The sequence below is a fragment of the Bos indicus genome, chromosome 5, assembly GCF_029378745.1.
Source record: "Bos indicus isolate NIAB-ARS_2022 breed Sahiwal x Tharparkar chromosome 5, NIAB-ARS_B.indTharparkar_mat_pri_1.0, whole genome shotgun sequence".
Classification (NCBI taxonomy): Eukaryota; Metazoa; Chordata; class Mammalia; order Artiodactyla; family Bovidae; genus Bos; species Bos indicus.
In genome coordinates, this window is record NC_091764.1 from 21,006,325 (window position 1) to 21,078,413 (window position 72,089).

Here is a 72,089-nt window from a genome sequence, read left to right on the forward strand (position 1 = left end):
CTCTGCATATATTGAGATAATCATATGGTTTTTGTTTTTCAATTTGTTAATGTGGTGTATAACATTGATTTGTGGATATTGAAGAATCCTTGCATGCCTGGGATAAAGCCCACTTGGTCATGGTGTATGATCTTTTTAATGTATTGTTGGATTCTGATTGCTAGAATTTTGTTAAGGATTTTTACATCTATGTTCATCAGTGATATTGGCCTGCAGTTTTCTTTTTTTTGTGGCATCTTTGTCAGGTTTTGGTATTAGGGTGATGGTGGCGTCATAGAATGAGTTTGGAAGTTTACCTTCCTCTGCAATTTTCTGGAAGAGTTTGAGCAGGATAGGTGTTAGCTCTTCTCTAAATTTTTGGTAGAATTCAGCTGTGAAACCGTCTGGACCTGGGCTTTTGTTTGCTGGAAGATTTTTTATTACAGTTTCAATTTCCGTGCTTGTGATGGGTCTGTTAAGATTTTCTATTTCTTCCTGGTCGAGTTTTGGAAAGTTGTACTTTTCTAAGAATTTGTCCATTTCTTCCACGTTGTCCATTTTATTGGCATATAGTTGCTGATAGTAGTCTCTTATGATCCTTTGTATTTCTGTGTTGTCTGTTGTGATCTCTCCATTTTCATTTCTAATTTTATTGATTTGATTTTTCTCCCTTTGTTTCTTGATGAGTCTGGCTAACGGTTTGTCAATTTTATTTATCCTTTCAAAGAACCAGCTTTTGGCTTTGTTGATTTTTGCTATGGTCTCTTTTGTTTCTTTTGCATTTATTTCTGCCCTAATTTTTAAGATTTGTTTCCTTCTGCTAACCCTGAGGTTCTTCATTTCTTCCTTTTCTAGTTGCTTTAGGTGTAGGGTTAGGTTATTTATTTGACTTTTTTCTTGTTTCTTTAGGTATGCCTGTATTGCTATGAACTTTCCCCTTAGGACTGCTTTTAAAGTGTCCCACACTTTTGAGTTGTTGTGTTTTCATTTTCATTAGTTTCTATGCAAATTTTGATTTCTTTTTTGATTTCTTCTGTGATTTGTTGGTTATTCAGCAGCGTGTTGTTCAGCCTCCATATGTTGGAATTTTTAATAGTTTTTCTCCTGTAATTGAGATCTAATCTTACTGCATTGTGGTCAGAAAAGATGCTTGGAATGATTTCTATTTTTTTTGAATTTACCAAGGCTAGATTTATGGCTCAGGATGTGATCTATCCTGGAGAAGGTTCCATGTGCGCTTGAGAAAAAGGTGAAATTCATTGTTTTGGGATGAAATGTCCTATAGATATCAATTAGGTCTAACTGGTCTATTGTATCGTTTAAAGTTTGTGTTTCCTTGTTAATTTTCTGTTTAGTTGATCTATCCATAGGTGTGAGTGGGGTATTAAAGTCTCCCACTATTATTGTGTTATTGTTAATTTCTCCTTTCATACTTGTTAGCATTTGTCTTACATACTGTGGTGCTCCCGAGTTGGGTGCATATATATTTATAATTGTTATATCTTCTTCTTGGATTGATCCTTTGATCATTAGGTAGTGACCATCTTTGTCTCTTTTCACAGCCTTTGTTTTAAAGTCTATTTTATCTGATATAAATATTGCTACTCCTGCTTTCTTTTGGTCCCTATTTGCATGGAAAATCTTTTTCCAGCCCTTCACTTTCAGTCTGTATGTGTCCCCTGTTTTGAGGTGGGTCTCTTGTAGACAACATATGTAGGGGTCTTGTTTTTGTATCCATTCAGCCAGTCTTTGTCTTTTGGTCGGGGCATTCAACCCATTTACGTTTAAGGTAATTACTGATAAGTATGATCCCGTTGCCATTTACTTTATTGTTTTGGGTTCAAGTTTATACACTGTTTTTGTGTTTCCTGTCTAGAGAATATCCTTTAGTATTTGTTGGAGAGCTGGTTTGGTGGTGCTGAATTCTCTCAGCTTTTGCTTGTCTGAAAAGCTTTTGATTTCTCCTTCATATTTGAATGAGATCCTTGCTGGGTACAATAATCTGGGCTGTAGGTTATTTTCTTTCATCATTTTAAGTATGTCCTGCCATTCCCTCCTGGCTTGAAGAGTTTCTATTGAAAGATCAGCTGTTATCCTAATGGTAATTCCCTTGTGTGTTATTTGTTGTTTTTCCCTTGCTGCTTTTAATATTTGTTCTTTGTGTTTGATCTTTGTTAATTTGATTAATATGTGTCTTGGGGTGTTTTGCCTTGGGTTTATCCTGTTTGGGACTCTCTGGGTTTCTTGGACTTGGGTGATTATTTCCTTCCCCATTTTAGGGAAATTTTCAACTATTATCTCCTGAAGTATTTTCTCATGGTCTTTCTTTTTGTCTTCTTCTTCTGGGACCCCTATGATTCGAATGTTGTAGCGTTTAATATTGTCCTGGAGGTCTCTGAGATTGTCCTCATTTCTTTTAATTCGTTTTTCTTTTATCCTCTCTGATTCATTTATTTCTACCATTCTATCTTCTAATTCACTAATCCTATCTTCTGCCTCTGTTATTCTACTATTTGTTGCCTCCAGAGTGTTTTTAATTTCATTTATTGCATTATTCATTTTATATTGACTCTCTTTTATTTCTTCTAGGTCCTTGTTAAACCTTTCTTGCATCTTCTCAATCTTTGTCTCCAAGCTATTTATCTGTGATTCCATTTTGATTTCAAGATTTTGGATCAATTTCACTATCATTATTCGGAATTCTTTATCAGGTAGATTCCCTATCTCTTCCTCTTTTGTTTCGTTTGGTGGGCTTTTATCCTGTTCCTTTGTCTGCTGGGTATTCCTCTGTCTCTTCATCTTGTTTAAATTGCTGAGTTTGGGGTGTCTTTTCTGTATTCTGGCAGTTTGTGGAGTTCTCTTTATTGTGGCATTTCCTCGCTCTGTGTGGGTTTGTACAGGTGGCTTGTCAAGGTTTCTTGGTTAGGGAAGCTTGTGTCGGTGTTCTGGTGAGTGGAGCTGTATTTCTTCTCTCTCCTTTCGAAGACTTGGGTTGCTGTTCTGGGTGCCTGATGTCCTCTGCCAGCTTTCAGAAGTTGTTTTGTGGAATTTACTCGGCGTTTAAATGTTCTTTTGATGAATTTGTGGGGGAGAAAGTGTTCTCCCCATCCTACTCCTCCGCCATCTTAGCTCCTCCTCTTCTTCTTGTTTTTTTTTTAAAATAATAACAATATATACATTAAGAAGGAGAGCAGCAGGTTTTCCACAAATTTTAGAGTCATTCTAGTCATCTTGTATGTATAATTAAAAACATTAAAAATGAAAGAATTACTGGTAGAAAGCTCATTCTGTTCCTCATAGCTTCATTTATCAATGCTTACAGTTATGTGTGTATTCTCCTAATACATCCTCTGTTCCTGACTCAGTCTTACCTCAAAGGAGGATATCTAAACACAGAATTCTTCCAAAATTATTGGAAGTATCAATAAAACTTAGAAAATTTTCACCTATATGTTTATATATATTCAGGCCTCTCATAGTCCTCATTCAACAACTTACATGACATGTAAGTTGAAATTACAAACTAACCACATCTAAAAGCAAACTCTCAATCTTCTCTTCTAAATATGTACTCCTTAGAAAATGTGCTGCCATCTATTCAATTATGTACACCAGAAACCTATCCCCTCCTTGCTCTCATTCCCATCTGTTCAGTTAACTATCAAATCCTGACAATTTTACCTCCTGATTCTATCCCATTTGTCCACTTCCCTTTAACTCCATGATCAGTGCCCTTATACTTCAAGATACCATGTTTTTCCTAGTTTGTATTAAAATCCTAACTGATCTCCTTACATCTAGTCTTAGTTCCCTCCAAATTGTTTCACTCTGCACCAAGAAAGTGTATGTGCATAAATTTATTGTGTATGTGTATAAACTTTTTGTATATATCTACCATATATCTCTGTATATTATACCTATGTACCCAATGATAATAATAAACACTTATTTATCACTTTCCATGTGCCATGCACTGTTCAAGGCACTTTACCTATTCTAACTCATTTAATTCTCACCATTAGGTGAAGAAAAGAAACAAAGAAAGTGGTCGCTTAGTCGTGTCCGACTCTTTGCAACCCCATGGACTGTAGCCTACCAGGCTCCTCCGTCCATGGGATCTTCCAGGCAAGAGTAACTGCAGTGGGTTGCCATTGCCTTAGGTACTATTATTTGTCCTCATTTTACTGATTAGAAGAAACTGAGAAAGAAAATTTAAAAATTCTGCCCAGGACCACAGAACAGTGAAGCTGGAATTTTAACTCAGCAATTTTAGCTTCAGTATTAATATTCCTTACCACTGCATGATATTACCTCAATGAATGACAGAGGATGAGATGGTTGGATGGCATCACTGACTCGATGGACACGAGTCTGAGTAAGCTCCAGGAGTTGATGATGGACAGGGAAGCCTGGCATGCTATAGTCCAATGGGATTGCAAAGAGTCAGACATGACTGAGTGACTGAACTGAACTGAACTGAACTGAACATAGTCACTTATGATTTAAAACTCTTCAATTACTTCCAAATTGTCACTTCAACTTGACCACAGACTCTGTAATGTTGCGTGGAATATTCTTCCTTTTGACCCTGTGTTTAAATACTTCTCACCTTTTATGTGTTTTCTTAACCATTATTTCTTCAGGGAATCCTCCTTTCAAATTCCTCTGCACCATGCAGCTCTCCATTAATATATTTTATCACAGATGAAATTTTACATTTTTTTGTGATTATTTGGCTAATTTGTGTCTCACCCACTATAGTATAAACCATGCCCACTATTACAGTCCCTGTGTGCACACACTAGTTCCTGTGTACTAGTCTAGTCTAGTATATTTATGGCACTCAATATATATTTTATGAGATAAAAAAGACAGGAAGGAAGGAAACATGGGATGGATCAAATTTCTTAGAGTTGAAAAAGTCTAAAAGGAACATTGTACAACTTTTCTTTCAGATCAGAAGTTCTTTTCATATCCTTTCTCCCATTTTTTAAATAGAAGTATAGTTGACTTTACAACACTGTATGAGTTTCAGGTAGACAGCATAGTGATTCGGTATTTTTGCACATTATATTCCATTATAGATTATTACAAGATAGTGGGTATAATTCCCTGTGCTGTATCTCTTGAATCATCTATTTGAACAATTTCAAATGGGTAACACTACCTCAGGAAAAGCTGCTTCCATCCCTGGATGACTCTGATCAAATATTAGAAAGTTCTTCCTTAGCTAGTGGTGAAATACAGCACCTTATAAATTTCACTCATGTGTTCTACTTTTCATTTTGGAGCTTCCTGGAAAATATGTTATCCTCTTTTTCACGTGGCAGATTTTCAAATATTTAAAGTTATTATGTTTCTCTCAACAAATTCTTTTTCCCCAGCCTAATGAGATCTGATTTCCTGTATTTTTATGACATAATTTATATGACATAATTTTCTTTATGTGCTTTGAAGCCTTCTAAAATTATTCTTTCTTAATGTCTTGCCTTCAGCCAGCATTAAAAACTGTTCAATGTATGTTCATTGTTTTTTCCTCCCACCCCTAAATAAACTTTGGTATGAAAATACAGGGGCAATACTGCACCTTATATTTTCTTTTTGGGAATTTACATAACAACATAACATATTGAGTTTCTGAGAAACCTTGGATTAAAATTACACATTGAACTTTCATTAAAGTAGTGGTTCACAAATGTATATGATCCTTTTTCTAAGGAAATATATCATATTTATAGGATTTTTCAGAATAATGTCTGGAAAATTATATATAAATAAATGTATTAATCTGTATGGGATACTTATTATTAATAACATGTATTTAACATAGTCAGAAATATAGGAAAACTATACTTTGTTACTTAACAAAATTTTGTTTTGTTTTTTGACACATGAGAAACAGGTATTTCTAGTGATCAGAATATAATATTTTTCTTATGTTCATTGAATAAAAAAGGAAAATGGGAAATATATATTTTAATATATTCATGCTAGAAAAGTGGAAATAATTGTTATCATAAGACTTTTTATTAAAAATATATTCTTTATAAAACTTGTGAATAAGCCTCCTAAAATAAATATTTTACTTCTGTTTTGTTATAAAGCATTCATTATTTTTATTTAAAAAATCCAAAGAAACACTGGCAAATATAAGAACTGAAGGATTTGCAATTAAGTGGATTTCAAGTGTTAAAACACTAAAATTCTCTCAGAAATGCGTTAAAATAAATGTAGGACTTTAACTGCAAGAGTACGCTATACTATACCTAAGCACAGCAGGTATAAGAAATAATAATGAACTAAAAATTCCTATTGCTTTGTTATTTAGTATTAAATAGCTAAAATTTTCTTGCTATAAAGTATTCGATGCATTTCATAACAATTCTTGAGCTAAATGTCAAAATGATACTTACAAAAGCTACTTAACAATATGAATCTATTTCTTTATAATTATGATAAAGAAATATCTCATTTTTTTCTTTTTCTCTAGAAATTTCTACCTCTTGTTAGATTGTTGTGTTGTCATGCTTATAGTATCTGCATAAGCAATTTTGAACATTTGCAAATAAATACATCGTTTTTATTCATAACAATGTATTTGCATTAATTGGCATTAGTAAGCTGTGAGAGAGACAAAAAGGAACTATCTTTGAGTTGATAAACTATCATGACTCTGTGTCCTGTTTTATTAAAGAAAAGCAGGCTGTGCTATATATGGGGGAAAGCAACTTTGATTAGAAAAAATAAGTTGTAAAAATAAAAATAGTGGCCATATAAGCAATTAGAAAAGTGAATTTTATCTTACACCTATGAATGGTAACCAAATTTCATGTCAGAAATCTGAACTCATTAAATGAATTTTAGATTCTTGAAGACACATTTAAATAATGACAGCCTGAAGGAGCCTGAAGCAGGTCATTAAATCCATAGGGATTGGTGGTTTGATTTCATTTCCATCCAGACGGAGGTAGCGAAGATGAGGTCCATAACTGAAGGAATCTTCCACAGGCAGTGTGGTAGGAGTTGAAGGACATATTACAGAAACATTCACATCTATGGAGACAAAAATAGTATGAATGAATGAACCAGAATCCAAGAGACTAAGGATGGGAAGACCAACATGCTATTAAACAGTCCTATGGAAGGCATAGTGGCTTGGTCTATGAAGGTGGCAGAGAGACATTCTTTTTGTCTAAGTTGGAAGTTATGGACAGAAAAAAATGTGCAATGTACATATACTAATGTCAGTCCATATTTTGCTATACTTAATACACAACACTAGAAAAGACATATAGTTAAGAACTGTGATGGAAACAAAGGAATATATGATGTATCACTTGTCTTCTTCCTTTGACAGGCCAGAAAAGGTGTGATTAGATTACTGTAGAGAGAGAAAGGTAGTATTGGGGCATCAAAGGTAGAAACAGTGGTTCAGAGCTGGTACTAAATTAATGGGTAGGTACATGGGCAGATGGATGAATAGATGGAAGTTAAGGCAGAGAGTCAGTGTATTATTAGAAAAAGTGCTTGAAAGCTACCTTTAAAATGCAAACACAAACTAATCATGCATGATGACGTTTTTTCTTTTAAAGTACAATTAAAATAACTTTGTATACATGATACTTGCCGAAAACAACCTTGAATCTCCATATTTAAGTGTATTTAATTGGGAAAAAACATTTGCCAAGAATTGAATTACAAAAATTCAAGCCAGGAAATATCCTGTCAGCCTTTTCACATTGTTAGGATGTGAGAAATCGTGCACCTGCCTTGGATCAGAGCCCTTGGCAGCAGTGTCTATACTGAGATTTAGGAGCATTTAGCAGAGAAAGGTGTGTTAAACCAGCAAAATTCTGATGGGTGTGCTTAATAACTGATCTCAAATGAATCCTTATACTCCCTTTATCCCATTTTGCAATTGTGTTGAGCAAGAGATCTTCCCTTAGAAGATAAGACCCACCTAACTTTGGCAATGACCTTCCTTTTGTGTCCTGTGGGTGCACACTGACTCCTGTTGTATTGAAGGGTTTTATGCTTACTGCAGAGGTGCTTTGCTCTGATTGTATACCATTTTGTAAATGTAACTTGCTAAAAGTAATGACTTGCATTTTATAGCAGATTTGTGTTCCTCAAGGTATTTTTCTTCACATACATTATCACCTTATCGTGATGCAACCTTTACTGGGCAACATTCCCTACCCGGGTATTGCTTAAATAGTGACTCAGGTGGGTAAGGTCATGTGCATCAGGTATTTCATTAAGTACGTAGCTGAGTCCCACCCTTTTCCAACTGCACAGGGTCACTTTCCTACTGGGGAGATTATATCCTTTCTGATATGTTATCTCTTATCTTTATTACCCTTATTACCCATAACCCATGCATGTCTGAATAACTAGAATGTAAAAAACAAGTGTTCTAAATGTAATTATATTTTCATGAAATAATTGTAATGTTTCTGAGAGAGTACCAAGAAGCAACTTGTTTGAATAGGTAACATTATTGCCACATTTAAAGTCCCTACGGTATTCAGAAGAAATAAACATTTCTATCATTTTGGATAAACGTTTGCTGTCCTATAAACTCTTCATATAAAAGTTATGTCTCTGGGAAACCAATTTATTAACAACTAGAGTAGATTATGTGGTAAGAGAACTAAGTACTTTAGCAGTCACTATAACGCAGTGTGATATAATCATGAGCCAAGAACTCTTGCCAGGGAAATTCTTCTTTTCCATTTATTTTCTTGGAATATAGAAATGACTGTGCTTGATATCTACATTAAGAAATGAGTAAATCAATTTCTCTATGTTGACTTTGCAGCTGTGAAAATGATTTTTACCTCTGTTGCTAGAAATTTGTCTTAAGTCTTGTACTCTAGAGATGGAAGAAAACGTCCTATGATTATGCTGTTGGACTGAGAAAGATCACCGAAGGGAAACCTTGGATCCAGGCCCTGTCTATTATACTTACCCTTTGTCCTTGGCAAAATACCCTCAACTAGTTGAGCCTCAGTTTTTCTATCTTCAGAAATTCATAATAGCACACAGATTCCTTGAAGGGTTCATTTGTGCTTCTCAAAGTGTGGACCAGCAGTATCCGTACTACCTGAGAACTAAATCCTTAGACCCCACTCCAGACTTACTGGGTCAGAAAGACAGAGGCTGGAACCCAGAAGTCTTTTATAAGCCTTCCAGGTGATTCTGATGCACATTAAGGTGGAAGGCAGGAAAACAGAAAGACATGAGAAAACTTCGATGAAAAAAAGCACTCAGAGTAGAAGAACAGAGTCCTTCGCTCCTTCGGGTAACCTTGTACAGCTATGTAATTACCTTGCATGGGGGCCCAACCATGTGTTGGATTTTACTACCTCACTCCTGAACACTCTCATGCGCATAGACCCAGTTCAGGGGAATCCCCAATTCACAAACAGGGATCTATGTGGAATCCCTTTATAAATTGACTTCCTACCTCAAATGTCTATGGGACTTTTGTTGTCAGGTAAGGAATGCACCTGTAGAAGCATAGAACTTTTGTCAGGAAAAATTACATTTATTTAGGTTGATATTGGGCTTTCCAGGTGGGTCACATGATAAAGAATCCACCTGCAGTGCAGGAGACCAGGGTTCAGTCCCTGGGTCAGGAAGATACCCTAGGGAGGGGCATGGCAACCCACTCCAGTATTCTTTCCTGGAGAGTTCCATAGACAGAGGAGTCTGGTGGGCTACAGTCCATGGGGTCACAAAGAGTAGACATGACTGAGCAACTAACACACACACACACACACACACACACACGCATGCACATACACAGGTTAATATTGGCTGCTGTACTATTTGGTTCAGTACAACAGATTCAGCTATTAAGATATTTTCCTGTTGCATCTTTTGCTTTAACTACAAGATTAAACAATGTGTCTCATCACCATGGCAAAAAAAAATCACTGCTGTGGCAGCATCCTGCTCATAAGTTCCTGGATTTTATGCTCAAGTGTGCTGTTAGGAAATATATATATATATGTGTGTGTGTGTGTGTGTGTGTGTGTGTGTGTGTGTGTATGTATATATATCAAATAACTAAAGAATACACAGTGCAAAAATGGTCTGTTCTTACAAGTGTGATATTTATGTCATTATTTGCTTAAATAAAAGTTTAGTGAGTGATAAGCAGGCAGCACAACCTTCTGACAATTATCTGTGTTACTTTCCTACAAACCATCCAACTGATTCTCACTTTAAGAATGTATTTTATAAAGTTGTTCAGAAGCCCCCCCTCAAGATTATCTTCGGTAAGGGCCTGTTCGAGGATGGAGCATTCCTGGATACTTAACAGGCTGATAGCATAGCCTGTAGCTGGACCAAGACATTGTCCACTTCTACACCAGAGTCAGCCTGGTCTCAGGCATAATTGTGAAGATGCCAAGTTTGCCTTTAATGTCTCCAGCTTCTTCCCTTCACGGCATCTCCACCTCCAAGGCACACTGCACTCATCTCTCTCGTATCAAAGCTATTTTCAGGAAAGGAGTGGGTATTCTACCTTGTTGATTGCCATTAGACCTAAGGAATTGCCACCTTCCAGGGACATTTGTTTTGTTTTCAATTGAGCAAAACCTTAAGGTACAATATTGGTTCCCAATGCATGGTCCCTGAAACAGTAATCTCAGCATCTCTAGGATACCTGCTAGCTATGAAAAGTCTCAGGTCTCACCAGACCTACTAAATCAGAAACTCTGGAATGAGGCCACCCATCTACATACTCCAAAGTTGGAGAAACCCACTGATCTAAAGCAGAAACTTTAATTAGGGTGATTGTAGGCCTCAGCTCTCTGTAGTCTTTAAGGCTGGGGTCCCTTCTTGATACCTCCTAAATCATGTTTCTTCTCTTACTATCCATGAGACTGTTTGTGCCTGGTACACTTTCTTCAGTAAGTCTGTCCACTGAGGCAGGAATATCAGAATCTACTCAGAGTAAAAGAAGATAGAGACATTTAGTTTATCCAACAGGTAATATACCTCTGTAGATTACTAAAATCAACTTTTCAATCTAAGATTTTAACCTCTTGGATCATTGACACTGTGAATAGACAAAACTTGAAAATAATGCTTTAAAAAAATTTAAAAGTACAAGAGTTGGAATAAAACACCAACATTATTGAAACAACAACCACCACAAAAGAAGATATAGAGTAAACTTAATGAGTATCTTAGTCAACGACACACCCTGATGGTTACTTACTTCTAATTTTGTTGTGATCGAGATGAAGGTGCTGCAGATGAGCACTGATTTTGGGGACCTTTGTGAGTTGATTGTGAGACAGTTGAAGATCTAGAATTGATGATACATTAAAACCACTAGAAGGAAGGCCAGCATCAGATAATTTGTTGTGGTTGAGTCTCAGGAAGGCCACTTTAGGAATCACATTAAAATAATTTTCTGGTATTCCTTCAATGGAATTGTTGTCTAAAAACAGCTGCATTGTATTGGCTGGTAATCTTGGCGGCATATTCCTCAGGGCATTCTTAGCCATGTTTAGCTGCATGAGGTTCTTGAGTCCCTTAAAGGTGTCTCTCTGAAAGGCATTGTCTAGTAGCTTATTGTGCTGCAGGTCAAGAAGGGTCAGGTTCTCCAGATTGCTGAAAGTCCCTTGAGGAATTCTGGACACCTTGTTTCTAGCTAATTGTAATTGTTCTAAGCTTCTTGGCAATGGAGAAGGTACCTCCTCTAGCTCATTATCTTCCAGAAACAAGAAAAGCAGCTTCTTCAGTTGGCTCAGGGCTCCCTTTTCAATTCCATAGTTGGTTATTTTGTTCTTGTTTAGGTTTATCCATCTCAGCTGGGTGGCATTCTCGAATGGCTTCTCAGGAATGGTTTCTATCAGGTTGTTTTCAAGATAAAGGTACCAGATCCTTGATGGTATAGCAGGGATTTCTTTGAGACCTCGGTTTTCACAGTACAAAGCAGTAGGGAAACTGGGGGGACAGAAACATTCCCTGGGGCAATCGAAATCATGCATTGTCCAGTCCTCTGGATCACTTGCCTCATAAACCTGTCTCACACTTCGAGTCCACACCGTATCTGTTACGAACAACACCCAGAGGATGAAGCAGATTGTGGATGCCATTATAGTATCTAGAGTAAGGGATACAATAATTAGAGGTTTATAGAGTTTGATCTTTTGATAACTGCATGCACCAAAATGATAGGTAAACACAGCTTCTTTGGTGAGTGGGGAGGGAGGGAGGTAAAGAGTTGACAGCTTTTGATGCATAGTTATCAATCATTACCCATCTATTTAGTGAGCACTATCTGCAAAGCATTTTCGAAAAGTGAAACTGACTCACCAACTTGTAACTTTCCAGTTTTAACACAATCACGATGAAAACCGCGTAAGAAAACGCAAATTTTAGGAACTCTAAGTGCTTTTCCATTTCAAGCTATTTAATACAAGGAACTTAACTGAAACCCAGAGTTGAACACACAAGTACAAAAAAGTGACCTTTTAATAACTCAAATTTAGAGTCTACATTGTTCCTAAGAAGTAGGCATATGCTTTTACTTTTGCTCCTAAATGAGCAGAACATCTGGATGAGATTTCCCAGGCTCTTTGGCCCTTGAACCAAAGAAATAGCGAGATCAAAGAACATTTTAGCAGTTTTTTTTCGTGAAGGAAGGTTTTAGGATTTGAAGAAAAGTATGTGATGAATCTCTTGCTCTGTTGCCCAACTTCTCAGGTAAGTTTTATTTTGGGGGTTTAGGAAAATATTTCTAATATTTTAATACAAGATCAAGCTGTTTAGCCAAGAAATTTGGATTATGAAACTCTCTCTAGACAGATATAGATTTAGACAGACACAGATATAATCACACTTACATAAGTGGCATTACTATGGTCAGTAAGAAAGAAAACAAAAGAACATGCTTAGGGTACAGGTGATCTCCATAGTTTCAGTATGGCTGCTAACAAGCATAGGTTAACACTTACTGATATGTGAGACATTTAAAAGACAGAAATCCTCCCAGCTGAGTATCAGCAAGGCTATGGGAACAAAGAACTATCCTAATGTGAAAAATATGTGTGTGTGTGTGTGTGTGTGTGTGTGTGTGTGTGTGTGTGTATCTATATAACAGTAACATTCATTCTGACCAAGGTACGTTTAGTTCAAATGCTTAGTAATGAAGACCAAATAAATTTTATTGATTCCTTAGGAAAAGATAAAATGAGCACCATTTAGAAATGCTGATCTTTTGATTTTGCCACTAAATCGAGGCAAGAGGAGAACTGCTTCCTCGAGCTGTCAAATTTCTTGTGATTGCGGAATGCTCCTCTGGTTATCCTCCAGACACATTAAAACATTATTTTTTTCAGAATAGGGATTTGCTTTAGTTATTGATGCTGTAACCCTGCCTCAGATGAATCATAACTTTGAATTCTTAACTTTAAGAGTTACGAAAATTGTAAAAAAAAAAATTTACCTTGCTGTCCAGGAATGTATCGCTGAGTCCTGTGTCTGGAGCTGAAGTTTGCTAAAATCAGTTAAGGAAAAAAAAAAAAAAAGAAAACTTTGACTAAGGGAATTTGTTTTTATTTTATGCTGTCAAGCCTCCTCTGAGGAAAAAATACAATCTCCTCTGACCGGTCACCATGAACACCTTTGATCTATTGTTTCCACTTTGACAGAGCCTCAGAACACTGCTTACCTCAGTTCTTGGATCTTCTTCTTCCCTTTCTATTGGTCACTGCTCATTCATAGTAATGGATTGACCCAGGCTCCACGGTTGTGTTTTTATAAATCCTCCCTAATATATATGCATCCATGGCTCCAGCTTTAACCCCTCCAACAACCACAGCACTTCAGTACCTACGCAGCCCAGCACAGAAAATTCTGACTTTAATCTCAAGAACCCATAACAAAAATTCAGTGCCATTTTCAAACTCTGAGTTCATAATCCCAAAGATATGCAGTGATCTGGAGTAACAGCAAGAAACTAAAAGCAGTTTTAATTTCAAGTACAACAAAAAGGAGATTTAAAAGCATTTTTCTCTTTTTAATTGGATACAAAGAAATAAGGGCCAATGTCCTCTTTATATGGAAATCTTTTACTCATTTTTTCTTGTATAAAACAGTTGCTGAAATTCTATTTAGATATATTGATTTTGATAAGGGAAGGAGAGATAGAAAATATATTTGAGAAATTAAAAAATGAAATCTGGAAAGCTCTCCCTGATGTTGGCACTAAATATACTGTTATGCTTTGTTTTACAGAAATAATTCTTCTGTCTCTATTTCATATTGGGAGCTTTATTCCAAATAACTATTAAAATTAGATTTTCTTTTCTCTTTATAACAGATGCTTTGCATCTAGGGCATTATAGGACCTTATGTTGCACTCTTTTGTTTCTTTAGCACATAAGTTTAGGATAATGTTTCTTCTAGTTTTTGCATTTGAGGAAAAAAAAAATGCCTCTTAAGGAAAGACAAAATGTTTTGAAAATCTCATTTTCAGATGTTATCCTATTGATTGATTATAATCATTGTGTTTTCTAAATCTATCTCATTCTGGGAAAAGAAATATGTGCAGATATGACTCATTTGACACTAGTCACTCAAGTATTATCAGAGAGGGAACACAGTGAAGAGCAGAGAGCACTGGACTCACAAAACTTTTTCTGAACCACTTACTTCCTTTCTCTTAAACACAGTCTTGTCAGCTACAACACAGGGCTGGACCCCCTCACAAGTTTGTTGTAAAGGATAGGAAACATTAGCCTTTTTGTAGCATAAACTTTACACTCTCAAATGGAAAATACCCTTCAATTTAAGGGCTTTTATAGCCCAAGATCTAAATCAGACATGATCTCTTGGTAGCCCAACAGGCACATTTATATCTTAAGGGAAAAAATTAAGGGTTATTTGCTTTTCTCACAGGGCTTCCCTTGTGGCTCAGCTGATAAAGAATCCACCTGCAGTGCGGGATACCTGGATGCTATCCCTGGGTTGGGAAGATCCCCTGGAGTGGGGAAAGGCTACCCACTCCCATATTCTGGCCTGGAGAATTCCATGGACTGTATAGTCTTTGGGTTCACAAAGAGTCCGACACAACTTTTTCTCACAACAGTGATCTCCTCTCTTTACTGTGTTTTTCCTTTCTTCTTTCTTCTTTTTGTAAACCCTCATGACATAAACAACAGATAGTCTCTAAACTGCATGACCCCCTTCAGCTACTCTCTTATTTAATTTTCTTTTTTAGCCAACCTTATTTCAGTCACTTCTTAATTCTATCACAAAAATGTTGCTACATGTCCATTGTAGGAAAATTAGAGTCGTACATTGGCTGCCTCTAATCTCCATTTCTAGTCACCATCCCATCCACAATTCGGCCACCAAAACAGAGTTTCTAACCCCTCCTTTTCCCTCACATTGCTCTGACGAAAAAAAAAAAAAAAAGAACAGCAATGATCTTCGTATTTACTAATCTACTGACATCTTTTAGTTTTAGCCTACTTGACTTGTGACTTCTAGCAATGCCGACCCACCCTTTAATGAAATGTTTCTCTCCAAATTACTCCTCTTCTTTCCTTGGGACTTCTCTTTATCTGTATTCTGAAGCTCTGTGTTTCCTGTATCATTTTTTTAAAAAAAGGTATTTCTAGCATTTAAAGCTTTTTAGAGTCTAAGATCTCAAAAATTTTAAACAATTCCAAAGTTTTAAACATTCCCTCCGTTATGATGACTCCTGAGGCTCCTTCTTCACTCCAGCCTCTGGAAGAAAACCTGAACTCCAGTGTGTGTATCCATGCACTATTTAGACATCTGTTGCAGGTCTCACAGCCCTGTATCTTTTACTGCTCTTGTCACTTTATACTTTTGAGTGACACTATCAGCTTATTCAGTCTCCTAAACTAGAAATCTGGAAATCATTCTCAACTCTTCCTTCTTATTTTGTGAGCATGTGATAACATTTGAAGGACCCTGGGAGACGTGATATAAATAAAAAGGATCATCAGCAATGCTTGCCGATGCTTGGTATCATTGTTTCCAGACCAAAACATAGGGTGTTTGCCACCATTAGTGTGATCTCTGTCTGCCTATGTCTTGGTTTTTCCCATAACAATTCAATCTACCTTTCTTGGATCGCTGATTCTTGGAGGATGATTTTAACTCTTCATTAGAACTACTTATGTGGAAGTTCAGTAAATTAAATGAAAATAATGGTAAGAATATCTAAATCAAGCTACTTGATACAAGAATTAATGAAAGACTCTGCTGAGTCATACCTCATTCTAGTAGGAGGAGAAAAGAAGCCTAGTGTTTAATGATGAGGCTTTGGTATTGTCTTTCTAATGAGAGACTCAGTTCAGTTCAGTCGCTCAGTCATCTTCAACTCTTGCGACCCCATGCACTGCAGCACACAAGGCTTCCCTGTCCAACACCAACTCTCGGTTTACTCATGTCCACCGAGTCGGTGATGCCATCCAACCATCTCATCCTCTGTTGTCCCCTTCTCCTCCTGCCTTCAATCTTTCCCAGCATCAGGTCTTTTCCAATGAGTCGATTCTTCGCATCAGGTGGCCAAAATATTGAAGTTTCAGCTTCAGCATCAATCCTTCCAATGAAAATGCAGGACTAATTTCCTTTAGGATGGACTAGTTGGATCTTCTTGCAGTCCAAGGGACTCTCATGAGTCTTCTCCAACACCACAGTTCAAAAGCATCAATTCTTTGGATCTCAGCTTTCTTCATACTCCAACTTTCACATCCATACATGACTACTGGAAAAACCATAGCTTTGACTAGACAGACCTTTGTTGGCAAAGTGTCTCTGCTTTTTAATATTCTGTCTAGGTTGGTCATAACTTTTCTTCCAAGAAGCCAACATCTTTTAATTTCATGGCTGCAGTCACCATCTGCAGTGATTTTGGAGCCCAAGAAAATAAAGCCTGTCACTGTTTCCCACTGTTTCCCCATCTATTTGCCATGAACTGATGGGACCCAATGCCACAATCTTCGTTTTCTGAATGTTGGGTTTTGAGCCAGCTTTTTCACTCTCCTCTTTCACTTTCATCAAGAGGTTCTTTAGTTCTTCGTTTTCTGCCATAAGTGTGGTGTCAACTGCTTATCTGAGGTTATTGATATTTCTCCCAGCAATCTTGATTCCAGCTTGCGCTTCATTCAGTCCAGCATTTCTCATGATGTACTCTGTAACAAAGGTCAGTCTAGTCAAGGCTATGATTTTTCTAGTGGTCATGTATGGATTTGAGAGTTGGACTGTGAAGAAAGCTGAGCACCGAAGAATTGATGCTTTGGAACTGTGGGGTTGGAGAAGACTCTTGAGAGTCCCTTGGACTGCAAGGAGATCCAACCAGTCCATTCTAAAGGAGATCAGTCCTGGGTGTTCATTGGAAGGACTGATGTTGAAGCTGAAACTCCAGTACTTTGGCCACCTGATGCGAAGAGCTGACTCATTGGAAAAGATCCTGATGCTGGGAAAGATTTGAGGGCAGGAGGAGAAGGGGGTGCCAAAGGATGAGATGGTTGGATGTCATCACCGACTCAATGGCCATGTGGTTGGGTAAACTCTGGGATTTGGTGATGGACAGGGAGGCCTGGCGTGCTGTGATTCATGGGGTTGCAAAGAGTAAGACACGACTGAGCCACTGAACTGAACTCTGCGTATAAGTTAAATAAGCAGGGTGACAATATACAGCCTTGATGTACTCTTTTTCTTATTTGGAACCACTCTGTTGTTCCATGTCCAGTTCTAACAGTTGCTTCTTGACCTGCATACAGGTTTCTCAGGAGGCAGGTCAGTTGGTCTGGTATTCCCATCTCTTTCAAAATTTTCCACAGTATGTTGTGATCCACACAGTCAAAGGCTTTGGCATAGTCAATAAAGCAGAAGTAGATGTTTTTCTGGAACTCTTGCTTTTTCAATGATCCAACAGATGTTGGTAATTTGATCTCTGGTTCCTCTGCCTTTTCTAAATCCAGCTTGAACATCTGCAGGTTCATGGTTCATGTACCATTGAAGTCTGGCTTGGAGAATTTTGAGCATTACTTTGCTAGAGCATGAGATGAGTGCAATTGTGCAGTAGTTCGAACATTTTTGGCGTTGCCTTTCTTTTGAATTGGAATGAAAACTGACCTTTTCCAGTCCTGTAGTAACTGCTGAGTTTTCCAAATTTGCTGGCATATTGAGTGCAGCACTTTCACAGCATCATCTTTTAGGATTTGAAATAGCTCAACTGGAATTCCATCACCTCCACTAGCTTTGTTCATAGTGGTGCTTCCACAGGCCCACTTGACTTTGCATTCCAGGATGTCTGGCTCTAGGTGAGTGATCACATCATCAGACTATTATTGTCCAAAGTCCATGGGACTTGGGACATGGTAGGATTCCAATAACTATTTACCAAATTAGTAAATGAACAAACAAATGCATAAGGCACCTGTGTCATTTTGATGACTGATTTTTTTTTTATCAATATAACTATGTATATTGAAACATATTGATGAGCCTTTGAAATATGGTAAAAAAAAAAAAGAGTGACTTAGAGTTTTCCTGTTGCATCTTACTAGTTGTTTGAGCTGGCACCGGCTATTTAACCATCACAAGCGTAAGTCTACTCTTAAAGCACCTGCTCTGACTACTATGAAGGATCATTTGAAAATCAAAGAAGATAATGAACGTAAACAGTTGGCCTAGAAATTTCTTTCAGCAGAGTGTATGATGGTTGGCATATACTCTTGACTACCTAGGTTGGCATACACTCTTGAGTACCTAGGTTGGCATACACTGTTGTCTAGGACTTGACCTACCTGAGAGAAATCCTAGAAACCTGAGATGACATTAAAGTCTTGTTGATTTAACTGCTTTTCCTTTTGTTAGCACATTTCAATGTTTTCTATTTGCTTCTCTTGCTTCTCCTTCTCATTAATAAATAACAATAATAATAATGATAAAAAGATACTTTGCTAAACTCTCTTAGACAAGGGAATTAGTCTTGTTGCATTCCTAAAGATCATTGACATTTAAATAAAGAAGGCAGGGACTTCCCTGGTGATCCAGTGGTTAAGACTTCACCCTTCAGTGCAGGGGATGTGGGTTTGATCCCTAGTCAGGAAGCTAAAATCCCACATACCTCACGGCCAAAAAAAACAACCAAAGCATGAAACAGAAACAACGTTGTATCAAATTCAATAAAGACTTGGTCCACATGAGAAAAAAAAAATGTTAAAAACAAAGGCAATACATGAGGTTATAAAAGACACAAAAGTCTAATAGAATTTCAAATTTGTTGGTATATGTATCTGATGTGTCTATTTTAGCAAAAGTTGAACTATTAGGTACTCTTAGTGAAGTCACTCAGTCATGTCCAACTCTTTGCGACCCCATGGCTCCCTACCAGGCTCCTCTGTCCATTGGATTTTCCAGGCAATAGTCCTGGAGTGGATTGCCATTTCCTTCTCCAGGGGGTCTTCCCAACCCAGGGACTGAACCCAGGTCTTCCGCATTGTAGACAGACACTTTACCGTCTGAGCCACCAGGGAAGTTATTAGGTACTCTTAGGACCTATTTAAGTCCAGTTGATGGTATGTTTGGTAAGAGACATAATTTTCTCTTCATTGATCAATTTTTAGGCTATTAAACTAAATTCTGTAAAATAATTTTAAAATATAAAAGGGATCTGCTGACATATAAAGCTGACACACACATATATACATGTATATTTTTTTCAAATAATACATTTAAAATATAGTAACAACATTTAAAAGGTCAAAATTACTACAAAGCTGATCATGAACCGAGCAGTTCTCTATTCCGCACTTCAGTCCCTCTCCCAAGAGGCCATTATTTTCAACTTTATTATGGGTTTCTTTTAATACTTACTTTAATATTCTTGCTTGTACTTTTTGTTTAACTTATCCATTTTAAACATCAATTATTTTCTTATTAGATAAACATTTAGTACATTTTCTTAGTCCTACGCTTACCCCACCTGCCATCATGATTCCTTTCAATAATTCCTAATGTATGTATAGCACAAACTTAGATTAAATATTTGCTGCATATGTTATTACACAATATAAATATTGTTCCTGCTGAAAAAATAATGCAAAATTACTTTAATTTCTTTATTGCGCTGCACTTATTTGCCATGCACCCATGCATGCATACTAAGTCAGTTCAGTTATACCCAGCTCTGTGACGCCACGGACTGTAGCCCACCAGGCTCCTCTGTCCATGGGGTTCTCCAGGCAATTGGAGTGGGTTGCCATTTCCTTCTCCAGGGGATCTTCCCCATGCAGGGATCCTCTCTTAAGTCTCCTACATTGGCAGGCAGGTTCTTTACCACTAGCACCACCTGGGAAGTCCTTATTTTTTATTTGCTATATATGTATGTATATTTATAATGTTCTCTATACATTCAAAGGGCTTTCCTGGTGGCTCAGTGGTAAAGAACCCACCTGCCAATGCAGGAGACATGGGTTCAAGCTTTAGGTCAGGGAGATCTCTTGGAGAAGGAAATGGTAATCCACTCCAGTATTTTTGCCAGGGAAATCCCATAACAGAGAAGTTGGAGAGCTAAAGTCCACGGGGTTGCAAAAGAGTCATACATGACTTAGAGACTAAACAATGATACATGTAAAACTATTTCAATAATACTTTCCAAAACCAAATTATAAAACCACTTTGGAAGTTTTTTGCACCCAAAGGGTGGGGGGTAACAGTGTGCTGGTTAAATCAGATCTGCTTGGATTTAAATAAATCTCTCTTGTTTACTAGTTATAAAAAATTGAACAGCTATTTGTCTTTGCCTTGGTCTTCTCATCTGTAAATTTTGGATAATAATAATAATGTAAATAATCATAGTACAAATACCCCCTCATAGGGTTGTTATGAAAATCGAAAGACCTACTGTTTTTAAAGCATTTAGAACATGGTAAATGTATTCATAAATAAAATCAGAAATACTAAGTTCACTTTTTTCCTGCTGGGAGATATTTCTCCTGGAATACCATATCTTCCTACTTTAACCTAGTTTGCTTTCTGTTGTAAACCAACCTGAGCAAATATGGCAAATACTATTTTTTAGGTTATTTATGGCACATTTCAGTGGTCTCATGGTTAATGAGGGCTATAGGAGTCTTCCACTACAACCTACAAAGAGGTGTTCAGTTTAATGAAGATAAGTTCAGTTCAATTGTGTCTTACATAAAGGCTTTTATTTTGCACCAAACATCTTTAAAATTCATGAAATGAGTCTCCATTATAAGATATGTTCAAATGTTAACTAAGTTAACCTGTGTCAAAACTAATGCCCATCAGGCTCCTCAAATCATGGAATTCTCCAGACAAGAATACTGGAGTACGTAGCCATTCCCTTCTCCGGGAGATCTGACCAACCCAGGGATCAAACCCGGGTCTCCTGCATTGCAGGCAGATTCTTTTTACTATCTTAGCCACCAGGGAAGTCCAAGCTAACCTGTGACACATTAATGCAAATTCAATATCTTGTAATAACCTATAGTGATAACCTATAATGGAAAATAATCTGAAAAAGAACAGATACATGTATATATGTATAACTGAATCACTTTGCTGTACTTCTGAAAGTAATACAACACTGTAAATCAAAAATATTGAAGAAAAAAAAAAGAAAACTAACACCAAAATCAGCTGTCTCTGCCAAAGTGCAGTCTTTTAAAGTACATTTATGAATAAGAAATAGATGGAACCACGTCTCATGTCTCCTGATTAGCAGGCGGGTTCTTTACCACTAGCGTCACCTGGGAAATCCTTTTGGATAATAGAATTCTTGTTCTCTGAGCTAGTGAGACTGTCATGGTCCTGTAATTCCTTCACCCATCTCCTGGGTTAGATCCCTTGTTACTTTCTGAATCGTGTGTTCTGTTCTTTTCGTGGTTAACTTCAGAACATTGAGGGAACACGGTCTCTGATCGCTTTTTTGTGCACCTGAGTTATTTCTCTCTCGCTCTCTTTGTGTGTGTGTGTGTGTGTGTGTGTGAACTCACATTTATAAATGTATTTACTCAGTTCCCCACCTCCCCACCCCACCTTCCACCCCACCCCCACTTCCCCATCCCCACCCCACACCCCCACTTAACTGGTATTTTGACTAGACGCAATTTTAATTTGAAATAATGTTCCTTACAAATTTTGAGGATACTCAAGAAAACAATTTTCTTGTTGCTTCTGGAGTTGAAATGGAAGAGGTTGATAAAACTGTAATTTTCAGTCTTCAGAATGTGACTTTTTTTTTTCTTTCAACTTTTGAGATTTTCCTTTCATTTTCAGTTTCTGAACTTCTACAACTTCACAGCTCATTCACTGTTACTCAGGGAGCCCATTCAATCTGGAAATTCACATTCATATGGTCCATCAATTTTTTTCCTATTTTCTCTTTTTGTGAGTCTTAGATAGTGCACTTCCTGGTTACATTGTTTAAATTTTTGATTTTTGTTGTTGTTGTTCAGTTGCTAAATCATGTCTGACTCTTTGTGACCCCATGGACTGCAGCACTCCAGACTTCCCTGTCCTCTACTATCTCTGAGAATTTTTTCAAGTCCATGTCCACTGAGTTGCTGATGTCATCCAACCATCTCATCCTCTGTTGCCCTCTTTTCCTTTTGCCTTCAGTCTTTCCCCGCATCAGGGTCTTTTCCTAATGGATTGGCTCTTTGTAACAGCTGGCCAAAGTACTGGAGCTTCAAATGTAATAATCTTATTAGAAGATGGATGAAAATCAATAGCATTTGTCAGCTAATGCTCAGGTATTTTGTCTGTGTCTCTCTTACCATCTTTAATCTCTTCTATTAATATTTCCATTTTCTAAAAGTTTTTATGCTTTCTAACAGAGTTTTGGCTTCTTTAAAATTTCTATATCATATGCCATGTATTTACTTTGGAAATTTTTTATCTGGTTGTTCCCTTCCTAAAGCATTCTTTTCTCTTCTGTGCTTAACTATCTTATCTTGTTCAAAACAAAATTTAAAACTACAAGGTTTTGATAGCATTGTTAATTTTTTTTTGCTCCCTCCAAGAATTTTATTTCCCTTGATATCTTTTTATTTCTTATCTTGACCTATAGCAGTATTTCATATTGGAAATGTCCCCGACATATCTGATGGTGCTTTGCTGAATTGATACTTGAGAGGAGGCACTAATAATCTTATTAGAATATCTATGAGAATCAATAACATTTTCAGCTAATGCTCAGGTATTCTGTCTCTCTCCCCCTTTTATATATACCACACACATGTTGGGAATAAATTGAAAAAGTCAATGCTCATTTTTAGTGTGCTTTTCATAACTTTGATTTTTATTAATACTGCTAATATGCATTTTTTTCAGTTGTGAATAGATAGCAAATAACTTTCCATGTATAGTTTAACTTTTGTATATGAAGCATCCTGAGGCTATGCTATCCAAAATTTATCTGAAACTAGTAGCAAACTCTGTCATTTATAAGCTATTTATGTTGTGATTCAACTTTGAGATTTATGACTCTCTCTGGTGCTAAGTTCTTCCAAGACTCTACAAGAAGACTTAAAAACCTAATTTAAAAAACAAAAATAAAAGTTTCTCTGTGATTCTTGGGTGAGCTCTGTTACCAACTATCCAGAACCACTCAGTTCTAGAATTGTCCACCTCCAGCTGCTCTGTTCCTACAATGTTCCACCTTAGCACTATCGACCTTCAGAGAATACTAAGATAACAGGAAGTGAGCAACTTGAAAGACAATTCATTTAAAGCTCACCTCCAAAGCATTTTGGAAGAGATCTCTTACAAGAAAGCATTTCATCAGAATAGTGAGAGCTATACTCATTAATGTCTCCAGCATGTTGCTCCTGCTGCTGCTGCTGCTAAGTCCCTTCAGTCGTGTCCGACTCTGTGCGACCCCATAGACTGCAGCCCACCAGGCTCCCCCGTCCCTGGGATTCTCCAGGCAAGAGTACTGGAGTGGGTTGTCATTTCCTTCTCCAATGCTTGAAAGTGAAAAGTGAAAGTGAAGTCACTCAGTCATGTCCAACTCTTAGTGACCCCATGGACTGCAGTCTACCAGGCTCCTCCATCCATGGGATTTTCCAGGCAAGAGTAGGAGTGGGGTGCCATTGCCTTCTCCACCAGCATGTTGAGGAGATCAATTGAGTCATATGTATTCTTGTTCTCTTTAGCTTCTTATCAAACTGCCCTTTTAGGGCATCCCAATCAGACCTATACTGTTGCATCATCATACTCTTAATTGGTTCCTACCTGTCATATGATGTCAATTACAATTATATTTATATCCTTCTCAATCAGCTGGTCATAGAGAAAGCCCCTGTGAGGTCATAAGTGGGACTGACGGGAAGAGACGGCAAGGTCCCGCCACAAGATTAGGACCTGTTTGGCCCCATTTTCCTTTATATCATGTATTTGCTGAATCAGTACTACAGAACAATTCAGCTTAAGCTAGAGAGATCAGATAATACTAGATTTATGAGTAGTTAACATCAAATTATTGTTTTCCCTTCCCTTCAGAAGAGACTATTGCTCTTAAAAGATTAATAATTACTTGCTAAATATAAGCATATCCTTGCTTTGGAAATCTAAGAGGTTAATTTTCTTATTAAGCCTTACCACACACTACGTATAGCAACCTGACCTGCTGTACACCATTTAAACATCATTTGATTTGATGAGTGATAGTAAGCAGGATCACTGTGACCTCAATTGTCTGGAGAGCCTTATCTTGTCATGGGACAAACTCAAATCTTACAGGTTTTCAGCACCAGACTCACATGCAGTAACATGTGGCCTCCAAAATTTAAAGAGACTGTTCGTGTTCCTAGTGCTCATGAGGACATAGTGCAAACTGTCCTCCCTCTAGAGAGATAGCTCAGCATTCCTTAGACCTCTTCACCTTATAATAAATCAACCTATCCTCTTCCATTATATTTGTCTCCAATGCTCCGGCATTCACAGGTCTAATTAATGTATCTAGCTAATAAAGTTTACCCTCTAGGTTGTATCACATAGTGTTCCGTGAGATGGTATTTCTGCAGACTATAATTCAGTACTAAGCCAAGGAGTTAACATAACCCAGAAACAGTATGGCAAAATTATATTACTGTTCCTGCCTGGTGAAAAAAAAACAGACTGCTTCTAGTAATTTTGTTTATTGGAAAAGAGGAGAAAGACATTATTCAGATCAGTTGCTTTATACAAAGTACTAAGAACTATAATGATTTGGACCCCATATGGAACAGCAGTTGCAACAGAAGTTGCCATCTAATTAAACTTTGGAAAATCCATTTTTATCTTCTCAAACTATCCTTCCACTACTAAACACAAATGAAAATCTGCTGAGAATCATTAACCCTGCACTTTTAAGTCATTAAAGATGGCACTGATATTTCTGATTTTCATTGAAGCATCACAGTTATTAACTTAATGTTTTTGTAGAAGACTCTGCAGTTTTCAACTTGGTATTTCCAATCAGAATGCTCCTTTTTAATGGGTTACAGATGAATGTGAGAAATCCTTCACTTTTTGAGTTCCTCTATTCCAGCTCTATAAGAACTGGGGGAAAAATATGGGGAGCATATGGGCTGGATAAGGGTAGATTTTCCATTTGTCATTTTAACATCAGAAAACCCTCCATAGAGGATTGCAAAAGTGTCCTGTGTCCCTGGGGATTAGTTGTGTTTCAAAACCATGGTGTCTTCCACAGGGCATGTGTGCGTGTGTGCATACTCAGTTGCTAAGTCATGTTCGACTCTTTGAGACCCCATGGACTATAGCCTGCAAGGCCCCTCTGACCAGAATATTCTCCAGGAAAGAATACTGGAGTGGGTTTCCATTTCCTCCTCCAGGGGATCTTCCCAACCCAGGGGTTAAACCTGAGTATCCTGCATATCCTGTGTTGGAAGGCAGATTCTTTACACTGAGCTACGTGAGACGCTCTCCATGGGGCACAGTTACATTGTAATGACCTCTGGTTCTTTAAGGGGAATACTAGGTTAAAAAAAAAAAAATAGTTGGGATCTTCCCTGGTGTTCCAGTGGTTAAGACCCTGCACTCCCAATGCAGGGGGCCTGGGTTCGCTCCCTAGCTGGGGTACTAGATGCTAAGTGCCACATCTAAGAATTCACGTGCTGGAACTTAAGATCTTGTGTGCCGCAACTAAGACCTGGTGCAGACAAATCAATAAATAAAAAGAAATTTAAAAAAAAAAAAAACAGGAGCACACACTTGAAATATCGGTGCAAAGTACTTACAGTACTTATTTAAGACAAGACGCCTTCTCGTGAGACTTCCCTGGTAGCTCAGATGATAAAGAACCCATCTGCAATGCAGAAGACACCAGTGTGATCCCTGGGTGGAGAAATCCCCTGTAGAAGGGAATGGATTCTGGTAGCTCTAGATCCATGATTTAACTAAGCTTTAAAAATTCAATGGAGGGCAGAAATTCCATATTATATGTCATAATGGCTTACCCAAGCCTCTGAATAATGGTTCTGTGGGTTTTCATTTTTCTTTTTATTTTTTAACACCAAAAATGTTTTGTATTGAGGTGTTGTATGTTAGTCACTCAGTCATGCCCAGCTCTTTGTGACCCCATGGACTATAGCCCGCCAGGCTCCTTTATCCGTGGGATTTCCCAGGCAAGAGTACTAGAGTGGCTTGCCATTTCCTTCTCCATTGTATTGGGGTATAGCCAATTAAAAACATTGTTATAATTTCAGGTGAACAGTGAAGGGACTCAGCCATGCATTACACTTCACAAATCAAATAGCTCCACAGAGGACTTCATGTCTCTTTCATTTCTGAAAATCTAAATTTCAACTGACTATTAAGTTCTTTTTGGATCAGACATTCTGACTTTGTACTTTGTATTTCTGATCCTGAAATTTATTAATGAAAAATGTGTTTATTTTACTCATTGGTAGTTAAATGACACTACATTATCTCTTCCACACCAAATTTACCCTTCCTCACTAACATCATGCAATCAATTTTCATTGCTATGCTTTCCACCATCAACCCATGGGCATCACTAAAATCTTCTAAAGACCCTGGTATTTCCCTCTCTAGTATATGTCTTGATGAAAATGAATGGGTGGATTCTTCATGATGAAAATCCATTTTAACATATAAGAATTCCACTTTGTGAAAATTTTGATTTTGTGCTTCTACACTATACCAAGGAATCAATTTTACTCAATATATGCTTCCACTGAGTTCCATTTTGTGGTAAATGTTTCCGCAAACTAACAGACCCCCAGGTGCTTAAACTATGTTAATGAGTCCAGGCTCTAAAAGTACACTCATATTGCTAAATTCAGCTTGATCTAATATTATCATTTCTCCTTGGTTGAGTACCCTCAGAATCTATTCATCTTTTCGAATGTTTAGTCAATATTAGGCAATTCCTGTGGTTCATTTAGAATAGTATTTCCATCCCAAGATTACACTTTCTAACTGATACCCTGTTGTTCTCAGAGGTGGGAATCAGATATAGGCCAAGGGGAATGGGGCATGGAAAGAATGAAATCCCTCTTAAAAGTTATTCCTTTGAGTTGAAGAAGTAGCAGCATCTTCTAAAAGGAAGGAATTGCTTTACAGATCAAGGAGTGTGGGGTTCTTTCAGCAAACAAAGGAAGTTCAGTGGGGCTGAGAATCCCAAGCAGTCATTTTCATCTGTATCTCATTCTCTAATCCCCGTGCCAATTCTTGGGCAGCCTTGTTTCCAGATCAGTGTTCTAACTCTTTATAAAGAGGCAAGATGAACAGTGCATTAATTCCAATTCAGAATGCATTTGTTGGTTTTTCCTTTTTTTAAAATATATTAGTCCTCTCATCCTCCAATGGAAAGTAATCATTAAAAAGTAATTTTATAAAGCCCCTGTATTTCAACTGAGAATTTTGGGAGTTGAGCTTGCAATTTGTCTCTTGTCCAATGATTTCATGGGTCTTTAGAAGCAGCCATTTTACCCTTCCTGTTTCATGTCCTTCATACTTTCCTATGACGATAACTATATGTGTGTTTTTTTTTAATTGGAGTATAATTGCTTTACAATTGTGTTAGTTTCTGCTGTACAAGGAAGTGAATCGGCTATATGTATATGTATATCCCCTCTCTCTTGGACCTTCCTTGCCACCATCCCATCCATCTAGGTCATCACAGAACACCAAGCTGAGCTCCCGGCACTTTACAGCAGATTCCCACTGGCTATCGGTTTGCAGATGGCAATGTATATATATCAACATCAGTCTCCCAGTTCACCCCACCGCCTTCCCTCCCCCGCCCAGCCATGTCCACGTCTGTTCTCTATGTCCGTTTTTGCATAGCAAAAAAACCATAAATGGGATGAACAGACAGCCTTCAGGATGGGAGCAAATATTTACAAATAAAGCAAATGACAATGGATTAATCTCCAAAATATAAAAGCAGTTCATGCAGCTCAATATCAAAAAACCAAAGCCCCATCAAAAAATGGACAGAAGACCTAAACAGACATTTCTCCAAAGCTATGTGTTTTTTCAAATCCTTACCCTCAGGTGCGGAGAAGGTAATGGCACTCCACTCCAGTACTCTTGCCTGGAAAATCCCATGGACCGAGGAGCCTGGTGAGCTGCAGTCCATGGGGTCGCTAAGAGTCGAACACGACTAAGCAACTTCACTTTCAGTTTTCACTTTCATGCATTGGAGAAGGAAATGGCAACCCACTCCAGTGTTCTTGCCTGGAGAATCCCAGGGATGGGGGAGCCTGGTGGGCTGCCGTCTCTGGGGTTGCACAGAGTCGGACACGACTGAAGCGACTTAGCAGCAGCAGCACCCTCAGGTGATGTGTCATTTTCAGTAACTATACAGGGGATATATCCCATTTTTGCAGGTCACTCTCCTCCAGATAAAAAAGTAACAATCTTTTACCCGGGAATATAATTGCATGATTAAAAGCATGCACAATACTAGACATTTTTCTGCATAGGAACCTTCTCCATGACTGTCCCTTGCTTACTCTAGGACTCCATCTTCATAGGTTCCCCAAACCTGCATCCACAAGCTCTCTGCTGTAGTCTTATCCAGATTTTTGCAGTTTTCTGAATTTACTATTACATCTTCTCTCTAAGCTTTGCTCATGACACTTCCTGAACCAGAAATCCCCATACCACCCATCTATATGTAGAACACACATTCAAATACAGCATCACTTCCTCTATGAAGGCATTCAGTATTTCCTATGCCACACCTTTAGAAATAAGTACATGCTCCTGCGAGGAACTAGTTACCCACTGTAGACTCAATCCCAGTCAAAACAATTTGTGGTTGTTCCTCTCCCTGTCTTTTAGCCTCCACGTTTCTCGATGACAGGCAGTTCCTTTTCTACCTTTTTCCCCCATTGACTAACTTCATTGTGCTGGTATATCATAGGTGTTGATGGATGCTTGTGTGATGAGGAAGAGAAATTAAATTTGGCCAATCGTTCTTATAGACTTTTTAGTCCAATTTACACTCCCTAATAAAATAATTTTCAGCTACCAGTCCCCTTGAATTTTAAGCATTTAATTCTTAACTTTTCTCTCCATTGGTTAAAAATATTTAATAATATAAATAATTAGCATACTTATAATTTATCTCAATAGGAATTTCAGTTCTACTGAGTATAACTACTCTCTGGGATTGAATGTTCCAATTAATTTCTCCCCTATGTATACACTTTTCCTTGTTTTTCTTTTTTTACTAAATGCTTTCAGCATATAGTAAAATTTTTAGGACAAAAATTACTTATGAAAATGAACTTTTTGTATTTTCCTCAAATTTTAAAATATATTAAAGTAAAATAGTTTCAAATAAAAATATTGCTGTAGTGGTTTCTTCACTGGGAGGTAAATTATATTTGTGCGTGCCTGCCAAGTGGCTTCAGTCATGTCCAACTCTTTTGCGACCCCATGGACTATAGCCCGCCAGGCTCCTCTGTCCATGGGATTCTCCAGGCAAGAATACTGGAGTGGGCTGTCTTGCCCCCCTCCAGGGGATCTTCCCAATCCAGGGATTGGACTCAAGTCTTTTATTGTTTCCTGCATTGGCAGGCAGATTCTTTACCGCTAGCTCCACCAGGGAAGGCCAAAGTACATTTGTAAGGATAGCTAAAGATAATATATAATTATTAGATGCTAAACACTGATTTCAACCTTACACAAGATTTCAGTGAGAACTGGAGTATAATGACTAAGCCAGGCTCTAGAGTCAGATGCCTAACTGGTTCTGACTTTGGGTCATTCACTTGGCCCTTTCCATTAGTAAAATAGAGGCAATGAGACACTTACTTTTTAAACCAGCAATTTCTTTTAATGATTCAGCCTTAAAGTGTGTGTACATTTTGTCCACAACCAACAATTGAAAGCCTGACTTTTTCTTTGGCAGATCTTCTTTTCAAAGCAGCTAGGATGTTGTATAACAATGTTCTTTTCGTGTTCTTGTTGGAATAATCATTCATGTTCCTGGCTAGAAACCACATCCACATTTTCCATATTCATAATTTTGGATAAAATGCTTTTTCTACTAAAAGGATGCCACTCCTAATTACAGCATCAAAAAAAGAAATTATCTAAGATTTTTGAAAGGAAAAAAAAAACATTTGGTACTATTGTATGACCGCCATAGTTGGAGTACTGAAGAAGTGTAACACAAACCTACTTTTCTTGAATAAAACCAAATAAAATATGTGTTTGTTATTCTATGTTTGGTGCCAGTGTATAGTAATGGAGATTCCAGAAACCACTGTGAATTTCATTTATTGAATCTGAAGAAATAAACTGTGTTGATGGTAATATACCCAGCTTTTCTTCATCCTCTATCTGCTAAATTAGGGAAGCAGAAATAAAGTGATTGCCATTGTGCTGTGAAAGGTTGAAACAGATACCTTTCATTCTTCCTCCAATTTTTTAAAAGGTACTTGCTAATAGTCTAAATGAAAAGTTATTAACTATCTTTTTGCATTAAAAGATAGTTTTTTACAATTTTTATGTAGTGTAATTTTGTTTCTTTTCATGGTGAGAATACAAATGAAGTAGCATTTAAATGAACTAAAGAGAAAGCAGGAGAAATAACTTGTGTGAGTCAGAAACAAGAATAAAAAGAAAGATTTTTCATGTATTTAAATTTTATTACAAATTACCCATCAGTGTTCAATGCCACAGAAAGTTCAAGGAGGTAAAAATTTTTAAATGATCATCATCTTTGGCCACTTTTCTTGTAATTAATTTAGAATTTGATGGCAGTATTTAATGACCTTAACGTAAGCTGTGTTTTGTGTATTAAAAAAAAAGTGTAAAAGATATGAATAGAAAGTAATAGTGGGGACATTTTTTGACTCTGTGGCCACTAAATCATGTTTTTAAGCCAAAAATGTCACAGTACTTCAGATTTAGATCAATATCAACTCAGGTTAACATTTACATTGCTAAATGCTATAAAGGATACAAATGATAGAGAAGAGATAGTCTACTCCATATTTCATAAGAACTGAGATGTCAAACTACTTCCCCATCCATTTATTGGCTATTTATTCAGTCTCCCAAAGACTAATTTGTTATAATCGCATTGGAAATCTCTGTGCCCTAATTTGTGTTTAAGGCTCTTATGAAATAATTATATGCAGTACATACCGACTGTGTGCTAGGGTATTAGAGAAAAAGAAAAGAAAAGAAAGCTGCTCAGTCGTGTCCAACTCTTTGCAACCCGAGGGACTGTAGCCTACCAGGCCCTTCTGTCCATGGGATTTTTCAGGGAAGAATACTGGAGTGGGTTGCCATTGCCTTCTCCAGGGGATCTTCCCCACCCAGGGATTGAACCTGGGTCTCCTGCATTGTAGGCAGACGCTTTACCATCTGAGCCACCAGGGAAGTCTAATACCCACCAGGATACTAGAGAAGCTTGGAATAAATCCTCTCTGAGATAGTTCTTATCTTTTATAATGGAAATGTCACACCATCCAAACTTTCCTCAAATCTAATTCAAATAGCTATCTTTCCTCAATTTGGCTTTACGAAGATTCTAGGGAATGATACATATCATATCATTTTAATTGTGTCTATTGAATTTGACGGCTTTCCAGGTGGTTCAGTGGTAAAGAATTTTTCTGCCAATGAAGGAAACACCAGAGACCCAAGTTAGATCCCTGGGTCAGGAAGATCCCCTAGAGAAGGAAAATGGCAACCCACTCCCATATTCTTGCCTGGGAAATCCCATGGACAGAGGAGCCTAAGCTATCGTCCATGGGATCTCAGAGAGTCAGACATGACTGAGTGGCTGAGCACACATGCACACTTGATTCTGAAAACCTTATTTCTTGCATAAGGTCTTTTCGTGCATGTGAGAAAGAGTTTGGGTGTGAGATTGCTGTTCACGAAGATGGGTTTACCTTACTAAACCAGTAAGGAAAGACCATTATCCAATTAAACTTTTGTAAAAACCTATCTTTCTAATTATACCTGGGAAAACATAATCACCTGGACCACCTGAGATGGCGCAGGTTCTGATGACAGTCTGAAGCCTTCAGAAATGTCTGTGTGCAGTCTTTGCATACTGAAATTGGACTTAACACCTCAGCAAGAGGACTGATGGACTTCAGATTTTCTTGTTTTTAGGATTTTTTTATAGGAATCATTTTTTTAAAGTCTTTATGGAATTTGTTACAATATTACTTCTGTTTTTTGCCTTGGACTTTTGGCCACGAGGTATGTGGGATATTAGCTTCCTGATCAGGGATCAAACTCACATCTCCTTCATTAGAAGGTGAAGTTTTAACCACTGGACCACCAGGGAAGTCCCTCAACATTGAATTTCAAAATATCTTTTTCCTTGCCGCCTCAAACTACGAAATAGTTTCTTCACATTCACTTGAAGGTTTATAGTGAGCTCAAGCGTTTTGTTTATAGAGAGATCTGTATACAATAAAATAAATTTTTAAAAACGTAAAAATGAACAGATTGTAACTCAACCATACATCAAAAAAAATTTTTTTAATCTGTACCCAAAATGACATGATTGTTATTATTCTCACCTCTGTGTATTTTCCATCATAGTCAAAGTTGTTCTTACATCTGCTTGGGATTTGGCTAAAGAGAATTGTTAGAAAAAAAGAAAAATCCAAGGGAAAATTGAACAAGCATACACATTTTATAAAAAAGAATTCTTGTAAAGTAAAGCAAAGTTATTGGAATCTAATGTGACTTGGCTAAGGAGTACTTGCCACTAAGCATTTTTCCCCTCAGGTAGGGTATTGCAGATTTTATTTGAAACATTATAAATCTAAAAAGAACTGGCTACATAATTCACTATACATTTCACAAATTTCTCCCAAGCCAAACAAATTAATTTCAGATAATATTTTCAGCCAAAGGACAATAAATATTTTCACTGTTAAATTCATTTTCAACTACTCAAAAAGCCTCCAAGCTATTGGTTTCATAAAGTTGACAACATACTCCCTACAATCATTTCTAGGACTTTAACTCAAATCCATAAACTTTATGCAAGTATGTTTGATTTTTTTGGCTTTTTAAGTCCTTGAAAGACCACCTAATTGCAATGCTTTTAACTTATTCACTCTATGACTATTAGGGAATGTATCTCAAAGTAATTTTAAATTCACACTTTACTCTTCTCTACATTCTCAGAACTGTGATTTAAATTCAATTTTTAATAATAATATTCTCTATAAAGCATCTAAAAAGTTTAAAGGAAGCATATCTTTAAATGAAGATTTCTTCTAGAAATTTTCAATATTCTTTCCATACCCTTAGCTAAGAGATTCTTAAAATTGAGAATCATCCAGGGAACCTGTCCAATTTTCACATCCCAAAGCTTCCATTTCAGAGACTGTGACTTAGTACATTTGAAATGGAGCCTAGAAATCTGTACTTTTATCATGATGTCATGGTGACACTGATTCAGACTGATCAAGCAAAATACTCTGCAAATTTTTGTTCTCTATTTTTTTTAATTAAAATGTGCTTCCTGACATCAACCACTTTTTTTTCCCCTTTGTGCTTCCAGAAAGACCAGAGCCTGTGGCAGAAGTAGTCAAAGCTGAGGGCTTTTCTTTAACTATAGAATAATCAGTTGTCAAAGAGTTACTTAAGCTTGAGGTAGAGAAAACAGTGTAGAATTTCACTCTGTCACCTCTGAAATATGGCCTTGTTGTCCTTTAAAATTTAGAACTTTCCATAGCTTATGAGAAGGGAGAGAAAAACGAGAAACCTTGAATGTACCCTCTGCCAGTTGGCTGCTATGCCAATGTGGGGACTGTAATGAAAAATCTGCACGGTTTTCTTTCCATTTTCACCAGATGGAATCTATCATGACAATCCATTTTAAAAGCCCCTCGGGCTGGGAGGGGTGCGCTGGAGACAAACGATCAGCTCCAGCGTTGACAGGATCCCTGTTTCTAGGCATTGCATCTATCTCTTGGGAAACTTACAAACATCTTTGCAAAAGATATTAATTGGTCTTTAGTGTTAATTCATCTTGCTGGCTTCTTTGTTATCATGAGCTTATTCCCGGGTATAGAGAAAGGAAACTTTCCTCTTTTCCCGCTGATCCAGCACAACAGATGCTTTGGCACATTTAGCAGATATCAGTTACAGGTGGGAAGCCACCTTGTATCTGTCCACGAGCCAAGAACACTTTTTGGTAAAAGTGTTACCTTCAGTAATCATCTAAATAGATGGAGATAAACACGGCTTCCATAGAACTCATCTTCCAAAGAGGTGGAGAAGAGATAAATAAACAAACTTCATGCAAGATTCTAAGGGGTATGTGGCATGAGATTGTGGGGAATGTCATAGGACTCAGATTAAGAAAAGAAAAGAAGAAAGCAAGCAATGGAAGTGTAGGGAGAGGGACAGCTGGAAGGAAGGACGTTCAGGGAAAGAGAATATGATTTGATTTCATGATGGGAGACAGTAAAGACTTTATAGAAAAAGTGGTATTTAAATCCCCTCCCCAACCTCCACCAAAGCATTTGGACATGGGCTTGAGAAAGTGTTATAAATTAAGGGTATTGAGGGGTCAAACTAGGTCTTTAAAGAAGCATTAGAATTATTGCTGATGACACCCACTGGATACTACATTCAGTCAATCAGTGAGCCAGGGAGGTTCTCCAGGGCATGAAATATGGGTTGGAGGGAGCTACAGAGCATGAAAATGAATTGCATTAAGCACTTCAGAACTTCTCTTTCTCCCTTAACATTTTAGAGTAGATGATGATAAGGACTCAAATTTATTAGCCAGGGTAGGATTTTTTTCATAAGATATCAATAATGTTGGTTTTTATTAAAAACATGTAATCTTTATAATATCTGAGAATGTCTAGACCACATCACATTTTACAACTTAAGTTGATAATTTCATATGCTTTTACTTTTTTCAGATGTCTTTAAGTGATGATATTTTGTCCCTCTAGGAAGATTCTATAACGATCCATTCCTCAGAGACTAGGGAGAGAGCTGGGGTAGAGAATGGAGAGGTGGTGCTAAGGAATCAAAGATTTCAGTCCAGAAGGAGTAAACTAATAAAAAGAAATGCCCTTTAGATCACAAAAAACTCATAAGAAACTATGGGCCCTTGGTACACCTAAATATATTTCTGATACTTCTCTTAACTAATCATTAGGATGCAAGATCACAAAATTTTCTTTACTCTCTAGTGAAAAACATAAAAAGCAAGGCCAGTTAATCTCTGAAAAGGTTTTTTTTTAAGAGATTTTGCAGATGTTCCATTTTTCTCCTATAATCAGTAAAACTGATTTAAATGTCACAATTTACTGATCCTATTGTGGTTCCTGACAGAAAGGATAAAAAGCACTATAAAGGATCTCCCAGAACAAAAGAAAAAAGTTTTGTGTCATCTAGAATTTGTGCATGTTTATTTTAAACTAACAATGAACTTACTTCTTTGAATGGAATGTCTTGGTGCATTTTTAAAAATAATGTGAGAAAATCTGATGAATTACAGGTGGAATAAGGAATCTTCATCAAGTTGTTTCTGTTTATTATATTTTCTTAGCATTGATCTTTTCTCTTAACTTTTCAATTTCCTGTATCCAAGGAGAAAAAGACATTAAACGATGGCCAAGACCAAGGGCTCACCCTGTCTGTATGTGTCCTGCATTCCACTACTCTTCTCCACCTCAGGCATCTGGAGAATAAATGCACAGAAGTCAAGGTCTTACGCATGCAAATTTCTTTGAAATGGGTTTTTAAGCCCAACATTACGTTACTGTTACTGCATGACAACGTTGGCTCAAGTGGAAGACACCTTTTTTCTTGATGAGAGTCAGACAACAGAGGCTAACAACATTGACAACAGCCTGAGTTTTCTCCAAGCCCACACCTAAATCTTATTTTTCTATTCTGTATTATTAGATAGGTGAGAATGGTAAGCCCTAGACACATGTATAGCAGGGAAAATTTTCTTCTGTATCGTCTTAAAAATCTGTCAGTTTGCAAAGGTGAACTAACAACAAGTTTGGCCTTGTAGAAAAAAGGAGAGAGAGAAAGAGAGAGAGACAAAGAAGAGAAAGAAGAACAGCTTATTATTAGGAGATTCAATGTCCTAAGTAAGGGATATAAATGATACCCCAATACTTTGGTGCCGTAAAGGTCTATGCATCCAAGAAATATTTACAAAGTGGCTTATATGTGCCAGGAGTATGGTAGGCGCTGGAGACAGAGCACTAGAAGTAAAAGACTGAAATATCTGCCTCTGTGAAACATATATCCTGTTAGGGATAAAACAATAAGAAAATACAAATAAATTAAATAATACATATTAGAGCCAAAGAATTGATGCTTTTGAATTGTGGTGCTGGAGAAGACTTTTGAGAGTCCCTTGTACAGCAAGATCAAACCAGTCAATCCTAAAGGAAATCAACCCTGAATATTCATTGGAAGGTCTGATGCTAAAGCTGAAGCTCCAATACTTCGACCACTTGATGCAAAGAGCAGACACACTGGAAAAGTCCCTGATGCTGGGAAAGAATGAGGGTAGGAAAATGGGCAACAGAGGATGAGATAGTTGGATGGAACACCGACTCAAAGGACATGAGTTTGAGCAAACCAGGAGATGCTGAAGGACAGGGAAGCCTGGCGTGCTGCAGTCCATGGGATTCCAATGAGTCAGACACGACTTAGTGACTGAACAACAATGACAATACAGATTAGCTGATGACAAGTGTGGAAGAACAAGATAAGATGTGTGGAGAGATTTCATAAATTAGTTAAGAGAATCTGAGCAAGGATACATTTTATAAAGATGTGAAGAAGTACACTATCCTGAATCAATTCAGCTTCTTTGAGTTATTACCAAAATCAATTCTAGCTAATTTAAACTTAGAAGGTGATTCTTTAGAAGGATACCAGGGTTATTTGCATAGGAAAGGAAGAGAAAACAAATAGGCAAATATGTAACAAACAAACAAAACTTTGGAAGTTTTGTATTCCTAAAGGAAAGAATATTACTGATTCATCTCAGGGCATAGTAAAATCAGGAATCACCGTAGAAGGCAGAGGATGCTTATTACACGGGTGAGAAAGTTCTGTAGGGGTGAGGTCATTGGAAAAAAGTACAATAGTATGCACTGGTCATTTGAATTAAGGAAAGAGTGAAGCAGGAGATAGATGGTCCCTGGGCCGAACAGTTCCTCCCCTGTGGACGGAAATTCCTTAAGAGCAGAAACTCCATTAAAGCAGGATGATGAGGGGAGGCTGGGCCCTGCCCAGATAAGAGATAAAAGACCACACATTCCTCATTCTCAGGGTTAAGGCGACCTCCCTGACTACGCATGCGCAGAAATGCTCCTTGGCGGTCAAGAAGAGTCGCGGCGTCACCTCATGATAACTCATGTGCACTACCCATAGGCCTCTTTACTAGAACCTGTTTTGGCTAAGAGACAAACATACTCACATGAGAGGTTCCTGAGAAATACTAAATATGGACTCAGGACGAGGCAAATAAAAATAGTTTGTCAAAGGAAAACCCGGAAGAAATGCCCCATAAAAGTGACTCAAACTGCCAGGAGGGTGACTTAGTGACTCTGAGCCTGCCCATGTCTATCCACACATATTGTATTCTTTTCCTCCTAGTAAATACTTTGTTTCACTGCTTTCTGTCTTTGTGGGCATTCATTTCTGCCAAGTCGAAGGACCAGGGGCTGGTTGCTGAGCTCTGGTCTAGAGGCCCGGCCTTGGTGTTCTCACCATCCCAACCTGACTTCAATACCAGGAACCGAAGCCCTGCTTCAGGCTGCGGCCGGGGCCACCCGAGATCTAGAGGAAGTGATTTGTTTGTATCTACAAAACCGAGTAACCCGTTTCTTCTCAAGAGTATAAGAACTGAGACAAGCCCATGGGTTACTTTCTATCTGCGTTTTCCTTCTCAGTTCCTCTGAGCAGCCTTCGGGTAGGATAAGGCTCCTGAAGACTGAATGGACAGTCTGGAAACCATAAGCTATAGAGAGACAGCAAAAGGGATAACAACCCAGGATGAGCCAGAGTCTACCGTTACCTCCTTTGCAGGATGGCACATGTCTAGCCCTGCTTCCTGCAATTACCTGGGTGGCCTGTGTCTCTGGTTCCTTCTCATCAAGGGGAACAATAAATAGGAAGAATACTGAGATAGTCAGGTTACCTGGAAATCCCAAAGTCTAGCTCTGTGGCCTTGAATCAGTTAAAAATAACAAAATCTTTGAGCTCCAAAGAATGCAGTGTCACCTATTCCAGTCTTCTTGATTTAGGTATGAAGATAACAAAGATCAAAGAAGTAATCACACAACCAGATACTTAGTGGCATAACCATGACTATAACCCATTCCCACTGAATGTTTTTTCTGCTGTATTAAACCACCTACTTAGCCAGGAAACTTTGCTTCATTTTCTTCCTTTCAAAAATGGGTGTGAATGTCTACCGAATAGTTCATAGTCTTTTGGATGAGACTGATATGTGTTTAAACCTCAGCTGCAGATTTCACCATCTGTATGAAATTTGGCTAGTTAATATAAATTTCCTGAGCCTCCAATTCCTGGTGTGTAAAATAAGGACAAGATTTACCTCATGGAAATCTTATGATATTTAAAGGAGGTAATTATATGAGGGTTTTAAGTAACACTATTAATGATTTTTTTTAAATAGCCTATTTGGGTTGAAAATAAATTGAATCATGTATTTTATCAATGTGGCTTATGTTTGTTGTCATAGCTTACATTCTCACATTATATTGTCTTTGGTGAAGAAAAGTAGATGGAGGAGAAGGGGAGGAGGAAGAGGAAGGAAGGAGGAGCGAGGATGGAGAAAGAAGGAGAGAAAGAAGAAGAAAAAGACTTTCCTGGTGGCACAGTGGATGAGAATCTGCCTGTCAGTGCAGAAGACACAGGTTCGATCCCTGGTCTGCAAGATTCCACACGCCATGGAACAACTAAGCCTATGTACCACAAATACTGAGCCTGTGCTCTAGGGCCTGTGAGCTGCAGCTACTGGGCTTTTTTGCTGCGACTACTGAAACCCACCCACCCTAGAGTCCGCACACGGAAACTGCTGAAGCACATGGGCCTGGAGTCTGTGCTCTGCAACAGGGGAAGTCACGTGCTGAGAAGCCCTGCACCTTAACGTAGAGTAGCTTCCACACACTGCGACTAGAGAAAGCCTTTGTATAGCACAGCCAAAAATATGAACTAGGTAAATGATAATAACAAAGGAAAGAAAAAGAAGAATAAGAAGAGGAGGGGCAAGAGAGAGAGGAGAGAGCATCACAGCTTTCATTCCAAGAGAATAATCAAACCTTCCAGCTTTGTCCTCACTCTAAACTTGAGGTGGAAAAGGTACAAGTGAGAGAGGATTCTTTTATCAGAAGTTAAACATTCTCATTCTCTCAAAGAGGGAGATCTTGGACTCATGCTATTGGAATTTGTGCATTTAATACTTCAGTTCAGCAGTTGCTAGATGGGTTTACTTGAGAAACAAAGAAAGCATTTTACTTTTGCAGTAAAAGAATTATTTGGAACCTGGCTGACTGCTGCCTGATACTTCATCTCTGAAGAGAGAATTAGAAACCCTTTGGGAAAAGTACAAAAATGAAAGACTTCTCTGGTACTGAATGTTGTGACATCTATCATGGTTACAAATAAGACCGAAGTGTGTCTCCAGTTGCTTTACCAAGGTCTAAGTGAAATCGAATTCCACTTGTTTCTCACGTCTGGGGAAGGATAAAGAAAGACTAGAGATAAAGGTGAACTTAGAGTGGTTGCCCTGTTTGAAACTGAGAATATTTAAAAATATTCCTATTACAAAAAGATAAGCTAAAATTGCTGTAGAGTTACTTTCTGGCATTTGTTTGGCTTACTTTTAGGGTTTTGTTTTTGTTTGTTTGTTTATTTACAGTATTACCTTTTTAGCTATTATAAAATTGTGGAATAAGATAGAGGGAAAATACAACCCTAGAACAGCTAAAACAATGCTAGTAATAGTCAAGGAAACCCCAATCTTAGCAAAATCTGAAAGAGCAATGCAAATGGTGCTAACTAGGAGTTAGAGGTAGTTCTCAAGATTATAGTAGTCAAGAAACTCTCCCCCAAGGGTTTTTCAAAGTACATATCTGGAAAATAATTTAAGTGGGTACATCAGCTTCTAAGTGTGGTGATTTATTTGCATTGATGGCAATCTTTCCTGCTAAATTTGGATGTTTATTCGCCAGGCAATGTTTCTCACTGAAATGATCTAAATTGTGATATCTAAGCCATGATCAAAAAGTTTGGCAAGTGACATTCGATTTCCAGTTCTTTTAATTTTAAAATAATCTTTTTTTAAGCAAGTCTTGGTTAAGAATTTGGACAATGTCTTGACATTTTCAAGGCTAAGACATTTGAACACCTATTCATACATCCAAATAGCCATGAAGTCATAGTACTTTTAATTTCCATCTTAGACAAATAAATGTCATTATTTTTTTAGACCAATGAATTTTTAGTAATAAACCTAGAATGAAGATGATTGTACTCAGGATTAAAGGCCATTAAAATAATTTGAAACGGAATCTTCATCCCAGAATTTTCTGGGAAAATGCCAAAAACTAGAAAAGTCAGATGGAATTTTTTTTTTTTTTTTGGCCAGTGAGTTGACAAATTGAAAAAGTGATTGCAAAATCTTGGAAAGCTTTAGTCTTACTAAAGAGAAGAAAAGCCATGTTCCTATCAACAAAATGCTCAGGCCCCATAAAAATGGCCCCAATTTTCAGACTGTGTATTTGTCTGGGGAATAGAATTACTTTAAAAGAATTAACACTGGCCAAGTGTAATTAGCAGAACGAATGATCTCTCCAGTCCTCTCCTTCATCTTTTAACAGCAATATTTTAAACTGAATTGATGTAGAATGGGAATCTATATAACACCCAAGGGAGAAAAAAATACCAAATAATCTCTGAATAGGTTATTTTAAGCCAGGGAATCTACTAGTTTATGAGGGACTTTAGAATGAAAGTTTCTTTGGGTATTACCTAGCCCAAATCTTTCAGTGATGCTTTGACCCTTGAAGCAAAGCAACTCACACTAGAACTAACTCTGGAAACCTGATAGGAACAGTGCTAGAAATGGTTGAAAATACAGGCTCTGGACTCCAAATATGGTTATTCTGAGGTACTAAGGATTAGTATTTCACCATATGAATATTTGGAGGGGCCCAAAGTGAAGAGGAACCAAAAAGCCTCTTGAAGAAAGTGAAAGAGGAGAGTGAAAAAGTTGGCTTAAAGCTCAACATTCAGAAAATGAAAATCATGGCATCTGATCCCATCACTTAATGGCAAATAGATGAGGAAATAGTGGAAACAGTGTCAGACTTTATTTTTTTTTTGGCTCCAAAATCACTGCAGATGGTGACTGCAGCCATGAAATTAAAAGATGCTTACTCCTTGGAAGGAAAGTTATGACCAACTTAGATAGCATATTCAAAAGCAGAGACATTACTTTGTCAACAAAGGTCCGTCTAGTCAAGGCTATGGTTTTTCCAGTGATCATGTATGGATGTGAGAGTTGAACTGTGAAGAAGGCTGAGCACCAAAGAATTGATGCTTTTGAACTGTGGTGTTGGAGAAGACTCTTGAGAGTCCCTTGGACTGCAAGGAGGTCCAACCAGTCCATCCTAAAGGAGATCAGCCCTGAGTGTTCATTGGAAGGACTGATGCTGAAGCTGAAACTCCAATACTTTGGCCACCTCATGCGAAGAGTTGACTCACTGGAAAAGACCCTGATGCTGGGAGGGATTGGGGGCAGGAGGAGAAGGGGATGACAGAGGATGGGATGGCTGGATGGCATCACCGACTCGATGGATGTGAGTTTGAGTGAACTCCGGGAGTTGGTGATGGACAGGGAGGCCTGGCGTGCTGTGATTCATGGGGTTGCAAAGAGTCGGACATGACTGAGCAACTGAACTGAACTGAACTGAACTGAATTCAACCCACAGCAGAAGAGAGGGAGCTGAAAGATTAGTCACAAACACTGCAGTTGTTCAGGCCAGATCAACTGAAGCTTGCATTGTGTTTTTAGTCACTCAGCCATGTCTGACTCTTTGCGAACCCATGGACTGTAGCCCGCCAGGCTCCTCTGTCCATGGGGATTCTCCAAGCAAGAATACTGGAGTGTGTTGCCATGCCCTCCACCAAGGGATCCTCCCGACCCAGGGATCAAACTCAGGTCTCCGGCATTGCAGGCAGATTCTTTTATTGATTGAGCCACCAGAGAAGCTTGCAGTAGGGAGGTAGCAGTGGAGGTGGGAAGAAATGGAGAGATTTGGTATGCATTTTGGTGGCTTATTCATTAGAAATTTCTGATGAACTGAATGTGAGTCATAAGAGTAAGAGAAGAAGAAAGGATGCTCTCTAGTTTGCGGTCTTGAGAAATCTTTGGATATCATTTATTATCCTGGAAAATTAGTTTAACTCTTTGTTCCTCAGTTTCTTCACTGTAATTTTATGATGCATCAAATATGTAGGAATGTTGAGAGGATAAAATCTAAGATATAAAATATGTATTAGGTTCAGTTCAGTCAGTTCAGTTGCTCAGTCATGTCCAACTCTTTGTGACCCCATGGAATGCAAAGCACGCCAAGCCTCCCTGTCCATCACCATCTCCCAGAGTTTACTCAAACTCGTGTCCATTGAGTCGGTGATGCCCTCCAACCATCTCATTCTCTGTTGTCCCCTTCTCCTTCCACCTTCAATCTTTCCCAGCATCAGGGTCTTTTCAAATTGTCTTTCATACAATAATATCTAATGGTATATATTAGATATATTTGGTATATATAATGGTATATATTAGATATATAATGGTATATCTAATATATATCATTAGATATTATTGTATGAAGAACCTCCATATTTTTTTTCCATAGTGGCTTTACCAATTTACATTCCCACTGCACAAGTATTCCAACTTCTCAGCATCCTCAATGACATTTTTTTCTGTTGTTTTGAAAATGACCATCCTAATACTGAAGTAGTATCTCATTGAGGTTTTCTATTGTATTTCTCTAATGACTAGTGATGTTGAGCATCACTAGCTCTCATCACTAATGTGATTATAGGTTATTTGTATGTCTTCACTGACTAAAGGTCTATTCTTTCAACCATTTTTTAATCAGACTATTTGGAGATTTGTTGTTGTTTCTGTTGAGTTGTAGAAGTTCCTATTGTATTCTGGATATTAACTTCTAATCGAATAAGTGATTGGCAGTTATTTTCTTCCATTCCTTAGGTTGCCTTTTCACTCTGCTGCTTATTTCTTTAAACATTCAAAAGCTTTTAAGTTAGATGTAGTCCTTTTGATCTATGTTTTAATTTTGATGTCTGCATTTTTTTTCATAGTCAAAAATCATTGCCGAACCTAATTGCCTTGAAACTTTTCCCCTGTTTTTTCTAGGAGTTTAACAGCTCTATATTTTATATTTAGATCTTTAATCCATTTTGAGTAAAATCTTATGTATAAGATAAGAGTACAGTTTAATTCTTTAGCATGTTAATATTCAGTTATTTTTTTTTCCAGCAAACTTTTTTGAAGGGGGTGTTTTTCCCCCCATTGTACAGTCTTGGCACCCTTGTCAAAAACCATTTAGCCATTAGTGCAAGGGTTTATTTCTGGGCTGTCTATTCTGTTCAGTTGGGCTGTACATCTGTTTTTATGCTAGTGCCATGTAGTTTTAATTACACCTACACAGTAGAAGTGGAAACCAAGGATTAACAAAGTGAAATAAAGATACATGGGACCTCACTCATTTTATATTGTCTAAATTTCTACTTCTCGATGTGTTGCTGTTCAGTTTTTTTGTAACTTTTTAGGAAACACAATCTACTGAATGCATGAGTGAGTGAACAAATATACCCAGCTAGATATTTTAAAAAATTCATTTCTGTCTATTTCATGTACTTGTAGCATGTCTCGGAGAAGGCAATGGCACCACACTCCGGTACTCTTGCCTGGAAAATCCCACGGACGGAGGAGCCTGGAAGGCTGCAGTCCATGGGGTCGCTGAGGGTCGGACACGACTGAGCGACTTCACTTTCACTTTTCACTTTCATGCATTGGAGAAGGAAATGGCAACCCACTCCAGTGTTCTTGCCTGGAGAATCCCAGGGATGGGGGAGCCTGGTGGGCTGCCGTCTATGGGGTCGCACAGAGTTGGACACGACTGAAGCAACTTAGCAGCAGCAGCAGCATAGCATGTCTGGGTTTCCCAGGTGGAGCTAGTGGTAAAGAGCCTGCCTGCCAGTGCAGGAGACTTAAGAGATGCCGGTTTGATCCCTGGGTTGGGAAGGTCCCCTGAAGAAAGCCATGGCAACCCTCTCCAGTATTCTTGCCTGGAGAATCGCATGGACAGAGGAGCCTTGTGGGCTACAGTTCATAGAGTCTCAAAGAGTCAGATGCAGCTTAAGTGACTGAGCCTGCATGCATAGCATGTCTACTTTAAATTTGATAACATTGTTATTTTATACACATATTTAGTTCCTGGTAGTAAAGTTCCTTTAGAGTTCACTTTAACTCAAATGAGCATTTACTTTTACTTGTGAGAACAATGTTAAAAAAGTTTACATGATTGTTGCAAAATTCAACCAAAGAAAAAAATCTAAGGCCATCATTATGATAAAATTACAGCTCTACAAAAAACCGGAACCCAAACCTTAAAAGATCACAAGGAAAAAAATTCATAGTCCTTTATAAAACCAGTCTTAAACTCTCCAGTATTTCTGAAAACAGCTATTACCAGTAGAAGAACTTTTAACTAAGAAATCAACATTCCTCTGGCTCATTTAGTGGTCTATCTTCCATCTGTATTTTTGTACTTATTAGGGCATGATAATTCCTCACAAACCTCAAAACCCAAGTACATCATAGTTCTCTTTCACCATAAAGGCATGACTTAGCATTGATTTTCAAATGGAGATGTTGAAGGACTTTTCTAATTTTCCTTACCCCCAGTCCCCTCCTACCTGCCCTATTTACAGCCTATCATTAATTCTCCAGCGAATCAGTCTTAGTAAAAAATAATAATTCACATGCATAATTGCTTTAATCCACGCATATATCCAGAAGAAGACAAAATCAGAATCACTTTTGCTAGTGAGATAGTAAAGGAAGTTCCTGTTTTAAATTCACCCTGTTTTGACCATTTCCCCTAAGTACCTTCTTCCTCTAGGCACCTTCCTGAACATTTAATCACACTAAATTCTAAGCCATCTCTCTTGATAGATACCTTTGCTTAGAGAGAAAGGAGCACAGGCAGGAAAGAAATATCTATGAAGCCACTCGAGTTAGTTTTGAGGCAGAAGTGATGTACATTATCTTCATGAAGTTACAATTTTTATTTGTTGCTCACAGATGAGGGCTTAAATAAATTAAAATACAGAAAAATATTTTTCTCATGTATGTATGCTGTGAATGACATGCTTTCTTCTATTCTGCTTCCCTAGAGAGGATGTTTCTTCTGTTTCGGATTTCAATGACTGGATCACACTAACTCAGTGTTTTTAAAGATGTGTATTGCTGACCACCAGTGTAAGAATCCCTATGCTCCTTAAAAATGTGGAATCCAATGCTGCTTGACTTAAGGGGTATGCATATCTGGGGCATTGTGCTGGTAATCTGCATTTAGAAAAGCATCTGAACATGCTGATTATACACTTGAGATGTTGGAAAGCATTACAGAAACTGGTGTGGGAGTTGAAGAAGGGAAGGGAGAAGAGCAAATAAAGAGTCTCCAATATCTTTTCCTCCCTAAGGCTGTCACAATGCATGAAACAGTATCTTCCCTCCTCCAGCTCTGCTCTGGAGAGATGGGGTTTGGCTTCTAGAAAGGGGAGCCGCCTGTCCCCAAACCGGATCTAACTAGTCTTCAGATGCTTCCATAAGAAATGTCACGTCGTGTTTAATTTAGTCCTTGTCAACCACTTTAAGAACTACATAATATACCTGTCTCTGGGTTGGGAAGATACCCTGGAGAAGGAAATGGCAACCCACTCTGGTATTCTTGCTTGGAAAATTCCATGGACAGAGGAGCCTGGTGGGCTACAGTCCATGGGGCTGCAAAGAATCGTCCAGGACTTAGCTACTAAACAACAAAACAATATTCATGGCATACATCAGTCTGCCAGATAATGATAGTTGATAAGGGTCCTTTGATGATAAGCCATTTTACCACAAGATAAAGTTCTCTAAAAATGTTCTGTTAAAACATATTAATACTTTAGAGAAAAGTTGCCTTTGTTTTAGACTCCTTTGAGACTATATATGTCCATGGATGAGTGATCTTTGAGTGCACATTTGGCTCCAAACATGTGCTTTATTGTTAACTAGGTAAGGTAGAAGTCATAAATTATATGCCTTATGGTTCCCCATTGTATAGAAACATGGATATCCTTTTCTGCATTATAAACTCTTAACTTTATGTTACAAATATATTGGTTTCAAGATAAATTGATCTTTTAAATCTCATATTCAGAAACATTTGTATATCTTCAACATTTTCAGTCCTGGGAGTGATCGGCCATTTTTGCTTACAACCAGTGAGTGATTGCTGAGATGTTATAGCTGCTTTTTATTTAATAGAGTATCACTGTGTATAAATCAGTAAAACCAGCAGGAATGGAAATAATGACAAATATCCAAGGAAGTTGTGAGATTTAAATATTGTAATACTGTGATTAACAAGAAATATACTTTGGTCATTCAGATGACCAAAGTATATTTCTTACGTATATATTTGGTTCTTACCCCAAGGTTTCTGGCTCACAACTCTTAAAGCCTTTGGAATTTCCTGAATAAGAGCAATAAAGTTATCTTTTGTTATGTTAATAAGTGATTTTGGAAAGCTCTTAGGTAACCTAAGGAGGAGGGGAGGGGGAACTGGTTGCTAAGAGACCCAAAAACATCCTGAGAGTGTCTGAACTTTCAGTCCCTCCCCCTCACCTCCTGGGAGGGCAGAGGTGCTAGAGACTGAGTTCATCTGCCAATGCCCAATGACTATGAAATGAAGCCTGCGTAAAAACCCAAAAGGACAAAAATCAGGACAGCTTTCTGACTGGTGAACCTGTGGAAATTTGGGGAGAGCAGCCTGTGCTTGGAGAAGGCATGAAAGCTTAGCACCCTGTCCCCATACCTTGCCTTGCACCTCTTCTATCTAGCTGTTCCTGAATTGTACCATTTTATAGTAAATGAATAATCTAGTGAGTAAAGAGCTTTCCTGTTCTGTGAGCCACTCTAGCATATTCCTCAAGTCTAGGAGAGGGGCTTGGGAACCTCTGATTTATAGCCAGTTGCTCAGAAGAACATGTAACAACTTGGGCTTTTAATTGGCATATGAGTGTGGAGGGAAGGCATTCCTGTAGGACTGAACCTTTAGCCTGGACAATCTGACCCCATCTTTAGGCACATGGTGTCAGAACTGAGTTAGATTATAGGATACACCTGGGGTTTGCACACTTTTAAGTACATATTGTAAGATGTATTTAAACAGTCTTTACAAGTGGATGCTCTAAGCAGATAATCTAGTTAATGAAAAATTCTATTTAACATAAGCAACATATTTCAGGCTAGAGATTTTTAAAATTCTAATATATTATTTTATCTATTTTTACTGGAGAGATATGAATTTCACAAGAAATCAAACACAGTGATGCCATTTGCTATGTTTTATTTTGCTATTAGCTTGTTAAACATAACATGCAAATAATCAAAAAGAAACATACATATGACTTAGGGTGAAACATAATTCTAGAAAAGAAAAGTTTCATTAGGTAAGTATATATATATTCTTAACACTAAAAATATTGCTGTAAGTATATGTAGTTTCATGAATTTTGTCTAGTATTTTGCAGAATCATTGGTCTCAAAATATACCATCTATTTTTCAGCTAAACAAATTTGAACATTGAAATGTGAACATTTGAGCATTGAGATAATTTGCTTCAGGACTGTAAACATCCATATGCATGTAATCCATGCTTTTTGGCACATTAAGTTAAGATTTAGAAATTATAAAACTTGACTGACGTTCATGAAACCAGTGAAAAGCTTTTCACATCATTTGACAGTAGAGATGAAAAAACCACTAAATTTACAAATAAGGCATTAAGTTTCTTGTCAAGGTGTGTGTGTGTGTGTGTGTCTGTGCTTCTGATGAAATAGGCCTGCCTTTCATCTTCTCTTTTAAAAAAAGTAGTAAAATGTTTACAAAACATTTCCCTTAGAATTAGAAATTTATGAAAGTAATAAACAGCAACAAAAAATGAAAAATATAAAAACTGACACACAAATAAACAGAACCATAAACTGCTGTTCCAGGCTACACCTCAATGTAATCGGAATCAGTAGACGTTAATTAACAGTGATCTCATTCGCGACACGTAGACATTCGTACATATCAGGTGGCAGGCTAGTTTGAGTGATGTGATTGCCATCCAAACGCAAATGTTTGATCTTGGAGTAGGATAGGGGTCCCAGGATCTTACAGAAGCTCTTCACATCAAACTCTGGAAAATTAGAGGGAAACATTTCAATCATTTCTTTCAGTACATGAGCTTGAAACCATCATTTAAAAAAAAAGAAAATCTTTAAGTCTATCATAATATCCAATAGGACTTCTTCCCACTTATTTGATGTATCTTTGAATTTAGAACTATTAAAGGAATATTTCAGACTTCCAAAAGCCCAATAATATTTAGTAAAGAAAAACTATGGTTAAGTCAGAAGATTCAATTAATCTTTGAAGGAACAGAACTTAAGTTCTTAATGAAACATCTTTTTTAGTATTATTTAAGTTCTTGATTTAGAAATACTGGATTATAGAAAGGCATGCAGTGAGCCTATCATGTTATCTAAGCGCTTTTTGAAATATTAAGTCGAGCCCGAGGAAATCTAAGATGGGGTGCTGTTACATGAACAGTCTCAGCAGAGTAAGGATTCTGAGTTTTTGCATCTTAAAATAAAAAGGGTTAAATAGATGAACTCTAGAGAGTTTTCCAACAACCACACCTCATGACAAAGATTCAAAACTCCAAAGCAAAAACCAAATCATGGAATATCCACCATCTCAGTCCACGTCCTTTTCTTCTGGGGTCAAAAAGCTGCCACAAATGAACATCTGATTTAGTTTTTAATGGACACCAAGATGGTTACTAGATAGCGTGACCTGTGTACGTACATTAAAACTGCCTATGGTGGCACAAATCTATTTCAGATTAACCTTATGCTGGTCCTTCATCTTGTTATTTTTCCTTCATTTTTCAACTCTAGCTAACAATGACTTCAGTTGAACCCCAAACATGCTGCAGTCTTTCCCTCTAAGATGTTGTCTTAAATTACTCATCTGTCAAATTCCAGGGATTTTGCTTTCAGTACTGCCTCTGAGAAAGTATGGAACAGTGCAGAAAACATGGGTCTAGGCCTATGTTAGTTTTCTATCTCTGCCATTTACCTTCTGAAACATTTATCAGATTTTAAGTATAACATATCTATCACACTGTGTGGCATGAAGATTTCATCAGCTACGGTATGTAGAGCACTTCACACAGTGCTAGCACATTACTATGTGCTGAATAATTATTGGTGTCCTTTTCTTTCTTTTTTTCCTCTTTTCTAAATTGCTTTATACTAGGAGGATCTGTGGCTAGTCTAATGCTTAAAGTTGCAAGTTTGAGAAATCAGAAATCGTTTTTGATGGTACATTTCCTGATATAAGAAAAGCATTAAGGAACTCTCTTTATCTTACAATGTGGGCAACTGGTATGTGTAAATATGATGCAGCAAGATAAACTAAGTTGAAGACACACAGGCAAAGTCACATGACAGGAATCCCTGAAATGTGCATACCTAAGTGTCAAAGATAAGGAGGGAGAAAAGGTAACTACTCACTTGCAAATGACTAAACGTGCCGGGCACTGGAATTTCAGTCTCAGCTTGGCACTGAGAGGCTGCTGGCATTTCTCTCTTGGTCCATCTGTCCCATCTCCTACACTGGCTCTTTCTTTTTAACTCATACAATGAAAACTGATTTTTCCACCTTCAAATGCCCCTGCATTTATATCTTTCTCCTATCTTGTCTCAGAGTAGGAGGTAGTCTTTCTCCTGCTAACCTCCACCCACCAAATCTAAAGGGTTTCTTCAGCCCTCAACCATCTTAAATTCCATTAGCATTTTGGCCTGTCTGAGTATCCTTTTTCCTGACCACAAAAGTTTATAATGTGGGACCACATATTGCTACATAGTGAATTTTCCCCTGGAAACAACTCTAAGGGTTTAGCTCTGATAGCTTGACTGTATTGCATGACAGGCAAGCTTTCCAGATGCAAGAAAGAAGACGTGGCATTGCAGAGCTGGCAGTCACGATTTCCTTCATGAGAAAACCCCAACTCTACTAGGAGTTACATGAAACTGTTGCAGAATTATAAAGTAGCACATTAATAAGGCACAATGCAATTTTTTCTGATAGGAGTGTCAATATCCTTAGCCAGTATGACAAGGGGACCAAGTTTTATAATATACACATGTTCAATTTCAATAGATTATTTTGCACAAAGAATTATTTACTGTGTGAATCAGTGTTTCCCACCTGAGTTTTCATTTTAAAAACTTCATCTGTGAATTACAGGTTTTTTCTTCTGCCAACTTCCATTAAAAAATAAGGTGAATATTGGTGAATAGTCAGTTTACAATCCAAATCTTTATAGCTTAAATTGAAAAATGTGCCAGGAGATCAGGAGAGTGCATAAACAGCCCAAGTGGATCAGGTCAAACTCGTACCCAGCACATAAATGAAAAATAAACTACAGAAGTAAGAGAAAGGAAGGATAAATGATGGGAAAATCAAATGAGGTGAAGCATTGTAAGAAAAAGGGGCTCTGTAATTCTAGTAAACTATATTCCAAACGCTTATTATAGTCCTCCTTAAACCTTCTCACAGTCCTCCTAAGAACACTGTGAAGACTACACACACCAGCCATACCAGGGAAAACAGAGATAGATGATGGTCATGAAAGTAGAGTAACATGTTGAGTCCCAAGTAAAGATGTCAGAGGAGAGTATGAGTGTATGCAGGCTGCTCTAGGAACAAGCAGGAGAGAGATGTTAAAGTCTCTGATGACTGTGTTTCCTCTGGACTCGGTTTCCCCCTTAGCTACGTATTGTCAAGAAATGAATGCAGACATACAAACTGAAGTCATGAAGGAGGCAAATAATAACAAATGAAAATCAAGAGTTAACACAGCAGAATTAATTAGCCCAGAATATTAAATTTGAAGAAACAAGTGTTTAAATTCTATATGACCTTAATGATTTCTTATCTGGACACTCCAAAGAAAAGCCAGATACTGGATAAACAGCTAAGCTAGAATTTATATTCTAGAGAAATATTTTGTTGGCATTTTTAGTTTTGTTTTTTTTTTTAAACTGGAGCCAATTTAATATTTGCGTCACACAACTTAGGCATTTAATACCTTGAGGAAGTATCAATCAATCATAGGGCACAATTTTCTACTTACTTTCAAGTTCATTGACCTCCAGGTAATAGTTTTCAAGGTTTTCATTGACTGTCGGTATGCTTTTCAGCTTATTATAGGAGAGATCCAGCTCCAACAAAGATGATACATTAAAAGAATTTCCAGGAACTCCACTATCAGCCAGTTCATTATGAGACAAACGCAGATACTGCAATGCACTGAAACGCTTGAAATACTCGTCAGGGATGTTGCTAATCTTGTTGTTGTCTAAGTAAAGAGTTAGAAGAGACACTGGGAGACCAGAAGGTAGTTTGGTCATCTGATTGAAGCTCAAGTCAAGGTATTCGAGTGACTTCAGACCTTTCAAAGCAGCTGAAACAGCATCCTCTTTCAGCTGATTGTGCTGAAGGTGGATGAAGGTCAGGTTAACCAGTCCATCAAAGGAGCCAAGCTTAGAGATCTTGTTGTTAGTGAGCTGCAGGTCCACCAGAGATTTGGGAAGTGGGCCCACAGATTCTGTCAGATTGTTGTAATTTATGTGCAGCTTCTTCAATTGCTTCAATTTAGAGAACACTTTTCCTTTTATCTTGGAATTTTCTAGAAGGTTGTGGTCGAGAATGAGCCACTGCAGATCAGTTACGTTTTCAAAGGCCTTGTCATCAATATGGTCAATCTGGTTATTCCGAAGGTAAAGGTACTTGATTCCAGGAGGCACCATGGGCACACTCTTCAGTTTCAGCTCATCACAGTACATGGCTGATGGATAGCTTTCAGGGCAGTTACATTCTGGTGCACAGTTTGGTGATGACCTCCCATACAGTGCTTGGGGGAAATCGTAATACTCATAGTAATCAGGATAGGTGCTGCTGGCACCGCCAATTAATGCCAAGAGGAGAGGAAACACACCTAGATTCATTTTGGCGAATGCTTTGAATCCTAAATGAAGTGAAAATATGTATTATAAAATAGTATTCTTTCAGGAAAAATATACTAAGAAGAAAGAAAATGCATTCGCAAATGCAAATTTTATTATTTGAGAGTGCTTTTTTACTGCACTAATGATGTCTGTTTAATTTGCTTTTAAGGATTAGGGTAAGGATGTAAGTTTACAATGTGTGGGAAAGGGAACCGATTTCAGGACAGATTGCATACACTGGCGCCCCCTTCTGGGCGAGCTAGGCCTAATTGTTCCAGTCAACCTCTCTCCAGGTCCTTTCCTGAATTACATGGATTCCTGCAAGAGGTTTCTGGGAGGTGCCCATTAACCACCATGTGAAAACGCAGCTTCAGAATACCTTCAAAACCAGAAGAAACAAAAGCAAGAAGACAGTTGTAAACTGGACCCTCTACCCCACCATTCAACATCATTAAAATACCTCATTAAAAAGATCCTTCCTGAGAACATGGGCAATCTGTGATTTTGTCTGGAAGAACATTGTTCTAATGTGTGTCTGCTGGGGGTGGTTGGGGGGCGGTGATGGTGGTGGTAGTGGTAGAGTGCTGGCGAGGGTGGAAAATTCTTTTAGAACTATCTTTATTGTTGACTCTGAAGAAAGGAAACAGACTTCTTAAGTGGGGGTGTGTGCATATTATATCAACTTTTGTTTAACATTCTATACTTTAAGCACATTACAAAACTCTGTTTGAAAATTAGTATTTAGTACATTAGTTTTAGTAAAATTATTATTCGTTAATCAAGAAAATGTCACAAACTCTAAACAGCTTTAAACCTAGAAAGAGATCTAACTGGTAGAGAATGATGTTCTTTTCAAAGTTTTGATTGAAAGCTTTTCTTTCTCTCAGTCACTCACAATTTGTCTACCTTCTTCATGTTAAAATTTGAGAAGGTAGGGTTTGTTTATCTGGGTTTTAGCACTCACACTGAATGAAGATGGGAAAGAGTGGGAACTGAGGAAGGTCTGCATTAAACAGTGAGCATTAAGAGCCATGTAGGAAAGGATCAATTTGGGAATATACATTGAAAACAATTTGTATCAGTGATCTTCACATGTACCTGTTGCTAAGGATCAGTGAAGCACATTTCAATTGCTTGGGAAGTAAAGGGTCAGCAATGTAGGTAAAAGGAAATAGGATATAAGAGTAGGGCTTTTGTAGCATGAAGAGTTATAGCTGAGCAATAGGTCACGCTGGGAGGGAAACTGTTACTGTGAAGCAGCCTCCACATTCCAATGGATCCCATAAAATAAAATCTCTTCCTGTGAGAAACAAGGTACAAGCTTTTGGATCTAGGCAGTTTAGGACAAGCAGGATTTTCTGCTATCAGGAATTTTAAACATCTTTGCTTTAACTTGGAATTATAAAATACTTAATTTTAGCAGATGAAACACTCAAAAAGATTGTTAGGATCACTCTCATAACAGACATAATGTAACATGTAGCCAGACTCTTAGTAAACTATTCCCTAAGATTGTGATGGAGTCATTAAATTTAGTTGACAGGACTTGGCCATGAGAACAATTACATAGTGCTAATTGTAGGATTCTTTATAAATTACAGTATATTAATGTTGTAAAGGTTTGTCTTCCTTTATTAATAAGTCCACCTTATTTTAATTCAGTATACACTAAAATAGACATGGGAACTATAATGTGAGTATTGAATAGCAATGAAAAATGCTTCCATATTTTTTGGCAGAGTCAAAACAAGGGCTCTGAATTCAAAGAGAGTTTGTAACCATATAATGACTCCATTATGAAGCAAAAACACACTTTACTTTCCCCTAGTTTTTTCAAATACCTGTGGCTATGAAGAAAAGGCTTTTTTCCAAAGAGTAAATCATGTTTCCCAGAATTTCTTTAAAACATGTTCCTGTTTCTTAAGACATACATCCACAACCCAAATCTTTAAAATTAACAAAATAGAATTAAGTAATCCTTTTGTTCAGGTTTTATGACAGCATAAAATGTTTACAGCAAATCATAACAAATTATAATGACATACCAGTTGCAAAATATTTTGAATATTGATTGAAATGGCTTTCTTTGTTCCAAATTAAGTTCTAACAAAACTAACATATAGAACTACTTAGCATAAAATAGCAAACATTTTAAATGCCATACTGTTTCTACTTTCTAGTGAAATCTTGAAACTTTTTATAACATCTTTTGCTAAATAAGGCATTATAGACTGTATAAAATGTATCTCAAATTCATAAATCATGGAAAGTATATTATGCAAGATGTGAAAGTAAATGCTCAAAACTGGATTTGCTGTTGAATAGCAATTGGCAAAGTTGCTCTGGAATTTTTTTCTGTTCTTATTACAATAAACACTGTCCCAAACCGTCAGCATCCCCAGTGCTATAGTTAAAACAGCACTTACCTTGCTGTCTTGACCCTGCTTTCGTTAATTCTTAAAGCAGATGCACTATGGACAAGAACCCACCAATATATGCTGTAAACTCTGTCAGACGGAACTGGCTGCCAGATTCTTAGTGATACAAGAGCTGAGTGGGGGGGGGAAACCCAGCCCAGTCACGCCAGTCTCTGAATGGAGTTATGTCATTGTGGGGATCTTGTGGTGTGGCATGCAAACACTCTCTAACGAGGTGCAGGTGGACTTGGTGAGCAAGGACAGCCCAGCTCACTCCCTATGGAGTAAGAGAGAGATACGTGCTAAACCAGCCCAAATAACCTAGCTTTTAACCCCAAATGGAGTCCTGCTGCAAATGAGGCATCTACAGTGAGAATGTTTCTCTTACAAAGCCCTTTACTTCTATAGCTGTGACAACAATTAAATGCAGTTCTCTCACCCAGCTATCATGTTCCGCTAAAGGTCACGTAAATCATCAACTGAATAAACCATTTCAGGAAAATGTAAATGAGCAGACTCAGGAGAATTGAATCCTTTTTGCTCATTACTCTTGAAATGTATACTTACTTGGACCAACTTAATTTTTGGCCAAAAGAGAAACTTAGATTAGTTTCTAAAATACTAAACTGCTTCATTTATACTTTGATACAAGTGATAAGTATCAACATTTCCAGCTTGCTTATGTTAAGCAGATTCATTTTATGCTCTTCAGGTCTGGAACCAATCAGTAATATTCTGCCTGTTTCTTATTTTGTGGATTTAATTTAGGAATTCATCCAAAACCTTACTTGGGAATAGTATTCTATAGCTTATTGCCAAAAAAACATAAAAGAACATGAAAAAAATAAATGTATACTAAAAATATCACAAAGTAATCATTTTTCACTGTCATTGCATGCTAGCAATATTTTTTTTTTCAAAACTGAAAGTTATGCTAAGTTGCATTCTCCCAAAGGCCTGGTTTGACATATGTTTCCTTATCATTTCCTGATGCAGGCTTCTAGAAAATGAGGATCTACTCAATTCCTTGTCTATCAGCTTTGTAGCTTTTTTATATGATTTTTTCCATCCAAATTTTTCATTTTCTCATGTTTATAGGAATTCTTAGAATCAGATACTTTAAGTTGCCACGTTGTAAGATTTTCCCTTTTAAGATAAATATGTGACTTTTTAGCTATGAGACTTTTGAAAATTAATTTAATCTCCATGATCACATTAGTGTAAATGCCTCATTTTTGTCAGAGAACAGTTTAAAAACAAAACAATCTTCTTCGAAGTAACTAATACAATTGTAAGGTAATTCGTAGCATAATGTTTTAAGAAAATTTTAGAAAGACCTCTATTTTACACTGGTCTTCACCAGTAGTTCAGCAGTAAAGAATCTGTCTGCAATGCAGGAAATGCAGGTTGATCCCATGGTCAGAAAGATCCCCTGGAGAAAGAAATGGCAACCCACTCCAGTATTCTTGCCTCGGAAATTCCATGGACTGGGGAGCTCTTGGTGGGCTTGGGTCTGTCCATGGGGTCAGACAGGACTGAGCCACTAAAAAACAACAACAAATACAGTTTTACAATAGAGGACATGAATAAACTTAGAAGAACTCAAGAAAAAAAAAGGGTAAATTGATCAGTCATATGCTATTAAATGTCTCATTGTAAGAAGATAGCTAAAACAATTCTAAGCATTAATTTTAAGTGTGTCAACTTCTATAACCTGCAATTTTGTTTGAAAAATTCCAGCTATATATTCCAAGGATTTTTCTTTTGAGCAATAATGTGTTGTCTGTAACAGAGTTCAAGTGCATTAAGTTGAACTTAGCTTATTGTGAAGCTGATATTGTCCATATACCTTTTTCTATAAAATTAGTTCTGTGAGGCCAATAATTGGATACTATTGCCCATTTTAAAGCATATTTCTTGGGCTTATTAGAAAGAAATGAAATTAATATTTGTGGTGTATCTAATTTATTCCATGCTTTATTCTCAAAATGTTCACATATTTCTAAAGTTTAAATTTCATGCTTTAAAATCCATGTAAATATTATTATCAAGTTTTCAGAGAAGTAAAAATGGAGACTCAGAAAGTCTAAATAATTCACTGAAAGTCACCGAACAAGTAAGTGGAAAAACAAAATCATGAGCACCTTCACCCTCTGGAAAGAGGGTGGACAGGATAGAGCTAGGAAAAGGTATTTAATCAGTTTAAAATATTTTCTAGGCAACATTATTAACAGTTGAGAAAATGCATACATATTAGCCAGGCAAAAGTTTTTAAAAGGCACAAGGTTAGCTAAGCAATAGTTTCTTTCTTTGTACTTGACATACTCACACTCTCCCGTATGCACACATTAGACCTCCTGGGTGAGGTTGGAGCTTTCCAACTCGGTGAATGGAGATTAGGTCCTTTGTGGTAAGGGATGTGGGAGATTGCATCAGACTCTATGTTAAAACCATTGAGTCGCCACGTCAGCCTATCAGCTGGACTCTTTCTGTTACTTGAGACCAGCAAGGGTGATGAAGAACATCGTTATTGTCTCACTCACCTGGTTCCGAATGGGCTCCCCTGGTGGCCCAGATGGTAAAGCGTCTGCCTGCAATGCGGAAGACCCAGGTTAGATCCCTGGGCTGGGAAGATCCCCTGGAGAAGGAAATGGAGACCCACTCCAGTACTCTTGCCTGGAAAATTCCATGGATGGAGGAGCCTGGCAGGCTACATTCCATGGGGTTGCAAAGAGTCAGACACTACTGAGCGACTAACACATCGCTATTCATAGAGTCATAGAACCACAGATTTGGAATGAATCTCAGATATCCTTTAAAGGATGAGTTCTATGAAACCAGTCCCCCAAGTTCTGCAGCTGGATCTTTTTCTTCTCATGTGATGAGCTAAACTAACATGTTACCAGTACTCCACCCAAAGAACTGCAGCATTGTTTTCCCTTTGTGCAGGATGGATGGCCCGACTTCCTTGGTAGCTCAGTTGGTAAAGAATCTGCCTGCAATGAGGGAGACCTGGGTTCGATCCCTGGGTTGAAAAGATCTCCTGGAAAAGAGAATGGCTACCCACTCCAGTATTCCTGCCTGAAGAATCCCACAGACAGAGGAACCTGATGGACTACAGTCCATGGGGTCGCAAAGAATCGCACAGGACCGAGCGACTAAGGACAGCGCAGGATGAATGGCATCTTATGTTTCCCAGTGCTCTGTCTTCTTATGTTTCCCAGTGCTCTGTCTAGGCAGTAAGATATGACTGTGCATCAATGATATGAGGTCATCTCAGAGCATAGAATAGGAAGAAATATAATGACAATTCCCTGCTAATAGAGGAGAAAGTTCTATTTTTACCATTTTACACACTGAGATTTCAAACTCAACTGTCTTCTTATCTCTCATAAAAGTTGTTTGTTTTAGCATATTTAGAAAATGCAGAGGAAAATAAGAATTTTAGGTTAGAGAATAGTTTTAAGGGAAAAAGTAAAAATATATATTCTAGCCCGGAGATTACTATATTATTTTGGTGTTTTTTCTTAAGGTATGAGTGTGTACACACACAAACCAACAGACATTGATTTTCACAAAAATATTTCAACATTACACTTACAGTTTTGCAATGTTTTCCACATGACAGTAAGTTGTGGGTATTTTTGTATATTATTAAATATTATTATCTAATGTCATTTTAATTTAATTAACTGCATTAAATTTTATTATATAAATGTATCATAATGTAGTTGTTATTTTTTAATATTACAATGAACACTTGCTTTCTCTTATAATTTGTAAAGCACTGTCTCCTGCATTGAAATTTCTTTCACCAAATTGGTTGTACCTAGGCAGGAGGAGAAGGGGACGACAGAGGATGAGATGGCTGGATGGCATCACTGACTAGACGGACGTGAGTCTGAGTGAACTCCGGGAATTGGTGATGGACAGGGAGGCCTGGTGTGCTGCGATTCATGGGATCGCAAAGAGTAGGATACTACTGAGCGACTGAACTGAACTGAACTGAATCTGTCTATTCTGCTTATATAATTTCATTTTAAATGAAAATGACATTTTAGTAGGTAGTTTATGTTTTCAAATCAGAAAATAAAGGAATGGATTTCAGTTTTTTTCTCCCTTCAGGTCAATCTTTTTACTGTTCTTAACTTTAGCATTTCTTATGAGCCACGGTTGGAGAAGGAAATGGCAACCTGCTTCAGGACTCTTGCCTGGAGAATCCTGTGGACAGAGAAGCCTGACGGACTACAGTCCATGAGGTCACAAAGAGTCGGAAACGACTGAGCAACTAACACACACATGAGCCATGGAACTGTCTTCATCTTCAGAGTCCTTACACATGGATGTGTATTTTTAAACTCACTCTACAATTGCTTCCATTTCTCTTGCATCTTACATGAAAAATATTTTTAGAATTATCAATAATAAGGATTATTGTATTTTTGCATTAAATAGTTCGCATTGTAAAAATAATATACATGAATGGTATAACATGCTGAAACATTTAATAACATACCAGGATATAATATAAGGTTAAATGTAAAATAACCTCTTACCCAACTGACTTTCCAATTGCACTCCCCAGATGTAATCATTGTTTTCGATTTTTATTACTTCAGGTATTTCAGACATGTTCTATATACCCAACAGAATTTCATTTCTCTATTTCTTTCTCTCTCCCTTTTATCCCTTGTGCTTTACACTTTTCATCTAGATAACTTATTTTATCTAACTAATATATATATATATATATATCTGCACCATGTTTTATATAGTTACAGAACACACTACTGTATGAGTGTATCAAATATTACTTGTGTTTTTGCTCAATGGTGAGTGTTTCAGTGCTTTCAATGTTTGCTGTTTTTTGTTTGGACAGTTTAATCATTATGACACAATATGTGGATCAAATTTTGTGCATTAGTGCAATTTAGCTTTAGGAAAATTCCAAAAGGGAAATCTATGATGAGAAGTGTGTGCACATTTTAACACTTTACAGCTATCATCTAGCTATTGGTCTGATTATCACTGCCATCAACAGTATATGAGAATGTATTTTCACCAATCATTCGTGAAGTTTGCATATAATCAAGTGTAACATTTCTGTAATCTCATTGTTAAGCATTATTTATTAAATAATATTTGGTAGTTATAGTCTCCTCTCTTTATTCCTTAAGATAATAATAGTGAAATCATTATGTAACATAAATAATATTTTAATCAAACCCCATATTTTCCAAAATATACATAGTGAAAGGAGAGGAATTTTATTTTTGTAAAATGTTTAATAAATGGGTTGGTAGGCAAGAGCTGGACTCTTATAGCTACTTCTTTATTCAATCTGTTGTGATATGTTGCTATGCTTAATGCATATGAAGAAAATTTTGTCTCAGATATTAACCTGAGAAAATAAGTATATTAATAGTTTAATAGTTTTTTAAAAATAATTTCAAATATTCATCTTTCAGTTTAGTTCAGTTCAGTTCAGTTGCTCAGTAGTGTCCGATTCTTTGCGACCCCATGAATCACAGCACGCCAGGCCTCCCTGTCCATCACCAACTCCCGGAGTTCACTTAGACTCATGTCCATCAAGTCGGTGATGCCATCCAGCCATCTCATCCTCTGTCGTCCCCTTCTCCTCCTGCCCCCAATCTCTCCCAGCACCAGAGTCTTTTCCAATGAGTCAACTCTTTGCATGAGGTGGCCAAAGTACTGGAGTTTCAGCTTCAGCATCCTTCCTTCCAGAGAAATCCCAGGGCTGATCTCCTTCAGAATGGACTGGGTGGATCTCCTTGCAGTCCAAGGGACTCTCAAGAGTCTTCTCCAACACCACAGTTTAAAAGCATCAATTCTTCGGCACTCAGCCTTCTTCACAGTCCAAATCTCACATCCATACATGACCACAGGAAAAACCATAGCCTTGACTAGATGAACCTTTGTTGGCAAAGTAATGTCTCTGCTTTTGAATATGCTATCTAGGTTGGTCATAACTTTCCTTCCAAGGAGTAAGCGTCTTTTAATTTCATGGCTGCAGTCACCATCTGCAGTGATTTTGGAGCCCCCACAAATAAAGTCTGACACTGTTTCCACTGTTTCCCCATCTATTTCCCATGAAGTGATGGGACTGGATGCCATGATCTTTATTTTCTGAATATTGAGCTTTAAGCCAACTTTTTCACTCTCCTCTTTCACTTTCATCAAAAGGCTTTTTAGTTCCTCTTCACTTTCTGCCATAAGGGTGGTGTCATCTGCATGTCTGCACTAATCATTAGAGAAATGCAAATTAAAACTACAATGAGATAGTACTTAACACCAGAGAATGGCCATCATCAAAAAGTCTACAAACAATAAATGCTAGAAAGAGTATAGAGAAAAGGAAACCCTCCTACACTGTTGGTTGGAATGTAAATTGATACAGCCACTATGGAGAACAGTATGGAGGTTCCTTGCTGCTGCTACTGCTAAGTCGCTTCAGTCATGTCCGACTCTGTGCGACCCCATGGACTGCAACCTGCCAGGCTCCTCAGTCCATGGGATTTTCCAGGCAAGAGTACTGGAGTGGGGTGCCATTGTCTTCTCCATGGAGGTTCCTTAAGAAACTAAAAATAGAGCAATCCCATTCGTGGACATATATTCAGAGAAAAATATGGTTCAAAAGGACAATTCACCCCAGTGCTCACTGCAATGCAGTTTACAGTAACCAAGACATGGAAGTAACTTAAATGTCCATTTACATAGGAATAAACAAGGAAGATGTGATATGTGTGTGTGTATATATATATACACACACATATTGGAGAAGGCAATGGCACCCCACTCCAGTACTCTTGCCTGGAAAATCCCATGGACGGAGGAGCCTAGTAGGCTTCAGTCCATGGGGTCGCTAAGAGTCGGACACGACTGAGCGACTTCACTTTCACTTTTCATTTTCATGCGTTGGAGAAGGAAATGGCAACCCACTCCAGTGTTCTTCCCTGGAGAATCCCAGGGACGGGGAAGCCTGGTGGGCTGCCGTCTGTGGGGTCTCAAAGAGTCGGACACGACTGAAGCGACTTAGCAGCAGCAGCATGTACATATATACTCACAGTGAAATATTACTCAGCCATTAAAAAGAATTGGAGAAGGAAATGGCAACCCACTCCAGTATTCTTCCCTGGAAAATTCCATGGATAGAGGAGCCTGGTGGGCTACAGTCTTTGGAATGGCAAAGAGTTGGCCACGACTGAGAGACTGAGCATGTTAAAAAAAATAAAATAATGCCATTTCCAGCAACATAGATGGACCTGGAGATTATCACACTAAGTGAAGTAAGTCAGACAGAGAAAGACAAATATTATATAATATCACTTATATTCAAAAATCTAAAAAGGATGATACAAACAAACTTGTTTACAAAATACAAACAGACTCACAGATTTAGAGAACAAATTTATGGTTCCAGGGAATGGGGAGGTGGGGGACCAGACAGACTGGGAGTGTGGGATTGACATGTACACACTGCTGTATTTAAAATAGATAACCAACAAAGACCAACTGTATAGCACAGGGAATTCTGCTCAATACTCTAATAATCTAAATGAGAAAAAATCTTGAAAAAGAATAGGTACACGTGTATGTATAATTGAATCACTTTGCTGTACACATGAAACTAACACATTCTTAGTCAACTCCACTCCAATATAAAATATAAATTAAAAATAAATAAATACAATTCAATTTCTTTGCTTGACAGTCTGAATTTTCTCAATTATTTTTTTTCCTTAACATGAATGATATGTTTTGCTTTTTGAGAATATATTTGCGAAATACTCTAATCTGATAAGCTATAGTTCGTCTATCAGTCACATTTTTTAATTAAAAATAGTACTCCATAAACTCTGCTCCATGTTATGTGCCCGTCTGGAAGGGAGAGGGGTTTGGGGGAGAATGGGTACATGTGTACGTATGGCTATTCCCTCACTGTTCACCTGAAACTACCACAACGCTGTTAATTGGCTATACCCCAATACAAAATGGTTTTGGTGTTAAAAAAAATTAAACAGAACAGTACTCCATAAAAAGGTAGCTGGTTCATCCGGAGTCATTTATAGATTTGTCCATTTTTAAGGCAAAAGTACGATTATACAGATGTGATGACTCAGTCTTCATGTTTTGGCTAAATCTTTATCTGGGTGATTTACTGTGATTTCCTTCACCGACATTTCACCCAGCAAGCATGCACCAATGTCATGTTGGTCTCTTCGCTTCTGTGCATACTTTTCAGCCTACGCAGTATATTTTTCCCAGTAAAATGCTCAGTGGCTTTTTATTTCTGGTTTGAAAAGACATAACAAACAATTTTTGACATTTAGAGTCTCTCACGTCTAAGTTAAATACTTAGTTCATTTTTCTTTCAACTTTGAACGATTGGTCTTAAAATGATCTCACAACACAACTGACATCATAAAACTATCTAAAATATTATGTAGCATAAGATAAGACAAAATAAGTTATTAATGTCTATAAGGCCAAGAGATAATATGATTTTCATCATATTTCTGATGCTCATTCCCATTTTCACTAACAATTTTTAGAAGTCTTTAGAGTGGATTCCTTATTCTTTTGATTTAAAAGAGTTCTTTGATATGTTAATTTTGTGCAGTGCAGCTAGAGTTTGAGAAAGAAAGTCTTAATCTCCCTTGTTAATGACAACGAAGTCCTGAAATACAAGAACATATTGATTTTTTGTTTCATTATAGAATAAAACATTTCAAAATTCTAATAATTTTAGATAAAATTTTAAAATTTAGAAGCATTTTTGAAAAAAAAAGTTACAACAAAGTATAACTATTTTCTTTTTGTTCACTTTTATAGTCACAGACAATTTGATGATTTAAAAATAATTATTTATTGAATAACAAAGAAATGATAGTAGGTATAAACAAAGATAGATAACAGGAACACAGTATTGTTGGTGAGAACTTTGATGATTAACTGAGTGAGTACATTACTTAGAATACTGTAAGCATACAGTGATTTATTTCTGTAAGCTGACATATAAAAGGCATAAATGACTAATATTTATACTAATACTGACATTAAACAACATGGAAAAACAAATTAAAAATACAACTTATCTTAGTATTATAAGATAAATTGGTAAGATTTAATGAAAGAGAATATAAGCATTGAAAGCAGAGAAAGGCTGCTTGTTGAGTAAACAAATATTTAAACAGGGTAGCAAAAGGTAAAGAAGTGGAGCAAAGAGTATTCAGTGCAGAGGTTTCAGAATTTTTGAGTGAGGGGTTGATGATAAAAGCTGGATGGTTAAGTAGTATGGAAATTGCAGTTGAACATGTAAGGATGACCAGGTTACACAGGTCATCACAGTGCATGGGATACACTTTAAATTTTCATTCAAGTGCTTTGGAATACTAATGACTGTAGGTAACTGAATGACAAGAGGAAGCAGAAAGGCAAAATGGAGCACAGCAGTATTAGTCCAGGCAAGAATTAAAGATGGTGACTTGAACTAGAGAGGTGGCAATGGACATGGATAGAACATGGTACATATCATGTCAGTATAATCAAAGAATGAGTTAACAGCATAAAAGTATTTCCTTCTGGTGTTTGTAGCTGGAGCTTAATTAAGAACCTTAAAGACTATAGGCCCTGAAAAAAAAATATTATGGAGCTACTCTCAAATACACAATTCAAATTAAAGTAAGTACAAACCATGGAACTTCACTGGCTGTCCAGTGGTTAAGACTTGTCTTCCAGTGCAGGGGGCAAGGTTTCAATCCCTGGTCAGGGCACTAAGATCCCACATACATCCGTGCATGCTAAGTTGCTTCAGTCATGTCCAACTCTTTGCGACCCTATGAGCTATAGCTGGCCAGGCTCCTCTATCCATGGTATTCTCCAGGCAAGAATACTGGAGTGGATTGCCATGCCCTTCTCCAGGAGATCTTCCTGACCCAGGGATCAAACCTGCATCTCTTATGTCTCCTGCATTGGCTGGTGGGTTCTTTACCACTAGCACCACCTGAAAGATCCCATATGCCTTGCCAAAAAATCAAAACCTAAAACAGAAGCAATATTGTAACAAATTCAATAGACTTTAAAAATGGTCCAAAAATATTTTTTAAAATAAAATACATAGCAATAAAATAAGTGTGCAACAATTAAATTCTGATTTGCCCCTTGAAAGAAAACCAAAATTTATTTATCAGTCCACACATAAATGCCTATAGAGACTTAGGCACCATATTGGACTAGAGAGCAGCCCCATGTCCTCAAGAAGCAGAGTCAGTGAGGTGGACAATTTGCAAATAAGCACACAGTTGTGATGTTATATGGCAAATTCTTCTACAGACGGAAGAATAAGAGAGAGTGACAGCAGCAGAACCAGGCCTGATTGATTGAAGAAGATTTTACCTTAGGATTGAAAATCCAAATGAAGTTTTGCAGTGAAGGTTGAACTGGGATTCTTCAGGGAGGAATAGCTATACCAACCTAGACAGCATATTAAAAAAGCAGAGACATTACTGTGCCAACAAAGGTCTATATAGTCAAAGCTATAGTTTCTCCAGTAGTCTTGTACGGATGTGAGATTTGGACCATACAGAAAGCTGAGCACCAAAGAACTGATGCTTTCAAACTGTGGCCTTGAAGACTCATGAGAGTCCTTTGGACTGCCAGATCAAACCAGTCAATCCTAAAGGAAATCAGTCTTGAATAATCATTGGAAAGGCTGATGCTGAAGCTGAAGCTCCAATAATTTGGTCACCTGATGTGAAGAATTGACTCACTGGAAAAGACCCTGTTGCTAGGAAAGATTGAGGGCAGGAGGAAAAGGGGACGACAGAGGATGAGATGGTTGGATGGCATCACCGACTCAATGGACATGAGTTTGAGCAAGCTCCAGGAGTTGGTGATGGACAAGGAAGCCTGGCGTGCTGCAGTCCATGGGGTCACAAAGAGTCTGACATGACTGAGCAACTGAACTGAACGGAAGGGCAGAATTCTTCCTGAAGAATCCCATGGCAGAGGAGTCTGGGTGGGCTACAGTCTACGGAGTTGCAAAGATTCGAACACAACTGAAGCAACTGAGTGTAAGGGCCGAATAGTTCACACCATTTGTGGCAGAGGGAAAGATTTTGAAAGAGGCAAAGGATGGAGAAACCTATTTCTTTAGGAATTAATTGTTTTCCCATGACTGAATTCATGAATAGAAGATCTGTATACACATTAAAAGTTAAAAAATAAATCCCCTTTTCTTCTGATTAACTCTATGATGGTTCAGACATTTTGTTTTCAAAGGAACTAAATTAATCAAGGCTTTATGCACAAATAGAAAAAAAATAATTAAAAATATTTTGGTTTCAACCTAGGAGTCCAGCAGCCGTATCATGAAACTAAATAAAGTTTATAAAAACTGAAATAATCCTGAAGTGTTTAGTTAGTACCAAAGTCATATTAATATTTTGAAAATGACATAATATAGACTCATTATAAGACAAGTTCCACTAAAAACAAATAAACTCCTAACAGCAAGTGGTCTAAGTACTCATTATTTTAGTGTTTAAAACTTTGGTCCTGAAATTTAATGTCTACCCTTCATTCCAAATATCCCCCCTCTATTACATGTGCAAGAAAATGATTGACCTGTAAGATTAAGTAGTTAGTACACTTTCTAATGATACACATTTTCCAGGGCTATATGGTTTCCCCTAAGTTTCAGAAGAGAATTTTAGAAAATAGCTCTGGGGTTTTAAAATACAAGTTGTAGTTAACTTATTCATAAACCACAAAGGTTTTTTTTATGATAATTATTTCAATATTGAAGACTCTAGTGTTCTAGAGTTCCCCTCTGCAGAATATATATTTTTGGATACTCACCCAGACCTATGATATTCTAACCCATACTCAATTTCTTCCTTTGTACAACAATACAATTACCATGTCAATAAAAGTTCTTCTAAAGTTTCCAACGAGAAAATGGGGCAGATCCATTATAGTAATCTTGGCAATGATTTGTTGATTTAAATATTTCTGTATTAAAAAGAAATAGTTTTGGCAAAACTAATACAATTTGTACAGTTTAAAAATAAAATTAAAAAAAAAAAAGAAACCATGGTTTTTGGCTACTCTAGTTAGTTTTGGACACAACTCATATTTCGAAATAAGTTAGTGATCTCCAAAGCTGTTTGTTGATCGACATCATTCAAGGAACTTTAAAAAATACAAATTCCCAAGAGATTTCCCTTGGAGATCCTAACTGAATGTGTGTGACTATGACATCTACATTTTTAGCAAGCACTGAAAGTGATTACAATAAGCAGATGAAAGTTATGTTCTATTCATTTCGCTATTTTTTTGCTTTTCTATGTAGTAGATGATCCAAGACTTGGATTCTACTCATTTCTGTATGTTTGTTTCTTGGTAAAGTGAAAGATATCATCATTGTAAGTTTAGAGGTCTTAGGCTAATTTCAGGCATGGAGAACACCCAACTTTGTACTATTGAAATGATCTTCTCCTCAGGACTTTAGCCAAAAGCCTTGTTTTTTCTGGTCTCTTGTGCATTAACGGTCCCTTCATAATTCTTTGCATTCTCAGTTGTCTTATGCAGATAGTGCCTCTGACTTTTCTTTTTTTTTAAGTAAAAAATGTGTGATTAATGGAGAAAATTCAGGATTAGTGAATCAGGAAGACCCCCAAGGGGAAGGTCTTATCATAGCTTTCCTTATCTATTCAGTCTATTAAATAATGCAAATTTGAGGAAAGAGGATGTTAAAAGACTCAGGGTCTTCAGGGATATTCCTGTTGGTCCAGACATGGACTCTGGCTAACCTACAAGCTAGTTAATCATGGATTATTTATTCATTTTATGTTGATTGAAAATTAATGCACTGTATTCAGTTGAACAAAGAAAATTGAAGGGTTTTTTGTTTGTTTGTTTGTTTTGTTTAATCTCTCTTCCACCAACACTGGATGATAGGAAATCTGAATTTAATAATTATCATTTTGTTAATCTCTATTTAAAAGGCCTCTCTCAATTTGATTGTCCTTTTAGCCTTCCAGAGGGATTCCCCTGGTGGCTCAGACGGTAGGTAAAGCGTCTGCCTACAATGTGGGAGACTGGGGTTCAATCCCTGGGTGGGGAAGATCTCCTGGAGAAGGAAATGGCAACCCATTCTGGTATCCTTGCGGGGAAAATCCCATGGATGGTGGAACCTGGTAGGCTACAGTCCATGGGGTCACAAAGAATCAGACTAAGCAACTTCACTTTAGCCTTGCAGAGTTTAACTCCAGGATGGAATCTGGGTGTGGAGCTTAATATATGTTCCTGGTGCCAGAGGCTTAGGTAGGGCAGGAAGCAGCTACAAGGATTAGTATATAATGGTTCTTTTGTTCCTCCCTATCTTCATTGATGAACCTCTGCACTGGGTCCTGTGCTCCTGAGTCTGTGTTCTCTTTATCTCTGGGTTGGATCCTGTACCCATCAATTCTCCATGAAGACTATCTCACAGCATCTCCAGCTGGCTTTGAATAACTTTCTGATGGTTGGCTATGACTCCCAAACGAATCCCTACTTGGGTGGTTGACTCTGCAGTCACTAAAGTAACAGAACCAAGGCCAGAGTAGACAGAGCGGGGAGAAGGCGGGACTTAGATGAGCTCCAGGATTAGTTTTCCCATTGCTCCGATAATAAATGATCACAAACTTAATGGCTTAAAATAGCATACATTTATTATGTTTCAGTTCTGAAACTCAGAAATCCAAAGTGAGTTTCACTGGGTTTGAGGGGGAAGTCCAAGAGACAATTCATTTTCTTGCCTTTTCCAACTTTTAGAGATATCCATGTTTTTTGTTTTTGTTTGTTTGCTTGTTATTTGTCTCAAGTCCACATCTTCAGAGTTGACAATGGTCACTTGAGTCTTACATCATATCACATCACATCACATCACTGTGACATTACCTTTTCTGACTCCTTCTTCCATTTGTAATGACCCTGTGATTCCATGAGGGCCACACAGATAACACAGGGTAATCATCTATTTTAAGGACCTGTGCTCAGTCACTCAGGGTGTCCGACTCACTGTGACCCCACAGATTGCAGCCCCCCAGGCTCCTCTGTCCATGGAATTTCCCAGACAAGAATACTGGAGTGGGTTGCCACTTCTTCCTCCAGAGGATCTTCCCAGTGCAGGGAATCGAACCTGAGTCTCCTGCCTTGACAGGCAGATTCTTTATCACTGAGCCCCCGGGAAGCCCGTTGTAAGGACAACTGAGTTCTTAATTCTGTCAGCTATTTTAATTCCTTACTGCCACATAATATAACCTGTTCACAACTTCTGGGGATGAAGATGTGCATCTAAGAAGCCACTATTGTGCTTGTAACAGTTTCAAAACATTTTACAAACCTATGAGTTCATTTAAATAAAATCTCCAAAGATGTTTGATTAGAAGATACTCTTCTCTGCAGATCTATGGCTTCCGATATGTTTGATAGAGTTTTTAAAAAATCAATTATAGCCGCATCATATACTATCTTTTAATTTATCCTTTAACATTAGAGAACTAGGCTTTCTATTTTAGCTTTTATTATCCAGTCAGGATAATTAGGCCCTCCCAGGTGGCACAGTGGTAAAGAACCTGCCTGCCAGTGCAGGAGTTGCAAGAGACACAGGTTTGATTCCTAAGTCAGGAAGATCCGCTGGAGGAGGAATTGCAACCCACTCCCGTGTTCTTGACTGGAAAATCCCATGGATTGTTCTGGCTACAGTCCACGGGGTTGCAAAGTGTTGGACACGACTGAGCACACACATTCCACCCCATCCACTTAGGAAGGTGAGCTGAGGTATGACCTTTAGTAGCATTATTCAGCTGTTATACATTGCCAAGTCTGTGTATTTAATATTCCTTTGGGATCAAGGAAAAATAAAGTCATAATGAATTTGTTCCTGGTCTGGTTAATGTCCATTCTGGGAATAGACTTGGGAGGAACTTAGGAAGTACACTGAGACATTTGCTTGTGGGCATGTGGGTTGTTCTTCCCAGAAGTGATGTTGTACACTAGACTTGGCGACCCGTCCCAGGAAGGAGGGTGCGAGTGCTCCCAAGTCTGCATTTATTTCTCTGACCACCATGGCCATGACTCAGAGTGGAATCCCTAAATGAGTCATATCTCATTTTGCTGCTTTGGGAAAAAAGAAGAGGATGAGTATCTAAGAGAAAAACGGCTAGGTGGTTGTGCTGGATCATGGCTCACAAGCACTGAAAATACAAATCCCGAATTTCTAAACCTCAAAGTGCTAATCATTTTGTCCATAAATATTATTAAGATCCTTCTTAACACTGACTCCCTTCTTCCCCCTTTTCCTTCTTGCTTTCCAATTATATTTCCCTGTACTGCTCTTATGATTACTTTGTGATAAATGCAACACTTATTATTATTTTGTATATAATGTGAATACACATAATGTGAATATATTGATACATAGTTACATATTTTAATGATGCTAAAGCTGAAACTCCAGTACTTTGGCCACCTCGAGCGAAGAGTTGACTCATTGGAAAAGACTCTGATGCTGGGAGGGATTGAGGGCAGGAGGAGAAGGGGACGACAGAGGATGAGATGGCTGGATGGCATCACTGACTCGATGGACGTGAGTCTGAGTGAGGCCTGGCGTGCTGCGATTCATGGGGTCACAAAGAGTCAGACACGACTGAGTGACTGAACAGAACATATTTTATAATTTTACATATATACATATAAAATGTAAATGTATATATAAAACATGTATATACACACATATATATACATTTAGTGTGTATATAAATATATATATACATTATGTATATGTATGTTTTATATATGTATTTAGTACATATATTTTCCACACAGAAGAAAACTAAGTAGAACAGAAAAGTAAACAAAGGAAGGGGTATATCACTACTTTTAGATTCACTACTTCAATTTTATTAGCTTTTATATATGGCTCTTACTTAAGGAATACTGTTGTAGTATACATTCGGGGGGCATTCCTTAGAAAAAGTAAAAAAGATAAAGTATTTTTCAGATATAGTAAACCCGTGGTAAAATTTAAGCCCTCTGTCTCCCTTCCTCAATTCCAAATGTCACTTTTTTCCTAAATGAAATTCCAAGGTTTCCCTCTTCCTCTAACACAAGGAGTCTTACCAATTGAAGTGGTGAAATATGTTCAAGACATTATTACATGTTTGCAGATGGGCACCCTAAAGCACAGGTCTCTGTAAACACATCTCACTGTATATGCAGAGCTCCTTAAGCAGTTTATTTTAATGCCTTCTCTCTTAAGAGTCTTTTGTGGTGGTGATATCTAGAGAAATTCACCAGTTTACCGTTCTTGACAAAGCTAATCAAGACCACTAATGTCTTAGTGATTTATAATTTAGAGAGCCCTTTCATGTATGTTATTTGAACAGATCCTTATTAAAACTCAGTGAAGTGCAAATTACTAAGTCTATGTTAAGGATGAAGAAAATCAGACCTCATATACAAGATATCTGGGTCCAAATTCCTTGACTTCTTATCCCTGAGAGAGGAGATACTGTCTCGTGTTTTCCATTTCCTATCAGATACTCGTTCTCTCACCAACCCTTGCCACCACTCCCAACTCAAGTCTTCCAAAGTGCATGCTTTTTATGCTGTTATTTTCTCTGTAATACCTCCATATCACAATCTGGACAGAGTAGGAATTTAAATATTTG

At 37.6% G+C, this 72,089-nt stretch overlaps 2 protein-coding genes and 1 non-coding gene across 5 annotated transcripts; all 3 read right to left on the bottom strand.

The window, feature by feature from the left end:
* Positions 1-6,662: 6,662 nt before the first annotated feature.
* KERA (keratocan) lies at positions 6,663-13,742 on the bottom strand. 2 transcript variants are annotated; one of them, XM_019960341.2, is made up of 4 exons: positions 13,676-13,742; positions 13,451-13,501; positions 11,213-12,106; positions 6,663-7,032 (listed from the first exon to the last, which is right to left on the bottom strand). In XM_019960341.2, exons 3-4 carry the CDS (start codon positions 12,096-12,098, stop codon positions 6,860-6,862), a joined length of 1,059 nt encoding a protein of 352 aa, XP_019815900.2. In that variant the 5' UTR covers positions 12,099-12,106; positions 13,451-13,501; positions 13,676-13,742; the 3' UTR covers positions 6,663-6,859. The 2 variants fall into 2 exon arrangements, with proteins under 2 accessions (XP_019815900.2, XP_019815899.2); XM_019960340.2 differs by lacking the exon at positions 13,676-13,742 and having other exon boundaries at positions 13,451-13,648.
* An 18,079-nt stretch (positions 13,743-31,821) lies between these two features.
* On the bottom strand, positions 31,822-31,893 carry TRNAC-ACA (transfer RNA cysteine (anticodon ACA)). The gene has a single exon. It is a non-coding gene; the product is annotated as a tRNA-Cys (tRNA).
* A 16,308-nt stretch (positions 31,894-48,201) lies between these two features.
* On the bottom strand, positions 48,202-56,896 carry LUM (lumican). 2 transcript variants are annotated; one of them, XM_070788939.1, is made up of 3 exons: positions 56,824-56,896; positions 52,063-52,956; positions 48,202-49,056 (listed from the first exon to the last, which is right to left on the bottom strand). In XM_070788939.1, exons 2-3 carry the CDS (start codon positions 52,934-52,936, stop codon positions 48,902-48,904), a joined length of 1,029 nt encoding a protein of 342 aa, XP_070645040.1. In that variant the 5' UTR covers positions 52,937-52,956; positions 56,824-56,896; the 3' UTR covers positions 48,202-48,901. The 2 variants fall into 2 exon arrangements, with proteins under 2 accessions (XP_070645040.1, XP_019815901.2); XM_019960342.2 differs by lacking the exon at positions 56,824-56,896 and adding an exon at positions 55,363-55,598.
* Between the last annotated feature and the right edge of the window lie 15,193 nt (positions 56,897-72,089).

What these genes read in the sequence shown, in the direction of transcription:
- KERA (XM_019960341.2), bottom strand. Translation starts at nt 12,098, where the DNA reads ATGGCATCCACAATCTGCTTCATCCTCTGGGTGTTGTTCGTAACAGAT. An exon ending in CGATCACAACAAAATTAGAA is followed by an intron (nt 7,033 to 11,212) that starts GTAAGTAACCAT and finishes TTGTCTCCATAG; the next exon opens with ATGTGAATGTTTCTGTAATA.
- LUM (XM_070788939.1), bottom strand. Translation starts at nt 52,936, where the DNA reads ATGAATCTAGGTGTGTTTCCTCTCCTCTTGGCATTAATTGGCGGTGCC. An exon ending in GGAGGTCAATGAACTTGAAA is followed by an intron (nt 49,057 to 52,062) that starts GTAAGTAGAAAA and finishes CTAATTTTCCAG; the next exon opens with AGTTTGATGTGAAGAGCTTC.